The 72,089-nt window shown below is 37.2% G+C and overlaps 2 protein-coding genes across 2 annotated transcripts; both read left to right on the forward strand.

Moving 5' to 3' along the window:
* The first annotated feature begins 5,979 nt into the window (after positions 1-5,979).
* LOC122055900 (ER membrane protein complex subunit 4-like) lies at positions 5,980-11,019 on the forward strand. Its single transcript, XM_042617581.1, has 6 exons — positions 5,980-6,289; positions 6,385-6,441; positions 8,848-9,001; positions 10,284-10,381; positions 10,464-10,529; positions 10,678-11,019. The coding sequence occupies exons 1-6, from the start codon at positions 6,170-6,172 to the stop codon at positions 10,714-10,716; spliced, it is 534 nt and encodes a 177-aa protein (XP_042473515.1). The 5' UTR covers positions 5,980-6,169; the 3' UTR covers positions 10,717-11,019.
* Positions 11,020-19,647: 8,628 nt separating this feature from the next.
* Positions 19,648-42,806, forward strand: LOC122055902 (alanine--tRNA ligase-like). The gene is made up of 22 exons (XM_042617582.1): positions 19,648-20,183; positions 20,565-20,705; positions 22,985-23,131; positions 23,238-23,390; positions 23,470-23,599; positions 24,764-24,860; positions 25,827-25,947; positions 26,612-26,671; positions 34,252-34,302; positions 34,382-34,477; positions 35,878-35,979; positions 36,377-36,499; positions 38,344-38,484; positions 38,561-38,632; positions 38,721-38,796; positions 38,880-39,022; positions 39,140-39,248; positions 39,316-39,503; positions 41,384-41,473; positions 41,558-41,740; positions 42,153-42,329; positions 42,419-42,806. Exons 1-22 carry the CDS (start codon positions 19,677-19,679, stop codon positions 42,485-42,487), a joined length of 2,976 nt encoding a protein of 991 aa, XP_042473516.1. The 5' UTR covers positions 19,648-19,676; the 3' UTR covers positions 42,488-42,806.
* Positions 42,807-72,089: the final 29,283 nt, after the last annotated feature.

Consider the following 72,089-nt stretch of genomic DNA (forward strand, 5'->3'; position numbering starts at 1 on the left):
AGTTGACTTTTCCGGTCTGGGCCCTCTGCTCAATTTCAGCTCGCCTCGGTACGGGTCTTTCGCTTCGGCTCCGCTTGCTTGGGTGATCTCGACCATCCGGAATAAGGATCACCCGAACCCAAGTTCCGGCCTTCTCCTCGAGTAGGCTTCCTTCCCAGCTTCTCATCCCTTGAATGTCGCACACGTTTTTCTTGTCCACCGGTGTACTCTTCCGCAACTCTTTTATCCTTCGGACGCACTGAACCCATCGGCTCCCTTCCCGTGTCGTCCTTCTCGCTAGATGCGTCTTCCACTCGACTTCCTACACTCCTAAGCTCCTGCACACTTAGACACAGGGATCAATAACAAACATGACCTAACCTAACTTAGTTGATCACATTAAAATAACAACGGGGTTCAACAATCTCCCTCTTTTTTATGTGCATCTACCCAAGTTCAAGTTATGGTAAAAACAAGCAGATAAGTAGAAATTACTAAACTTAACATTTTAAACATAAAATTACAATAATAGAATTTGCAACACTAAGAATTTTTTTTTAAAAAAAAATATTAACTCCCCTAAAACTCTCCCTAAGCTTGTACCTATCTCTCCCCCTTTAATCACATCAAAAAAATGGGGTAAAACCAGTCTAAGGGTGATAACTTTGAAAATTTATTTTAAAAAATTTACAATAATTTTCATAAAATTTCCAAGTTAAAAATTTTAAGTTAATCAAAATTCTAAGTTTAGAGAACTTTGCAAAAATTATTTTTGAGAAATTGTTCCAAGTTTTTGTAAAAATTATTTTTGTGAATAAGAAAAAGCTTTTTTTTAAAAAAAATCTAAGTTAAACAAAAGAAAAAAAATCTTTAAGAATTTTCTAAGTAAAACTTTAGATAAAATTTTTTTTGAGTAAGACAAAATTTCTAATTTAAGAAAAAAAATTTTAACTTAGGCAAAAATATTTTTGAGAATTTTTATAAGTGAAAATTTTACGCAAGAAATTTTTTTTAAGTATGAAAATATTTTTAAAGAGTTTCCAAAACAAATGTTTGAAAAACTTTTTAAAACATTATTTAATTTTAATTTTAATGTTTTACCAGAAAGTTAATTAAACATCTTATTTCAATATTTTGGCTTCCAGGTTGTAGCGAGACACTAGACCTTCTTAGTTATTGGAGCAACAACCACTTCCTAAGACAAAGCCTCATAAAGAAATTTTAACGTTTAATTTTCTCGCTAAAAGCTTTAACTTAAAAAAATAGTCTAGTAAGATTTTGGAACCTAGTATAGGTTCCTTCCTACTGGATTAATAAAAAATTTAAGGGGTATATAATTTCTGGGAATTTTTCTGAGTTGTCCCTGATATTTTCTAATGTACCAATTTAATTTTCTATAAATTCTAAGTTTTGATTTTTGAAATTTATTTAAGCATGCATGATTGTTTTTCAATTTTCAGATTTTCATTCTCTAATTTTAAATTGTTGTACATTTCTAAAGGACATGCTTTTGCTAAGTTTAATTTTAATTAATCATTTTATTTTTCTAATTTAATTAAATCTTTAGTAAGCACTTTAATGAACTGAAAGGACTGCTTGGGAGTTAGATTACGTACCTCACTTACCTCTATTTCTGATGCTCCCCCTTCATCGTAGCTTTCTTTTTTTTTTGATGATTCACCCTCTTCATCTATGCTCATCTCCGAACTGGTTTCTTCAAAATGATGGTTGGGCATCAATGCTACTTCTAAGAAGGCTTCGACTTCTGATTCCGAGGATGATGATTCATCCCATGTAGCTTTCAGACTATTGCGTTTAGAGGGTGTCAGTCTTTTGTACTTTTTCTTCATCTTCGGGCAATCATCCTTGATGTGCTCTTCTTCATTGCAATTGTAGCAGTGGACCGTCCTTTTGTTGCGTTGATGCTTTTTCGACTGCGATCCAAATTTATTAGTTTTAATAAATTTATTTAACTTTCTTACCAAAAGCGCCGCTTCAGTTTCGTCGATTGATGCTTCAGAGTCGGGATCGTCCATCTCGTCTTGTAGGGAAACATTGAGATTTGACTTCTCTATTTGTTTAGATTCTGCAATTCGAGATTCGTGAAGTTCAAATGTAGAAAATAAATTTTCTAAAGTACTTACCTCAAAGTCCTTAGAGATGTAGTATGCATCTACTAAGGACACTCATTCTGGAGTTCTTGGGAAGGTGTTGAGCGCATGCCGGATCGAGTCTCGGTTTGTTACCGATTCTCTGAGGTTGTTCGGTTGAGTTATCAACTCCTTAATTCTTGCTTTAAGTTACGCTACCTTTTCACCGTTGTTCATCCGGAGATTTGTAAGCTGAGTCTGGAGGATGCCGAGCCTTGCTAACTTCGCTTCTGAGGTGCCTTCATGGAGCTCTAGGAATTTTTCCCAGAAGTCTTTGGCGGAGTCGTAGCTTCCGATCTGACTTAACTCGTAGGGCGACAGAACGCTGAGCAGATGAAATTCTGCCTTTCCGTTGGCCACGAAATCAGCTTGCTCCTTTTTCATCCAGTTGTATTCTTCTTTGTCTTTAGGGGCTGCAAAACCATATTTCATAATTAGAAGAATATCAAACTCTATTTTGAAGAATACCTCCATTCGGCGTTTCCACGTAGCGAAGTCTCCGTCGATCTTTGGGGGATGAATACTTGCATCGATCATTGTCTTGATCTTTGTTGCTTCATACGACAGTTAGTCCTTTTGAGGCTGTCGAGCTCTGATACCACGTGTTGGCGCAGCGGGACTGGCAAGAGGGGAGGGGTGGATTTCCTACAATAAGAAAACTAACCTCCCCATCTTTCAACTTAAAAAATAACAACAATAATAAGAAGAAAATAACATAAATAAAAGAAAAACAGGAAAGAAGACTCAGCAGTTGACTTGGTTATAACGAAGAAGGTTGTTACTCTAAGGCGGTTGAAAAAATCGCACTACGAATCTCCTTCTCTGAAGGCGGAGTAGCCTTTACACATTAGAAGCTCAAATGTTGCTAGGAAGTTGAATACATAGTTGATTACAGAGATGAATTAAGCTTCTGGACCAAGACTATATTTATAACCTTGGTTGGGGCGCCTGGAAGGAGATAAAGTTTTATCCCTTTTGCACGGATCGTTGTTTGACCTGATCTTGATAAAAGCTACATTTCGGGCGCTCGGAATGGTTCTGGGTGCATGAGCTTCCGAGCGCCCGGACCTTAAAGTCAACCCAATTGACTTTTTTGGTCAGGACCCTCTGCTCCATTTTAGCTCGCCTTGGTTCGGGTCTTTCGCTCCGGCTCTACTTGCTTGGGTGATCTCGGCCATCCGGAATAGGCCTCACCCGAACCCAAGTTCCGACCTTCTCCTCGAGCAGGCTTCCGTCCCGGCTTCTCGCCCCTTGAACGTCACACACGTTCTTCTCATCCACCGATGTACTCTTCCGCAACTCTTTCATTTTTCGGATGCACCGAGCCCGTCGGCTCCCTTCCCGTGGCATACTTCTCGGTAGCTACGTCTTCCTGCGCTCCTAAGTTCCTGCACACTTAGACACAGGGATCAATAATAAACAAGACCTAACCTAACTTGGTTGATCACATCAAAACAACCACGGGATTCAATAAATAAGACTTAACTTGAATCTTTGACAACATCAAAATATATATTGATTATGATGCTCCCTGCACCAACAGTATCTGAGCCATTGGATATGAAGGGATAAATCGTCGTCGATTAATACGAAGGCGTGCGTCGACTGTCACATCGAAGAGAGAGGAGTTTGTGGAGCACATGATGGCTGCCTAAGAAATGACATTTATAATGGATAAGACAAACAAATCATTTCACTTATACGCTCTCACACGTATCACCAAGCACCTTACCTTGCATTGAGAAGCCGGGAGGAAGACTGCTCAAGGAGAATGCCAGAAATTAAGTTCGGGTGAACCTTATTCTGATTGGCCAAAATCATTGAAGTGAGTGGAGCAGTAGAAGAGCCAAAGGAGAGGTTTGGAGCTCGGTAATAGCTGTTGGGGGGCCTTCAATGGATTGAAGGTACCCTCGCAATCTTCTGCCAGAAGGCGCCTTCAAGCACTTGAAGGCGCTTTCAACCATTCATGGAAGACACCTTCAATCACTTGAAGGCCCCTTCGACTGGGCAAATTTTGTCGTTGGCAAAGGATAAAACCTTATCCTTTGATGCTTCGCTGGAGGTGCCTTCCAACCTCTTGGAGGCACCTTCTAGCCCATGATAAGATTTTTCTTGGGTTATAAAAAGACCCCTAAACCTAGGAAATAGAACACAACACTTGTAACTGAATCCTCTTGAGTTCTGTTCTGTAATTGAGTGTGTTAACTACTGTAAAGAGGGTCTCTGCCTGAAGGAGAGTTTAGTGCGCTTCCAACTTCTTTGGATTAACAACCTCCCCGATTGTAACTAAGTAACCCTTTCGTGCCTTTTATTTTTGTTGCCGTTTATTTTGTTTATGCAAGTATTGATTGTTTTTAAGCTATAAAGATCGAGAAAAGTTCGTTTAAATTTTACAGGGCTATTCACCCCTTTAGCCGCCCGCCCAAGGGCCCAACAGTATTATGAGGGCTCCCAAAGGTGATGTGGCGATCAGGGTTAAGGTAAGGTGGTAGTAAGAGTCAAGGTGATGTGACAGTTAAATTAAGGAGTATGCAGCCGAGTGAACCACTTTCAATAGGATTCAGCTTCTCACTCCTTGAGTATGGCTCCCAGTATCAATCCGACCGACCCAAGAACCAGTTAGACCTCTAGGACTCAACTCCACATCATTCATGAGCATGACTCCCAGCATCAACCTGATTGGATCTAGAGCTGGTTAGACCTCTAGTACTCAACTCCTCATCACTTATGAGCATGACTCTCAGCATAAACCCGACCGTACCTAGAGCCGGTTGGACCTCCAGTACTCAACTCCTCATTACTCATGAACACGACTCCCAGCATCACCTCGATTGACCCCATAGCTAGTCAGGCCTCTAGAGTTCAGCTTCTCATCACTTATGAGTATAGTCTCTGGCATCAACCCGACCGACCCCATAGTTGGTTGGACATCTAGAGTTCAACTCCTCATCACTTATGAGCACAGTCTCTAGCATCAACTCGATCGACCCCAGAGTCGGTCAAACTTCCAGAATTCAGGTCCTTACTCCTTATGGGCAGGACTCCCAACATTAACTCGACCGCCCTCAGAGCCGGTTGGACCTCTAGGATACATCATTGTCAGAGAATCATAATCAACTATCAGAGAATAACTGCTATGCATCAGAGAATATTCTACTATTCTGACATATACCAGCAATAGAACCTTCTTCTGCCTATGGGGGGCTACCATACAACCTCCATTATTCGACATATTCTAACACTCGACATTCCTTGACGTCTCATTATTGTGAAGGTTACGAGAGGCGTTATAAAAGAAGGTCGTCTTCTTCGTTGGCCAAGTGTGCTCACTCTCGCGCTCACACACATAAGCTACTTTTCATTTCTACCATACTAGCTCACAGTTTTTCCTTCATCGCTTGTCCAACTTGAGCATTGGAGTACCTGAGCCAGGGACCCTTTCCTCGGCCCAGTTACTAACGTTTTATTTCTCCTAATTTTCTCCTTGATACACAGGAAGGCGCATGACAGCGAATACGTTTCCTCAGAGTCATCTCACAGTCAACCTCGAAACTGCATCGTCCATCTTGTCATTTCCTCTATTTACAGACATGATCAAATACTACGTGTGTGTATATATATATATATATTAAAAAATTAATATTTAGAGTGAACTAGAATATATTAGTAATATGATTTAAAATTAGGTATTTTTTTATTTTATTTTATACATTTGCATCGAGTCAATAGGGACTCGAATAATACAAATGTAACTAGTTAACTCAATGACATTGAGTTGTAGAATTAAGTATGACTTTTTCTAATTAATAATCTTTTCCGTTTATAGATCTGGCAGAAGGGCTCTAGTCGACGGCAATTTGGTCGCTCAATTCTATTGTTTCGAAGATGTAACCATTCCCGTCGGATCTTCATACGGTCTCTCATCCGACGCACTCATCGTAAAAGTATTCCAGGCTCCGCACCTCGGTCCAGGCTCGCCTACAGATCCGAGGAAAGCTTTCCGTATCTATCGTCTCATTGCGAGGCGGGCGGAGGTAGGAATGGAGAAGGGGAAAGGCGTTGCACGGCGATGGGCGGTGGAATTCGCCGACAACTCTTCATATTCCTTGCCTTCTGACATCCCAGATCCCCTCGGTTTCACCCGATCTTCTTCTGATCCCGTACTGCCCTCTGTTAGCTCTCCTTCTTCGATCTGTTTACCTACGTCACTTGGTCTGTTACAGTGGCTTGTTTTGGATGTTGGTTCTTGTCTCAGGATGATGCAAATGCCAGCCGGCAGAAGAAGGACGCTGAAGCGGCTTGGAAGGCGCAGGTTCTAATATTTAGGGTTTTGATTGTCCTTGTGCTCGATTGCAGTTTATTTAAGTTCCGGTTGAAAATTTTCAAAAATTGAGGAAATTGTTTTTGGGATGTTTTCATATAACTGATAGGAAAAAAAGTATATTTGTGCAATGCATATGAAGTTTGCGTTCTGTCAATTTTCAACAAATCGAGTTTGAAAATCCTATGAGCGCTATGTAATGAAATGGTATACATACGCAACAAACAAAAGCTTTTAGTGTTAGTGAGAGGTATGGTGGTTAAAATGAGTTTAACACAAATCGGATATGTAGCATACAATCCAAATACTAAATTTAATCTATCATCTGAAGAGTATAGATTTTTTCGTACATATCTGCATTAATCATAACATAATCTGTCATATCTATTTGCATTAATTAAACTACCTTAGGTAAATACCAGTAACCTTGACACCTTCAGAAGGGAGCAACACTTTCAATATTTAGTGATCATCATCCATGATACCTGGGCCTTGGTGGTTAAAACATTATAACATTTTTCAGTTTCAAAAATTGGAATCTAACGTTGACCAAATTTGTAACTGATTTATATCAAACCAGAATGGAGACTGGCATGGAAAGATATATAATGCCCTTGTTTCACATTCATATAAATGCTTACTATTTTTTTTTCTCGTTATACTTTTTGCCTATATAATTCTTATACAAAAGACTTGAACTGAGTTGTTTGATTTTGGCTTTAAACTATCAATTCATGTGGGTATGCCAAACTAAATTGTGGGCACATGAATTTTGTTTGGGTTATTTACTATAGGTTCGTTGTTTGATGGATTGCTTTATTTGTCTGCGAGTGAAGCATAAATTTATGGATGTTTTTGTAGGTTAATATCATAACAAGATTTCAGATATGCAGAAATTAAGATTTAACTAAAATACAGTTGCTCCTTTATATAAAAAATTGTGAAGGTTAATGAAACCTTTTATTCTAAAATTGTAGTATCTGTGCTCGTGCATATTATAGACTCAACTTTGTCATGTTTCTGATAATTGACACTTCATTACCCTCTTTCCCATGTCCGATATTGACACTCTAACAACGTTACTCCACACCTAATATCCATGTTTCCAAATTAGCACCTTCTGAGGACTACTTTTTGTGGCACAGATCAAGTGGTTCAGATCATGGTAAAGGCTTTCTAATGACTTAATTTTATAGTCCCCATAACTTTGTACACGGCACCCGAGATGGATTTGGTTTGGGAAGGTCCACAAGGAAGATTAACAAACCCACAAGTCATACTCGCCCCCTAGTAGTGCTTTTTTTACTAGTTTAACGAAATATAATTATGGACGCAATGAAAAGATTCTGTATGCTTGTTCAAATAATAATAATAATAATAGACTTAGCCACGATTAATAAATATAAAAAAAAGAGCAACTCTTAAAGAAAATACAAACGAACATGATTTTTTTGTGTTTGGGGCTACATCACTTTGGATTGCTTGAGCAAAATGGTTGTTGTAGCATGTACACTCAGGATTAAGCTGACTTTTACATGCAACTTTTTGTTTTCAATTATTATTAATCTATGTTTATAGTTGATATGGAATAAACCTATTCCCTTCAAAGGAAGGAAATTGCTAAGGGGCAAAAGGTAGTGAAAAAAAATCAAATAATTGCAAAATATTTTCCATCCGGCTAATTTCTTGGAGGAAAGAAAAGACTGAGGGAAACTTAAATCTTATTTTTTTTTTAATTTAAAACATAGAAAAAAAACATTAATGAAAAGCAGATTTGAAAAGGAAAAGTAATTTTGAACTTTTTTATGTATGAATTTGAGTTTCATTGCTCTTGGAAGTGAGGTTTCCTTACAAATTGGATAGAAACAATAAAGAGGAAAGCTTGTGAAAATTATTTCCTTTATATTTTCCTTCTATCCTTTATTTTTCCCAAAGGAGATAGAGGGAAAGTGTGACAAGAAAATTCTCTATGCATCCTTATTTCTTTCTCAGTTTGCTTCCCTAATACAACTAGGTATGTTTATTTGTATTGCACCTATGAACAACACATTTTCGTTCCGTCTATTTACATTCTTGATGGGGAAGGTGACATTACAATCATTGTGCTTTTTATTTTACTTTGACTACTGCATTCTGAAGTAATTGATAATGCAAATGCTTTGTGATTAATTGTTAATCATCATCCTTAGGATAGTACTTGTCTATCTTCTTGAATTTATAGGTTGCAATAATTATTTTTGTTGCCATTAAGTATTGCACTTAGTGACATGTCTAGTTTCATTTTTCTTGTTTTACTCGATTTCCTTAACTGCTTAGCATCATCATTAGACTGTGTTTTTCTTTTCCTGTCATGCATCTTTTTAATTTGTGCCATATGTTCCCCTTTTTCTTATGAAGAAAGCTTGGGAAGTGGCTCAAGCCCCTTTCAAGAACTTGTTAATGATGGGGTTTATGATGTGGATGGCTGGAAGTACAGTTCATTTATTCAGTATTGGTATCACCTTCTCGGCCCTTTGGCAACCAATAAGTGCTCTTCAAGGAGTTGGAAAAGGTTTGTAATAATTAGTAGTGTTATTTTTTATTTAATAATATGCAAATCTTTTGCTTTTATGCAGCATTTATTTATTTATCACTCCATGCATTGTGGTTTTTCTTACATTGGCTATATCATTTTTTTAATCTTTCAGCCATATACATGTATGCTAACTCTTTTCTACACATTCAATTTAGTTACTATTGAGATCTACTAAACTTAATAACTACAATATTGATAACAAGATATGTATCTCAATTTTGGCACCAACTTGGATCATACCTCGAAGAATAGTGTATTGTTGCCAATTTCTACCAATACATGTTATATAGGTCAATGACAATCCAACATTATCAACCTAGGTTTTCTTGCATCGTTTGCAATTTACACATTGTTATTATCTCTCGTCTCTTTAATCAAGCATATTCTCCATCTCTCTTAAAAAAAATTCTTAAAAACAACTTAGCCCTCTATAACAACTTGATTAGCTCAAAATCAGCTTGCAGCCATTCAGTTCCAGCACACCAAGTTCACGGGCACTAGCTGATTTGTTAATCATCTCGCGGTCAAATTTTGAAAACTATGTTTTTTTTTTTTTTGGTTTTTAGCTTTAATACAAGTGTAAGTTCAGATTATAGCTCTAAAAATGTTAGAAAATTTGAATTTATGAGGTATGCTGATTTGTACTCGCACCTTGGAATTTGACATTGTTCGCAATCTCTGCTTGCGGTCAAAATTTGAGACAAATAAACTTTTCTAGGTTCTTGACACAAGTCATAATATGTGTTTGGGACTACAAAAATATTGTAAATCTTGGATTTATAAGGTGCAAGTTGAGTTACAAATCACTTTGTGCCCTAGTTTGCACACTAGAGATAATGAACTTTGTTAGGATTTAATAGGGCAAGGATATTTCGGCAGTGTATCTCTAGGGGCACTCCAGAAATGCAACAAATTGTGAAGAGCAAAATGACTTTTTCTCTTACAAATATTTTCTATTAATCCGTCTTTCCGGTATCCTTATATATATTCAAACTCCCAACCTTTAGCTGGAAACTCTCTGGATCTAGATTGGTTACCACTAGACAAAGCAACTGTTGGTTACACACATTTAAACCAGTTTTTTAAACTTCTTTCCTTTTATATGCTGCAAGTCTACAATTTCCAATTCTTGGTAGTTTGCATTTACTTTCTCAGATGTGGTGTTATTTCTCTTGCCGTTTTTGTAAACCTAGGCTCCCAATGGTTAACACTCAATTCTCCCACATTTTTTATATGAATGCTGTTTTTCTATCTTCAGTTTTCGAACCTTACAAGGATCCAAGGGTGGATACTCTTGCACCCAAATTGCTCTTTATTGCCCTTAACTTGGCTGCGATGGCATTGGGTGTCTGGAAAGTAAAAATCTGACTATCTAAACTATGTAGTTTGTGCAAGTTGTTACAAGTTACCTTCAAAAAGTTATCTGACTCTTTGACAGCTGAACTCATTGGGTCTTCTCCCTACACACGCATCGGACTGGGTTTCTTCACTACCTACTGCTCCAGTATGTTGCAAGTTCATGCAATCCCCCTGCATCATTTCATTGATATATTATCTCTACTGAAATTGTGCTGGATAAATGATTCAGAAGCATCTTCAAAACAAAAATCCAGTTTATCTTTTTGCTGATCATTTGTGTGACTATTCTTCAGGAAGTTGAATATTCTAGCGGGGGACTTCCTTTCCACTAATGCGCTTCTTCATCCTTGGCTTTGTTTGACGCTAACATGGATTCTCATGGCGTAGCGGAAATTTTTCTGTCAGTCCCAGATTTTTTATTCAGTCATGTGAAATGTGATGAACTTCATATATTGCCCTGTTTGAGGGCTTAAAGACTTATTGAACATTGTATTAGAGCTTGGTTACCAAGTGTTTTAGATTTTTGGCTTAAACTTCATTGAGTCTAGAAATTTCTGTTAACAATGTGATTTTTCGTTGATTGTCTACATTTTTATGTTTGCCACATAGATACAATGTGTTTCTTGATGGGGTCATGCAAGAGCAGTTGCATTCTATTTATCATGCAGTCTGTTCTATGATTTTGGTGTTAGAACCATTAATGTCATATAATTTCCATATGCTCTTGAAAATATAATTTAGATTCTCATTACGTATGTTAGCTGTGACCATCGTATGATGCAAAAAATTATGGCTGGTACTAAGGAATAGGTCAGAAAATAGAGTGGTCTGTTCTTATTTAGAGTTATTCCTTTGTTTGGTTTGACATTCCACCCGATATTCTGGATTGAGTCACTACCCAATACCTGATTTCAGAACCGAGAACTTGCACTCTTTTTCATTTGTGGCTCGATCTCAGCCTGGACAATTCGCGTTCCTATTCGTCCATCCACTGATCAAAAATTAAAATCTAGCAGCACCCTATACTCGTGTTGATATTCTCTTTTGCCACTCTTCCTCTAACCATTGATCTGTTTTGTAACTCTTATCGTGTGAGAGCAGAGCCATAGTAGAGGGACGAGACCGCTGAGGAGATGTTGCTTTAGGTGGCGAATGATATATTGAACACGACAAGGACATGACATCAAAGGAGTTGGGATGATAGGAAAGGACGTGGCAAGGGTAAGATGATGTTCAAAAAAAAAAAAAAAAAAAAATTCGTTATCTTAGCGGTCTCTCTACAGGGCCGTCTCAACTATTCTTGAGGCCCTAGGCTGAAAAAAAAATTAAGATCTTAATATTTTTTTTTAAAAAAATAAATATTAAAAATATTATTAGAGACATTTAGTTATATTAGTAAAATTTAAAAGGACAATTTTATACATTGTCAATGATTATTTATGCAATCGAAAGGAGTAATCAACTAGGTCATGTAGCAATAACTTTATTTTATGGCAAAACCAACTTTTTTATTAGTAAACTTTTAAAAAAAAATTATGTTAACTAATTTGACAAAATGTAATAAATTATTATAATATTATTATTATACATTTTAATTGTTATTTTTTAAAAAAATTATCAATTAATTTTAACTTCGATGAAAGTATGTCTTAACACAATGATAAAAATTATTAGTGTGTGATCTAGATGTAATAGGTTCGAGTAATAGTCTAATAGATATAGACACTGCGTACTATAGACCCTTCCTTAGGATCTCACATTGGCAGGCTAAATCAAGTTGTCTTTTATCAATTTTAACTTTGATAAATCATCAATTAAATTTATTAGTTAAAAATATTTAGCTAGTAAATATAGACGGCAAATTATTAAAAAAAAATGTGCATAATAACACGTCGAAAAGTAAGGACACAATAATAATGATAAATAAATAATAATAAAGGAGCAGAAAGAAAGAAAGAAAAATAAAATTTAGAAAGAAATAATAATACAATATTAAATATGTTTTTGAAATATTTTCAAAAGTATTTTAATAAAAAATATTAATTAAGTATAACTAATAAGTATTTTTAATTTATTAACCAAAATTAATTTTAATTATTAAATAAAATTTTTATCAATAAAAAATTAAAAATTACGAGTCAAATTTTAATTAAAAAATAAAAAAATTTACCAACTAAATTTAACTTTAATATTAAAAAATTAAAATTATCAATCAAATTTAATGCGAGTAAAAAAAATAAAAATGATCAAATTTAACTTTAATCTATAAAAAAATAAAAATTTATTGAGCAAATATAATTTAGCTAGTAAAAAAATTAAAATTATCAATAAAAATAAATCTTGACTAAAATTTATTTAGCCATAATTTTAAATATATATATATATATATATATATATATATATATATAGTATATGTAATACAGGAAAAACTCTAGACATCAGAGTCAAATGTCTGATAAATATCCATGGCCATGAATTCACACTACATGCTTTTTTAGATAGTGGAGCTACTAATTCCACCATAGATGAAAATACACTTCTTTCTGTCTTACCAAAAACTTTTATAAAAACAGCATCACAATCATTACTAAGTACACAATTTGATGGCCAACGGTTAGCTTGCACGCAATTTGTTACTAACACTCATCTAAGGTTTTATGACAACTGTGGTAAATATGGCACACCACTCTCACTTCCTAAGCTATAGATTAAACCACTATTACATCCTAATATTCATTTAATCCTAGGTTTAAATTTTCTAGTAGCATCAGATAGAGCTTGTCTTCTAACTAAGGATTATACTCTTTTCTTTTCCTCACCCATAATATCCCCAATAGTATCAGACTATCCGTCTATTGTCCATCCCTTAACTACAAAATCCCACATAGAACTCCTACCTTCAGACAACACATCTTGTCAATGTTCTCCTAAAAATGCCTAAAAACAACCCAGTAAGAAGACACAACCGGATAACCAGACCTGTGCCCTAGCTTTTTCTGACTACCAAGACTCGGAAAACTAGCCTCACTTGGCTGGTCAAGCCCTATAATTGATGACACCTGTATCCCACATGATCTTATACTCCCACAACAGTTACTTCAATTAATAAACACACATAAACCTGATTTAGACTCTCTCATTTCTAGATTAGAAAAATTAGAAATAATTGGAGAAAATCCTACTAAATATTGGGACAGAGATAAAGTATACTGCAAGCTATCAATCATTAATCCAGACCTTACAATTAAGACCCAAGACTTAAAATATACAAATTGGGAAACTAAAGAATGTAAAATGCATATTAACCAACTCTTAACTTTAGGAGTCATTCAAAGGTCTACATCTAGGCACCGAAGTCCAGCTTTTATAATTAATAAAGGATCAGAACAAAAACGTGGCCAATCTAGAATGATATTTAATTACAAGAGACTAAATGATAATTGTCAAGAAGACGGTTATAAAATCCCAGACAAAGACCAACTCTTAAATAAAATTTAAAACTCAAAATGGTACTCAAAATTTGACATGAAATCAGGATTTTTGCAAGTTAAAATGCATCCTAAGTCCATTGAATGGACAGTCTTTTCCTGTCCCGAAGGACATTTTGAGTGGCTTGTTATGTCTTTTGGCCTCAAAGTCGCTCCTCAAATATTCCAAAGGAAAATGGATGACATTTTTCGAGATTTTTCTCTCTTCACTTGTGTGTATATAGATGATATTTTAGTTTTCTCTAAGACTAAACAAGAACATTATGCTCATCTTCATATTATATTTAACTTATCTGAGAAACATGGTCTGATTATTTCTCAAAAGAAAATGACAATAGCTACTACTCATATTGATTTCTTAGGAGCAGAAATATGACAGGGACAAATAGCCCTTCAACCTCATATCTCTGCTAAAATCCTTGCTTTTCCAGATAAGATGGAAGACACTAAAACTCTAAGAGCCTTTTTAGGACTCCTAAATTATGCTAGACCTTATTTAAAAAATATAGGAAAAATCAGCGGCCCCTTATACAACAAAACCTCCTTAACAGGACAAAAACACTTTAATCAACAAGATATAGCACTTGTAAAACGAATTAAAGAATTAGTAAAAACAATTCCCATGTTAACACTCCCACTTGATGCTGACTACTTAGTCATCGAAACAGATGGATGTGAAACAGAATGGGGAGGAATTTTATTTAGAAAAACATCCAAGTATGACCCAAAACTACAGAAACCTTGTGCAGATATGCCTCTGGAAAATTTCAAGAAAAAGGACATCTTACCTCGTTAGATTTTGAAATATTAGCAGTTATTTATTGTCTAGAAGCCTTCTGATTATTCATTTGTAATAAGCAAGAAATCACCATCCGAATCGACTGCGAAGCTATAGTCAAGTATAGTCAATAAACTAAAGGATTAAGAAAAGGATTAAGTACTAAGAGATGGCTAAAATTCACATATACTATTATTAATAAAGGTTTACGTATTCACTGGGAACATATAAAAGGAATTAACAATTCTTTAGCTGATACTTTATCTCGTTTACTCCACTAACAATTTTTGTTTAGGCAATGGATCGGCCAAGGAAAGTACACACCTCGTTTGCTACTAAAATATTAATATTTGGAACACAAGAACTACAACAATTTACACAGCATGAAGATCAGTTCGCTCTTTATTCAGAGACAAACTAGATCACATTCAACACTGTTTGATAGATAGCATTTGGCACATTCCTACCATCCCTGGTAGCTCAGGACACAAGATAGCAGTCATAAATGCTTTGACAAACTACTTTCTAACAACCATACAAAAGCCAGCAGGCAAGAAATTCTCTTGTTATGTAGTCTTTTTTGTTGGAGCAATCACAATGGTCCGCGGGACCATGTGTTTTGGTGTTTGGGCAAAGGGTTTAAGTTAGGATTACCCTCGTTATTTGATATGTGTACTTGAGTTGTGCAGGACTACAGGTGACACATGTGACTCAGGTTGACGGCTTCGGGTCCGGTGAAGGATGGAGCATCCGAGGGACCGTGGACAAGGCAGCAAGGACAAGGGCCGAGGGAAGCGACTTCGAGGCATATGTGAAGGATGGCATTGGGACGAGCCGCAGGCTTGGATGTATCCGAGGGACGAGAGCCAAAGGAAGTAGGCTTGAAGGCAAGAGGTCAAGGTTGCGAAAAAAGAGTCAAATGAGTCGTGAGGGTCCGAGTGCGAGTGAAATGTACTCGGGATGGGAAACCCTAAGTTTAGGGTTGTACCAGTCGACTGGTACTGGGACCAGTCGACTGGTGGTGAGCACAGAAGCTCTATGTGCCCAAAACGGCTGGGACCAGTCGATTGATAGATAGCCGTTGAGAGAGACGTTGGGTTGGCACCAGTCGATTGGTAACGGGCAAATCAGCAAGGCTGATTTCCCCAAGCTCTATAAGAAGGAGCTTGGGATGGCCGGTCAACCTGACGAAATTAGACTTGGTTAAAGCCTAATTAGTAGTCACAAGAGTTCTCAAGTGCTTGTGTAATCCAAGAGGTCTTGGTGAGTTTGTGGTGAGGTTTCTCCACCCACAAGGAGCAACTTGAGATAGCCGGAGTTTGCCGGGGGCTAATCCACCGACGGATAGGGATCGTCCACCTCAAGGACAAGCCGTGGAGTAGGAGCCCTAATCTCCGAACCACGTTAAACGAACGTGTTAGCGATTTGCTTGCTCTTTCTTGTAGTGTTTAGCTTTCTACTTGTTTGTATTAGTTTGTATTTTCGTTGCGCACTAACAAGTGTAGGGTGAAAGCGAGTATTTGGGGGCGTCGTCTATCCAACCCCCCTTCAAGCCGGCCGCAAGATCCTCCAACAATTTCTGGGCCACAAGCTGGGATATATGCTACTTGGGGAGGAAACAAATATGGCCATACAAGGCTTAGAACATCCTTTCTTCAAAGGGTATTATTCACTTGAAGAAGCTTTTACTGCTGTCAGAACTCAACTTGGTGCTAATTTCTTTATTAGCACTTTATTAAAAACAACAACTATGGTGCCAACTACCTCACAATCAGAAGAACCTCCTACATATGCACAAATTACTGAAGGAACTCATGGGTCTCCTTCCTCTTCCACAACATTAGAAGAAAAGAAACCACAACGGGCCAACTATCTAACACTGACCCAGTTAAAAGAACAAGCTGCTACAACTTTTGCTCAAAGAACATCTGCAGCCCATATATTGGGCCTGCCCAACACCATACCCGAGGATATCAACTCCTACGTTCGGAACCTAGCAGAACAATCTACACTACAGACATTTTTTGAATTATGTGAAGCACTAAAGGCCTTCCACAAAAATCCCCCTCCTGGGATAACTATTACCTATGAAGCAGAATTTGGCCCAAAACTTAAATGTCAGAAAATTGGGCCAACCTGTGAAGACTCTGCTAAATACGGATGTCCATGCCAAGTGCTATATTCCTTCCGAAAAGCCAACTTAGACTATGAAAGGTATAAAGCAATTTCATACAATAAAAGACTTATTACTCCTTTTCTTCTGATGGACTATGGACTACTATACAAAGTTTGGGTATATGATCCAGATTCTGTTAAAGACTTTCTTAAAAAGCTTGGTACTATTATTTCTCTGGCTCTCGAATAAGAGGAAACGTTTGTTGTATGTGCTTTTGACAGTTCTTCACCGGAATGACTTAACCTTAATATTGAACCAGCCAAACATCTGGTTAAGCTGGATATCAATGAAGTCGGGGGTATCCAAACAGAACTTGAAGATTACCCATCTGACCCCGATCTACATTGGGAAGCTCTCCCTACTATTAAAGATCAATTAAAGCATTGGAGAGCATCAGTACAAGGAACTAATTGGGCTTGGGATCGCTTGACAGATCCAGACAATTACGTCCTAATAGGAGAAACTTACACTGAGAAGATCTATTGGCCAAAAGATATGGGAACTAGATTCCTCTCTTTCTCCTTCAAAACACAGCATACGACATTGCTTCAACATTATAAAAGAAAAACTGAAAGATACTGTCAGAAGAGACTAGCCAGCTCTGTCCTCTCTGCTAGAGCATATAGAGCCGCACTCCACAGAAGTATGCAGCCAGACTTAGCTGGAAGTTCACAAACTCCCTCTCTGGATCTTACCAGTGACAATAACCTCGACAACTTAATGGAGACTTAATAACATCATCCATGACGTCCTCTCCCATAAACACAACACTACAGTAACATCTACCAAAAACGTCATGCATGACGTTTTTTTTCTGCCACCTAGCCACTATGTCCACTCACCTAAAACGAAGCCATCTACCCTTCTTTTGCCAGGCCCCCTTTTCATTTCTTAGAGCTTTGCACTTGTCCTTCACCAAGCCTTCTCTTTCCAGGCCCCTCTCTTTCTCTGCTTTCCTTCTCCTCCAAGAAAAGTTCTCTCCTCCTCCTATAAAAGGACCCAAAAACTCTCTTGCTGAAGCATCCACTTCCCCCACTGCACTCACTACTGTCCATACTCTTCCGCTGTTCTTCAAGTTTGCGCAAGTGTGCTTGTAAGTTCTCTCCCTTTGACCTAAAACTAAAATTTTCTCCCTTAATATCAAATATCAAAATATATTTATTTATTTTTTCTTTCATATCACTTCTCTCTCCTTGTTCTCTCTCATCATATTTTCTCTCTCATCATTTTATCACATACTTTCTCTCTCCTTAATATCTCCTATCATACTCTCTTTCCTCTTTCTCTCTCAGTATACTTTCTCTCTCCTCAATCTCTTCCATCACACTCTCTTCTTTTTTTTCCATCATACTTTCTCTCTCCTCAATCTCTCCCATCACACTTTTTTTTTTCTCATCACACTTTCGCTCTCATCACACTTTTTCTCTCCTCAATCTATCTTGTCACATTTTTTTTTTTTTTTCCTCAACACACTTTCTCTTTTATCATACTTTCTCCTTCATCATACTTTCTCTCTCCTCAATCTCTCCCATCACACTCACTGTTTTCTTTTTTTTTTAATCACACTTTCTCTCTCATCATACTTTATCTTTCCTCAATCTCTCTCATCACACTTTCTCTCCTCTTTTTTCATTATATTTTATCTCTCTTCATCCTCTCCCATCATACTTTCTCTCACATCATATTTTCTCTCTCATTTTCTCTCATCATGCTCTCTCATATCACACTCTCTTTTCTCATTTTCTCTCATCACACTCTCTCTCTTCATTCTCTCTTATCATACTTTCTCTCTCATCATTCTCTTTCATCATATTTTTCTCTCATATTCATCTTTCTCTCACATCTAATTTTTTCTCTTATTTTCCTTTAAGGGTAAAAAAGGAAATTTTGATTTATTCTAATAGAAAATATGCAAGTAACCAAACATTGCTTTTAAGAGTGATATCCATGCTCATACCCATTCTCATTCCACAATACAATGATTCCCATTCCGATTCCTATTCTTAGGAAAGAACTAAACGCCCCCTTAATTTGATGGACCCCAATATAATAGGGGCCCTAGGCATAGGCCTTAATGGCCTATGCCTTGAGCCGGCCCTGCCCCCTAGTGCCGGTCCCATAGATATGGAGGGAGGTTCATGCATGCCATAGGCGCATGGCGGGGTAAACCCCAGATCGTTAGTTCCTGAGAATCAACCCCTGACCATTATACCAGAGATATCATGTGTTTACCGTCTGCGCTACGTCTTGGGGGCAAGATGATGTTCCAAAGGTTGTGGAGATGGTTGAGATAAGTAAGATGGAGGCGAGCTGTGAGTTTTGTCATTGTATTCGGAATTAATAACTTTCTTTATAATTTTAATCATATAAATTATAAGACAATTTATATGATTTCGGGATGAAATAGTAAATATTCAATTATAGTTTATCTTTAGATTTTGTTATACAGTGCAACCAAAAATTACATATTATTTTTACGATTTCTCTCCAATTTATTTGATTTTTCATCTTTATTTCCATTTTAATTATGATTCTATTTCATTCTCTTCATTCGCGCGTATCTCTGCAAGTTAATGTTACTCTAAAAAGTTATACATAACCGTTACAATATTATTTCATTTCATTTTCATTCCTTTAAATTATGATTCTATTACATTCATATACAAGGTAAACGTATAACCATCATTACGATTCGAGAAATAAGTCAAAACTTGATTCGCAAGGCAATGTTGGCGCACCTCCTGAACTCTAGGATGAATATCACGACTCCGAAGTGTTACGGTCCAAACCGTTATATTTCTCGATTTCTTTTTATCTCATATAAATATCCTAAAATGAGCGTGCTGGAGCATGCTCTTCTTCAACGCGCTCCCGCCGCTACGCTACCTTGTCGGCCCTAGGTTTAGGGTTAGCGTCTCCATCTACTCCACCGTTGCCTCCGCTTTCAAATCGGCGGCGCCTGCGACGAATATGGATCACCAAGCGGCGCCGGTGGAGTGGCCCGCGGACAAGGTGAGGGAGACCTTCCTCCGGTTCTTCGAGAGCAAGGAGCACGTGGAATGGCGGTCGAGCCCTGTGGTTCCTCTGGATGACCCTACCCTTCTCTTTGCCAACGCCGGGATGAACCAATTCAAACCGATCTTCCTTGGGACGGTGAACCCCACGACTCCGCTCGGACGGCTCAAGCGGGCGTGTAATACTCAGAAATGCATTCGCGCTGGAGGGAAGCACAACGACCTCGATGACGTTGGGAAGGATACCTATCATCATACGTTCTTTGAGATGCTTGGCAACTGGTCGTTCGGTGATTACTTCAAGACCGAGGCCATCTCTTGGGCGTGGGAGCTTCTAACCGAGGTCTTCTATTTTTTCCTATTCGTCTCCTACTTTCCAATAATAAAGTCTCGATCTTTAGCATTTCATATTCGTCTTCAATTGTTTTACTAATTCGAACTATATCTTTCAGAAAAATAGCATTGCTTATTGATTTTCAATCAAATTACCAGTCTTTCAATATAAAGTCCAACGCCGGTTGAGTATGTTTGAATATTCATGGTGCTTGTCGGAGGCTGAAATTGTTTCCTTGATTTTATTTAATTTGAGTTTTTACAAGTCAATGCTTGTATGTTCAGGTGTTCCAAATCATTAACTTTTACTGGTTCACATAAAATGTATGATAGGTTCTGCATATTAATTGCTCAGTGCTAAGTCAACTCATAGTTATTTATTGACTTGCAGGTATATAAATTGCCTAAAGATAGGCTATATGCTACTTATTTTGGCGGTGATGAGAAGCTGGGACTTCCAGCGGATTTTGAAGCTAGAGATACATGGCTAAAATTTTTGTCACCTGTTCGGGTGTTGCCCTTTGGATGTAAGGTAAGATACAATTAGTAACATAAGTTAGTGCTTTTTTTTCATATTAACTGTTTATTTGAAACTTGAAACGCCTTGGGACTTTCCAATCTGCTTTAAAATTGATTTGTTTGTAAATTCTGCATTTGCTTTTGCGAATAAGGTTATCAGGAGACTCAATTTTGAAAAAACTTTACTAAGTATTAGCACTGTGTAACGAATACTCATAATGAATTGTGAATATATCTTATTTCATTCTTCTATTTGAGTAAAACTTCTCTAGTTGAAAATTCCTGTTTTCCAAAGAATACAACCTTACGTAACTTCTCATACTGTGAATCAAAAGAAAGAAATTGTGATGCAAAGATGAAATTGTATTCTGGAATCTTCAACTATATTAAGGTTTTTGTCTACTGAGGAAAAAAAATGAGCGAAAAGGGTTATGTTAACTATTTTGCAAAAACTAATTTCTATCAGCTCAAGAAAAACTTACCTATCTGAAAATCTGCAGCACCAGCTGTTAGTTGACATTTGACTGCTTCCACAAGTCTTTAATAATTTTAAACTATTTTGCTGATATTTAGCCCACATAATAGCAATATGCTTAAGGTAGTAGCTATATTTCAACAGAAGGGAAAATGCACAGTTTTTTTTTTGTCTATCTCACTCCTATCATGTGTTTATGGAATAGTACATAATTAGAATATCCACATATGGAAGCTTCAATTATATGGACATGCAATTTTCCTCTTCATCATTAATACGTCCCTTACATTGACAACCAATTCTATGCATAACAATGATGATTTGACAAAATATCATTTCTTAAATTTGGCTATAATATCTTAACATTTATTTCAAGGCATGAATAAGGTAATTTACCTATGTAACACAAGAATCAAAGTCTCAAATGAATAAAAGGATGAAATATACTTAGGGTGTAAAATCAAAGTGTCATATCTTTTTACACTAGTTATGTATGAACTCATTGAACACATCTAAGACACGCTATCATGTTTGCTTGCAGATGATATTGTTTTGGTTGATGAAAGTTGTGAAGGAGTAAATGCTAAGTTTGAACCTTTGCAAGAAAAATTAGAAGAAAAAGTAAAAGGCTTTAAGTTTAATAGATGAAAGACAGAACATGGACTTTAAATTTAATAGCAATAGATGTAGCAAGATAATTGTTGAGATAGAAGATGACAAATTACCCGTAATTAACTTAAAGGAGATGATGAATTACTTGTAATTGATAAATTTAAATATTTAGGATTGTTATTGTAAAAGGATGGAGGAGTTGATAGAGATGTTTCATATCGGATACAAGTAGGATAGTTGAAATGGAGGAGGGTGTTAGGTGTTTTTTGTGGCCGTAAGGTATCTCTAAACCTTAAAGGGAAATTTTATAAAATGATGGTTAGACTTGTTATATTATATGAAGTTGAATGTTGGATTACGAATCGAGTACAACAAAAGATGAGAGTCGCAGAGAGGAGGATGTCAAGGTGGATCTGCGGACATAAGTGGATGTGCGAATATATGAGGATGGACAGAAATAAGAAATGAGAATATTAGCAGAAAGACATGTTTAAGATGATATGAACATGTATTTAGGTGACCAATAAATATCCTAGTTTAGGAGATATGAGACCATGACAAATATGCACATCAATCAAGAAAGAGAAAAACGAAAGAAGACTCAGTTAACAATGAGAAAACAAAATAAAATTCATTTAAATATAGATGAAGATATAGTAGGGGGATCGAGCCTAGTGACATAAAAGTATCCATATAGCCGACCCCACTTAGTGAAATAAAGGATTGGTTGTTCTTGTTGTAGATGAATTCCTTTCTCTTATTCATATCATCATTCTGCTATTCCAAGTTTTTTTCTAGAACAGTTGCATAATTTGTGATTATTATATGTACTCATCACCTTTCTTACCTGACCAGTTTTTGTTCCCTCTTCTGTTTACTTCATATGTATTGATTAAATTCTAGATTAATTCTTATGTCATGCAACACAATTTTCAAAAGGGCGGATCAAATTTTGAGTGGAAAGGCCCAAATTGGAATTAAAAAAAAAACTTAAACAGTTAAACTTGTTTTGCATTACTATGTTATCTGTAAGTGTCTTTTCCAATTTAGTTCTTGATTACTTTGTTCAATTTCTTGTGCTCCATTTCTGTTTTTGCTCAAGTTATGATTAAGCTTCATTTTTAGCTTGATCTATATGGATTGCCAATCTGTTTCATAACAATTATAAAAAGTTTTCCTTATGTAATTCTTTGTAATATCAACAGGACAACTTCTGGGAAATGGGTGATACTGGTCCTTGTGGCCCTTGCACAGAAATACATTTTGATCGTCTTGGTAATCGTGATGCCGCATCTATGGTTAACAATGATGATCCTACATGCATTGAAATTTGGAATCTCGTGTTTATTCAAGTATGATTTTATTTTTATTTTGCCTTTTTTTATTAATATTTGAAAATATTATTTTCTTTTTTAATTGATTCTCCTTCTTTATATTTCTTTCTATACACTTTCGCAGTTCAACCGGGAAGCTGATGGAAGTCTGAGGTCTTTGCCTGCTAAACATGTTGATACAGGCTTGGGTTTTGAAAGATTGACTTCTATTCTTCAAAACAAAATGAGCAATTATGATACAGATGTATTCATGCCTATATTTGATGCCATTCAACAAGTATGTTATTATCAAACTCCTTTGTTTATTTTTGAAATACATTGAAATTTTGATGAAATCTCCCTGTTAATGTTTACAGGTGACAGGGGCTCGTCCTTACTCAGGCAAGATAGGATCTGATGATATGGACAAAGTCGACATGGCTTATAGAGTGGTTGCTGATCACATAAGAACACTTTCTATTGCTATTGCCGATGGTTCCCGTCCTGGTAAATATTTCAAAATTTGTGTTTCTGAACCATATGGTTTTATCTATTAGAACTCTTAAAGTCTGTTTGAAGTTTTCAGATCACCATAAGTTGTTAGAAGCGAGTAAGTTCCAGTATTTTTCCAAACAGGGCGTCTAGCTGATTCCGATTGTAATATAGATCATTATGTTATTCCATATTTTCATGCCTAAATATGCATTTGAGGTATGGGGAAATCCTCGAGCCCTGGAAAATAATATTTTTTCTCACTGAAGTCTATGCTGTTTTTTCTAATCCTTAAATATTGTTGTTAGCTACTTGATTTGAGTAGGTAAAATGAAACCGCACAACTCTCTATTGCTAATGTCACCTGGGGTTATGAATATTGTCAATGTATTCACTTCCTGATAAATTTAACGGCACTTTCTTCTCAATATGGTATCTAGAAGTTGCAAACTTTCTTGCTCTTTATGCTGCACCTCTAGTCATTCCACTCAATATCATCAATTCAGTCCACCTATCTCAGCATCTTCACCAATCATTTAGCCAGGTAATGTTGCTCAACGTTACATTGCTTTCCTTTTGTGTGTGTTGACCAAAGCTTCCATAGCCATTCCCTTGAGCTTTTCAGACGATTTTCTAGCAGCAAGGCCAGTTTGAATTATCATCTTTGTCATCTTCAACAACTTAGCCGACCTCATTTAGTGTGATAAAGACTTGGTTATTGTTGTTGTCGTCGTCATCTTCAACAACTAAGATGCATATATAAATTCTTAGATAGAACAAACATACATGATGTATTGTTCAAACAGACGTTTCTAGTATTCTGTACCTGACATTTGGTCGTTATGCACTGTGTCAAAAGTAGTTGTCTGATGTTTTGTAATGGAAGGGTACCAGACAAAGCTACCAGTCAAGCATAATTGATTCTCTCTAGTAGCCAAGATTGTATGCTTAGCACACCTGCAGCCTAAACTTTCCCTGTTGTAACATCTTAACTTTAGTTATGGTATGCCATGATTTTGATTGTTTGTGTGCATGTAATAAGATATCTCAGTTGTCAACTTCTTATTTGTGAATGACCTTTGATTGCATATCGTTCACATATGTATTTTTTTCTAATCTGTTCACTTTTGCTTGTGTTTCATATCATTTAAATACCTCAACAAGTTGTTATATCTACAGGAAATGAGGGACGGGAATATGTTCTTAGGCGTATTCTTCGACGAGCTGTCCGATATGGTAGAGAAGTTTTAAAAGCACAAGAAGGATTCTTTAGTGGGTAAGGTGTAATCAAGACAGTGCTTGATCATCATCATGCACACATCTTGTGTTGAAGCGTTATGCTTAAGTGATGGATGTTAATTTCTCATGTCTTCATGTTTGATTTTCTCTAACAGACAACCCTAAATATGTTGGCAAACTACCCCTTGAAGAAGTGGATCAAAGCACAAAGGCCTTTCTCTATGCATATTTCTTGTTTTTACCATTATAAGAATGTTAATGTGGGAAAACTTTTTTTGTCAGATAAAAAACAGTCAAAAAAGGTCTATATTGCTGGGATTTGAATAAATTATTTTTTATAAATACAATTAAAATTTCTCCGCCATCATGTTAATATTTCTAATAATCATGTATCAAGTTTATAGAGCTTATTGTGCATTGGAGCGTTGTGTTATTATCAATATCCTAATGGATATGAAAGTCCATGGCCTCCAACTATGATACTTGAAGATTCCATAGTAGATGCATTGTTGAGAATGATTATATGATCTTTATTGTGATTGGGTGGACATGAATTTGTTGATGGTGAGCAGTCTTTATGCACAAATGATTGATGCTAGGCAATTTAGAACTGCATGTCTAAGTAATTCTATCTTATCAATATCCTAATGGATATGAAAGTCCATGGCCTCCAACTATGACACCTTCGTGATTGGGTGGACATGAATTTGTTGATGGTGAGCAGTCTTTATGCACAAACGATTGATGCTAGGCAATTTAACTGCTAAGCTGTGTGTTGGTATTATGATTAAAAAAAATTAAACTCTGCTACCTAAGTGCTTTATGAAACTATCTGATAAAGGCTTTCTTTCACAATAGGATTACTCGTGTTGAGGACTATTTCAATGCTAGATCAATCTCATATTGCCTTTGTTATCATTAGGATATAGACATTCATAAATGTAACTTTGATCTTGTTTTCTATGTTTGTTATTTTTTGTCTCATGATTGCAATGATATCTAGTCTTGTAGGTATTGTTGCTAAAGTGATGGGCGATGTATTCCCAGAGCTGAAGCAATATCAGTCTAAGATACAAGAGATAATAGCAGAGGAGGAAGCAAGTTTTGGAAGGACATTAGTAAAGGTAAATGTTTTATTCATGTAATTATAGATGCCAAATTGAAGCCATGCATCATATTTTTCTCTTTTCTCCCTCTGAAAAATATTTCTTTTGTTATAATATTATTATCTTACCTATTTGGTTCTTGCTAATTCAATTTCATGTCATTCTTCAATATCTCCCAGTCGCAATCAGAACTTCTATAATCAGTCAGAAAAGTTGGTTTTGACAATCCATGAGTATAGGTCGTATAATTGCATTTTATTCAACTTGCCTTTCTGTTTGACCGTTATTTGAATTGCATTTCTCTGTTTGTGAATATTCAAGATCTTATTATTGTGAAGTCTGTGAAAGAAGTATATCAATCTGGAGCAGGGATGAAAATGCCATTAATTTAGTTGCGTTCTCATCATATTCATTTGTTAAACATGTGAGCAGCATTATCTTCATTTATATGTAAATTCCTCCAGTTAGATGTCCACATACTGTGAATGTTGCCCCACTCAATTTGGCTGTCCATGCCATCTTCATATATTTGATGAGCAATGAGCTTGGAAGGTGGTACAGCAATAGTAACAAGGATCACAGCAACCAATTAGTTTCTTGTTGTTTATTACTATATATAATTTGATCATTTATCAAATTTTTGTATTGGTAAATAATACGTAATGGAGCGCATTATTTTCAGGGAATTGAGAAGTTTAAGAAGGCTGCGCAGGATGTTCAAGGCACTACAATAAGTGGGCAGGCATGTACTGTTAGTTGTCGATTAATTTAGTTGTATGATCATTTATGTAAATAGATTTGTTTTTATGCTCTCTTTGTTGTCACATTTCATGTAGCATTCATGAGTGAGAGAAGTGAGCTAGGGGAAACAGTTTGCAGGGAGATGATAGAGAAACTGATCTCTCAGATCGTGTTCCCTTGAAAATCTGTTCCACATATCCTTGGAGGAAACAACGAAGGAGTGAGGGAAACTTTATTTTCTAAACTTAATTGCTAAAAATGAGAAATAAACTTAAGATAAACAAGACATAAAATAATATTTTACTGAAATGAGTGAATTTTTGCCCAAATAAACACTTTCTGTTTGATTTTTGGGAGAAAGAGAAAACTGCAGTAGGTTTGAGAAACCTTTCCTATCCCTCCAGTTTTGCTCAAGGAAATGGACGGAAACGAGTGACATGAGAATTCTCTTCTCCATCGCATTTCATCCATCTCATTTTTTTGCTTGGATGAAATATTCAATTTCTTACTTGGTCTTGATGTGACTATTGTTTCTTACAGTCAATTACTTATTTCCCAGTTAATTTCAAACTTTGTTGTTATTCATTTCTTTTTCCTTTTCAGATTGCCATTTCTTCTAATTTTATAATTGGGACTTTATAGAAAAAGTAAATGATTTTCTATTTTCCCTTATTAAGTGAGCAGGTAATATTGATATCATCCTTTGAAAAGAGGGCTATTACATGGTATATAGACTATGCACCACATAATCTAAATCTAAGACATTTGAGGCGGGATTAAGCCCCTTGCACCTATAACTTTTAACTGAAAACTCAACAATTCTCGGCACTCCCTTCAATCAGGAAGGAAGATACTATATATGTATAGCTTGTTACTGAGTGGAGGAAGAGGAGAAAAAAAGAAAGAGTGTTGAGGTAGGGAAGAGGGAATGAAGAGATTGGGGGTGTTGATTTCTTTTGTTTTGTTTACTTGAAAGTAACGGAGGGAAGAGGAATGAGAGAAAAAGACACCTTTAACCTTCAATTTATCATTCTTGATATGTGAGATAAAAAGAATCCTTACACTTTTTGAATAGTAAGTCATATTTTATATATAAACAAGGGGTCTATTTTATGAAACTATAATTAGGTTAATTGTTAATTAGCCTAATTGGTAGATATATAGTAATTAATATATACGGATATTATGATAACTAATATATCCAGATATGACATCTAATATATATATATATAATACTCCCCTTTAAGTTGAAGCATAGATATTAATTATACCCAACTTATTATAAAGATAATTAACCTGAACCTTATTTAAAGCTTTTGTGAAGATGTCTCCGAGTTGTTCTTTCAGTCTTCACATATCTTATAGAAATCAAGCTTGGTTGAATTTTCTCATGAACAAAATGGCAATCAATTTCAATGTGCTTAGTTTGCTCATGAAACAGGATTCGATGCAATATGAAGAGTAGCTTGGTTATCACACTACAGTTTTGCTGGTACTGAAATTTTAAATCCTATTTCAGTCAAGAGTTGATATATCCACATTATCTCACATACAGATTGTGCGCCCTATATTTTGACTTAAAACTGGATCGTGACACAACATTTTGTTTCTTATTCTTCCATGAGACTAAATTTTCTCCAATAAAGATACAATAACCTGAAGTAGATCTTCTATCCATTTTGAAACCTGCTCTGCCCAATCTACATTTGAAAAACATTCAATATGAGTGTGCCCATGATTTGCATATATGATACCTCGTCCGGGTGTTCCTTTCAAGTAACACAAAATTTGCTCTAACGTTGTCCAATGATGAACAGTTGGAGATGAACTGATTGACTACATTAACCGAATATGTAATATCTGGATGAGTTACGGTAAAATAATTTAACTTTTCAACCAACCTTCAATATCTCTCAGGATGTTCAAATAGTTCTCCATCTCTTGTGAGGTGTATGTTCTGAGTCATTGGAGCACTACAAGACTTTGCTCCCAATTTTCCTGTTTCAGTTAATAGATTGAGGATATTTTCTCCGAGATAGAAATATACCTTTTTTACTCTAACTTCATATTTTAGCATCTCCAAGTCTTTTGTGTGAAACTGAGCAATGAAAGATTTGAGAGATAAGATTCTCATAATATCAGTACCAGTGATAACAATATCATCCATTTATATAACTAATAAAATAATACCAGCTCCAGATTGCTTGTAGAACACAGAATGGTCAGATTTGTTTTTCATTATATCAAATTTTTCAACAACCTGACTAAATTTTCAAACCAAGCACGAGGACTTTGTTTCAAACCATATAAGATTTTTGAAGATGACAAATTCTCCCTGACTCCCCTTGAGCAACAAAACTAGGAGGTTGCTCAATATACCTCTTCCAAAAGATCACCTTGAAGAAAAGCATTCTTGATATCAAGTTGATGTAAAGGCTAATGATGAGTAGCGACCATTGAAATAAACAACTGAACAGATGTCAACTTTGCAACAGGAGAACAAGTGTCAGAATAATCTATACCATAGGTCTGAACATAGCCTTTAGCGATAAGACGGACTTTTAATTTGGTAACTGAGCCATCTGAATTGACTTTAACTGTGAATACTCATTTGTATTTAATAGCCCGTTTCCCTGAAGGTAGATCAACCAAGTCCCAAGTGTCATTGTCATCTAAAGCATTCATCTCCTCTATCATTGCATCTTTCCAACCAGGATGAGATATGACCTCATGGATAGTTTTAGGAATAGAGATAGAATCAAGTGAAGCAATAAAAGAATAAGAGGAAGACGATAAGTCGTTATAAGAAACAAATGAAGTAGGATAAGTACACTAGCGTTTACGTTTGCGTAACGCAATAGGAAGATCATCGCTTGGGACTGGGTTGCGAACTAGTAGGTGTAGGACATGAATCAAGAGGTTGACGCCTGGAATAGACTTGAATAATAGGTGGCTTAACAAGAGCCAGTTCCGGTTTTGGGTGCAGAGGATGTGATAGAATTTACCAACAAATCATCATCCTCCATTTGACGAGTCAGAATAGGTGAGGACGGGGAATAAGGTGTGTCTTCCATAAAGGTAACATCAATTGAAACAAGATATTTGTTAATACTCGGATAATAACAACTATAACCTTTCTGAAGACGAGAATAACAAAGGAAGATACACTTCAAAGACTTGAGATCTAATTTAATGTCATGCGGACGAATATCCCGAACAAAACAACTGCTACCAAATATCCTAGGGTTAATAGGAAACAATGACTTATTAGGAAAAAGGATTTTGTAAGGGATCTCATCGTGAAGAACTATTGATGGCATGCAGTTAATAAGAAAACATACTGTAGAAACTGCATCGGCCCAAAAAGGTTTAGGAATATTCATTTGAAATAAAAGGTCTTGTGTAGTTTCAAGAAGATATCTATTTTTACGTTCAGCCACACTATTTTGGGATGGAGTATCAATAAAAGAAGTTTCATGGAGCTTGCCATTCTAACTCATATACGATTGGAATAAATTGGACGTATATTCCTTGGCATCATCACTTGGCAAAGTACGGATGGATGCATTGAACTGAGTTTTAATTTCCGTAAAAAAGGCATAAAATAGAGAAAATAACTCAGAATGATTTTTTATTAAGTATAGTCATGTTACACGAGAATAATCATCCATAAAAGTAACAAAATACCTAAAATCAGTTTAGACAAAATAGGACAAGGACCTAAATATCAGAATGAACTAATTCAAAAGGAATAGTAGCTCGTTTATTTACTCCAGGACTCAAACTAAGATGGTGATGTTTTGCAAACTGACACCATTCACAATCTAATAAGACACCTTACCATATTGTGGATAAAGCTTTTTGAGCAAAGGGAGAGATGGATGCCCCAACCTACAATGAGCCTCGAAAGGAGAAATGACACGAGCAAACAAAAGAATTTGAGAGCGGTGTGTCAAGAATATAGAGGCCTCTAGACTCATGTCTTTTTCCAATAATCTTCTTCGTCAAAAGATCCTGAAATAAGCAATGATTAGGAAAAAATGAGATGCAACAGTTAAGATTATGAGTTAGTTGACTGATAGTGAGCAAATTAAAAGATAAATTAGGTAAATGTAAGACAGAAGATAAAGAAAGCAAATGGGTAGGATTGATAGTGCCAGATCCACGAACATAAGATGGAGACCCATCGGCTAAAGTAATGGTAGGAGTGTTAGCTTTTGACTGAAAAAGTAGAAAAGAGACTAGAATTATTTGTCATATGATTCGTGATACCAGAATCAATGACCCATTTGAAAGATGAGGAAAGAAGTGCATTTAGCAATAGTAGTGACAGAGCGAGATGAAGACTTGATATTTTGAGAACTTGGCAAATTCATTTGCAGAGATAAGAATTGATTTTTATACTGAAGTTTTCTACACTCAAATTTAATGTCCTGGCCTATGATAGTAGTTGCACACAATACCATCCGAATTCGGCATTCGAGTTTCAAAGTCCTGTGAGCCACTTCCTTTATTTCCACTGCGACTAGTTGATCTTCTAGGCATATAATTAGTATTACGACTCATCAAAGCATCACTAAGAGGAATAGGTGCTGTACTTTCTGTACGAGGAGCATGACTAAATACATATTGTAAAGAGACCTCAGAACCAGAGAGAACTTGTGACTTAACAAACTCAAAATCAGGAGATAGGCCAGCAAGGAAGCTCATGATAGCCATCTGCCCCCGTTGTCATTGTTCTACCTTCACATCAAGGCTAAAGGGCAACAACATATTAAGCTCTTCTTATGTCTTCTTGAATGCTATAAAATAATTGATCAGTTCTTGTTTTTCCACACAATAAAATGCTTTGCAAACCTCATACATGCCGGAGAGATTCTCTTTTCCAAAGTACAGAAATTCCAAGTAATCTATTAGTTCTTTAACAAATTCACAGTGATTGATCAAACCAATTATCTCACTATCAATACAATTCCGAATATGAAGGAACAAACGAGCAACCTCTCTAAGTCATGCTTGCTTCGAATTATCTTGAGGAGGGTCATCAATCGAATGACCATCTTTGTCAATACTTAATAGATAAAGACGAATAGTCTTACTCTAATCCAAATAGTTTGAACCATTTAGCTTATGGTATGTGATGTTAGACATCATAGACATCACATCTGTCACAATAGAAGACCTATTTTCCGCTATAAGACTTTATCTCAAAGGAAGTTAAATAAAAGAATTTGAGACCGTCACTGGGGATCCGAAGGTAGCCGTGCGCAGGCGCGCGTGTGTTAGGAGGGAGACGACGCCGAATCAAAACTTAGGGTGTGCGTGAGGATGAAGAGCAGTGGCGATGGAACCCGACCTGTCAGCGTTGAAATTGGCAGCAGGGGCGTCGGCGCCGAAATCGGTAGCAAGGGGCGTCCACGACGAAATCGGCAGCAAGGGGCATCGACACCGAAATCAGCAGCAAGGAGGGAGAGGGAGAATAGAAAATGAGTAGATGCTCCCGGAGAGGCGGCAACAATGACCTAAGAGAGATCGGGAATAGGTAAAACCCTAATTTCTAATCCTTAATTTTGACTGCGGCTTTGATACCATGATATTTGAGATAAAAAGAATCCTTACACTTTATTGAATAGTGAGACATATTTATATACAAACAAGGGGTCTATTTTAGAAAATTATAATGAGGCTAATTGTTAATTAGTCTAATTGACAGATATATATTAACTAATAGATACGGATATTATGGTAACTAATATATACAGATATGGTATCTAATATATATTGATAATAATTCTCAAGACATGCAATGGTAAACTTTTTTATTTTTGACAATCTTCTTCTTTTTTCTCCTCTCACACACACTTTCAAGTAAACAAAAGTGAGGAAAAGCGATTCAAATTGATCCTATCTTTTCCCTTACTTTATTTTTTTTGTTTTCTAATCCAGGTAGACAAGGCAAATTGCTGCTTTGCTTCTCCTGTTCCTATCTTAAGTCCCCTTCCTCTTAAGTTAACACAACATTAAGCTAGAAAATGCTTCACAAGGAGAAAAGATAAAACTAAGACATGACCATGATAAAGAAATGCAATACTAAGGCATCCAGATAGAGAGAGAGCATGAGGTTAGATTGCAGGAGACAATACTTTGTTTATTCTCAAGGGGCTTCCTCTATGACAGTGTGGATAACATGCGATGGACTGATGAAAGGAGAGAAATAAATCATTTGATGACAGTATCGTTGGTAACATGCAGGGATTGACAAAGTGGGAGAAGGAAAGTACTTGATGAAGTCCTCCTGGTGACTGAGAATGAAGTGAGTATTCCATTGAATAAATATAAAGAAGAAGCAGGATACCAATCTTGATCTGGACCTGGATCTGATTGGTTGTCAATAGATGGAGGAAGGTCTGAGAAGAAGTAACTAGATGCTTGTCTTGACCCCAAAGATGAAGATCTAATACGAGGAAGAAAAATCTTACTTGCCGTGAGGCAAGTGCGAGTCTGAGTACTAGATGGATTGCAGTTGTAGAGAAGCAACAATTAGACAAGATAACTGAGATTGTTGGTTTTGCACTAGTTGCTCCACTAGTTTAGGCTGTCAGAATAGGTTGACTGCTTTCATTCAGATAGCAGTTTTTTTGGCATGATTCATGCAGAGGAGTTGGCAGCTAGTGATGAAGGAGAAGAGGTAGTAGGTGAAAATAATATTGTCCGGGGAGTGCACTGCTGGAGATGCCAATGGTGCGCTGCCACAGTTTGTGCTTGGTGAAAGTACTGGAGGAAGAACCACAATGAAAAGAAGAGGGGGAATAGATCTTGTCAGGAAAGAAGAACAACTGTTTCAGTAGGAAGAACTCCCTCTTTGCTGATTACAAATAGAGAGCTTTGTCCCTAGGAGGGAGTAATCATAGGGTATACAACTGGCCACGGTGCTGCCCACTGACTGGATCTGGTGTCAGACCTACTCTCTTGTGTCTGTGAACACTTAAGAATGAGCAGTGTAGAACTTGATCTCCAGGTTGATGATGTTGAAAAGAGACAGCGCAGTCGAAGCGAGGTGTAAAAAAATGCATTACAGAGGTTCAATTCCTAGAGGAGCAGATACCTTGTGGATCTCTATTAATGGCCACCATTATACTGGGTTAGATTTGTGGTTTTGGAACAACTAGAAAGGAAGGTACTGCCTTCCTGCTCCCTCTTGGAGAGGATAACAATTACTGAAGCTTGTGATTCCCTTGCTGAGCTTTGGTCAGGTGTATTTTTTGAGGAAGACAATGTAGGGTGGTGAAAGATTAATGGATGAATGGAAGCTGTCATCAAAATTGTCGCCCTCTCCCTGAGGGGATTGCTTTAAAGAAACTAACCCTAGATCACTTCTGATAGCATGCTAAGTGGACTACTACGTCATGTATATATAGGATGCAATAATTTTTCACTTTTTTTGTGCTCCTGTCTTTATGATTGTTGCCAGTTAGAACTTTCTTCCTTTTGGTTTCTACTTTTATTTAATACTATGTTACAGTTCATGCATCAAATTAATTTCTTTCTTGTGCTTTACTTGGAGACCCCTATTTTTGGCAGGAGGCATTTATTTTGTGGGATACCTATGGGTTTCCTATCGATTTAACTCAGGTGAAGTGTTTTAGTCAATGCATATGTTTTACAATCTCTTCTTGTTATTGAATTTTTTCCCCAATATCTATTTCCTTAGTTAATGGCTGAAGAAAGGGGACTTACAGTTGATGTGGAAGGTTTTAACATTGCTATGGAAGAAGCCAGACAGAAGGCCAGGAGTGCTCGCAGTAAGGTGTGTGTGTTTTATTTGGAAGATGGACTCAATGATTATGATACGTTAATAATGCTTGCTCATCTTGATTTTTTGTGAGGAATATCTCATTGTTCATTAACTTATCGGATGTTAAGGTAATGAATAACTGCCTGAGATTTTATTGATTTGAATAAATTTGAAGACTTACTACAGATAAAACACATTGTTGGCCTAGGATAAGAAAAGGGATATGGTACTTGAATTGAACAGGATTACATATTTGAGTTATGTCACTGTCTTGGTTCCATGTTAACTGATTATGTACTAATATAATTTTTAGACACAGCTGCAAGATTCTCTTCTCAACTAGTAAGTGATAATTTGAAAGAGTATATTTATTTTTTCTCACCTTAGTCTTTGTGGTAGTTTCACTACATGAGATTGTAGTTGAAATCAATTGTCAATATGAATTATGGAGACTTGCTTCTATTACTTGGGTTGATGATGACCAAACTCATGAATGCCTCTTGAATGACATCAGAGAATTTAGATGCTAACTAGAAATTATAGGCACAAGAAACTTCTAGAAGTAGAAAATTGACATCGCTATTTATTAGGAATGTCATCTTGATGGATAACGTAGTTCATTCTTGTAACTAGCATAATTTGTCTACAGACATGATGAAATTGCATTGATGTACTGAACCTTAATCCTCGTTGATTTTAAATTCAATTCAATCTACTTAAAGGTTGTAAATTTAGTTTATGGTGTTGTTTGGACTGGATTTCCATCAGCAACGTGCTACCTTGGAACTAGTATGGATGCTAGTGGTTCGGAAACTAAGGTTGACTTGTATAACCACTTGTACTGAAATCCACTTTGGTTTCAAATTCAATTCAATCTGCTTAAAGCTTGTAAAGTTAGTTTACAGTGTGGTTTGGACTGGATTGCCATCAGCGACAATGTACTGTAACATTGGAACTAGTATGGATGATAGTGGTTGGGAAACTAAGGTTGACTTGTATAACCACTTGCACTGAAATTCCCTTTTTGTTTTAAATTCAATTCTATCTGCTTAAAGCTTGTAAATTTAGTTTATGCTGTTGTTGGGACTGAATTGCCATCAGCAACAATGTACTACCTTGGAATTACTATGGATGCTAGTGGTTGGGAAACGAAGGTTGACTTGTATAACCACTTGTACTGATTTTGAATTCACTTATCTCCTCTGTTTGTCAATGCTATTTTGTGAATTGCATCTGCTGTATCATGCGTATTTTTAATGAACAATTTTCATTTTTAGATTGATCCTTTCCAGACTTGTTCCATAATCTACCTGAACCTTATTGTAAACTTTTCCGAGGCTGTTTAAGATATTCTAAATTTATTGCATTTCAGTTGTCATTATGATATTTCTGTTGCTTTATGTGCTTGGCAGGTGGTTGGGGAATCCATTGTAATGGATGCTGATGCTACATCTGAGTTGCATAAGAATGGTGTGGCTACAACAAATGATAGTTACAAATTTATATGGAACCAGGTTTAAAAGAAAAATAAGTTTTGTTTTTTCTTTGGCTAGCAATAGTTCATTTATTGACAAGAATAAAGTAGAAATTTTCTTAGTTGCATTCTTTTGAATTATATGATCATTTGTACTGGACTTTTTCCTGTTTCCATTTCTACAATAGATGTTATCTTTTCATATTTGGTGCTTAGCATTTGATATGCACGCCTAGGTTTTCTACTAAGAAAAACTCAAAATTGTAATTTTTTTTCTTGGTTGTTTATGCTTGTTATCTCAGGCCAATTCAGTTGCTATGCTAGCTTAGAAACCCTGTTGACTTATATTGCAATTAGGTTATCTGTTCCTGCGTCGGCAAAGTTTTGGCTACTGCAATTGAAGATAAGTAATTAATACAGAATCTATTTTTAATTAGGAGCATGAAAGTGTGGTTAAAGCTATATACACTGGTAGTGAGTTCATAGAGATTGCTCCTGATAGAGCTGACATTGGCATCGTGCTGGAAAGTACAAGCTTCTATGCTGAACAGGGAGGACAGGTAACATGTGCTTCTCAACTGATAAAATATCTTCAGATTTTGTAAATAAACTCCTTTTGATTGTATCTTACTAAAAGTTAAATTGTTTCTCCTATTTTCTACTTCCATTTGCATTTCTGAATAGTCTTTTGCCTTGGGCACAATTTTTTTCTTGTCCAAAGCATTTGTGTGAGCTAGGAATTAAATTGTTTCTGTCTCACATTTGTGTGTGGATATGGAAGTTGTATTCAGTGGGCATAAAGTAATGGCATGAGACATATTTTGCTGTGGGCATGGACGTTTTTTTCAGTTGTCACAATGTAATGGCTTGTTGAATCATCAAAACAGTGATATCCGATGTTGTCATAATCCAGATCCTACTTATAAACGTAAATAGGTTCATATGATCAGACTGTAGGATTGTTATGTAAAATCTAAGATTCTATACTTATATTAAAATATTTTGGAGCTATTTTTTGATTTCTATGTTTTATCATGTATATTAAATTAAAATATATAGCATAATATGCATATTTTATACACTATCATTACAATATCACAATGCATAAATAAACTTATTCAAATAGTAGATATATACAAAATAAAATAGAATTCTCAGTGTTCCATATTTATATAGCTAGTAAATTCTATAAGATGGACAGTAATGACAAGCATGAAAAAGAGTTGTTCTACTTAGTTCTTATCTTATGTAATTTAAAATTTCCTCAAATGATATGAAATGGAAAAAATATTCGTTGCAGTAAATATTAATTTTTAAATGTCTAATTGTATGTGCATTTTTTCTATTTATTCATGGTTGGGACCAAGATACCATATTGGAACAGTAATCAAGTATAGGATTGGATCTTAGGATTATAAGGGTGCGTTTGGTATGCATGTTTTCTATTTTCATTTTCTGGAAAACGCGCGTTTTCTGAAAAATGATGTTTGGTTTGCGTTTTTCGTGTTTGTTTTCTAAAACCATAGCTAGCATTTTCTTAAAAAAACAGAAAATGACAAAAAGTCGTTTTCTGTTTTCTAGAAAACGCGCGTTTTCTAGAAAATGAAAATGAAAAACGTGCGTACCAAACACACCCTAAGATTTTAAGCCCAATTAAGATTCTATTTAGGATGTGGATCTTTTAGGTCAGTTTGGATCATAGGATCTTGAACTCCTAAGGTCCAAAACACAATTTTGACCACTATGGTTATATCCATTTCATGAATTTAGGTGTATAAGAAATCATTATATGAGTTTGTGCATGAAAAACGTAGTATGGAACATGCCCTGAGACAATGATATGAAGCTCAATTCCCATGAAATTGGAAAGAAAACGATGAAGGTCTCAGGATGAAATAGAAACTAGTATAAGAAAATGATAAATCTCTTCCATCTGCACATGTGTTATAAACTAATCCTATAGCTTCATGTACTGGAGTGTGTCATGTTGACAGCATCACATAACCCCAAAATTTCGAACATAGGCCTGTTAGTGATTGAGTTTCATGATTAAGTGATCAACTATTTAGCTGAGTGGATGATGTCCTAAGTTATGAATATACTAGCAATTGTGACATCTTTACTTTAGATGCCTTTTAGTGTATATCAAAAATAATAAATATATGGTTTGATCAGGTGGATTGTATTAACTTCCTTTTGAATTAACACTATTTTTGTATTTTTGTCATCCTTGTGTTTTTGTTTATTATTGTGGTGTTTCAATTTACTTTAGAGTTTGCTTGGTGGGTCTGTTTCCTAATTCTACTGATCAAATATGGCATTTGACATTTGTTCCCATCCTCAGATCCTCAGATCTACTTTGACATTTGTTCAAGAAACATAATCTTTCACTTCTTTGCTGTAGATATATGATACTGGGTCAATTGAAGGGTCATTTGGATCATTTATAGTAAACAATGTTCAAGTTTATGGAGGCTTTGTTCTTCATATTGGATCTGTTAATGGAGGGAAGGGATTGTATGTTGGTGATAAAGTAACATGCAAGGTTAAGTATACCCATTATTTGAATGGCCTTATGTTGGTTTCCTAGACCAATATAAAAGTATTTGTTGTCCTAGCAGGTTGACTATGATAGACGGTCTCTGATTGCTCCTAACCACACATGTACTCACATGCTTAACTTTGCTCTCAGGGTATGGCTTAATCCTGATTTTCATGTTTCTGGCTTTGTGGTATTAGCCTTGCTATTTGTTATCTATGCTTATTTTTGACTGAAAGTAGGAAGTGCTTGGGGATCATGTTGATCAAAAAGGTTCAATTGTTCTTCCTGAGAAGTTGAGATTTGATTTCTCTCATGGTACTAGTCACTTCAAATTTATGTAATTCTTTTTGCCAAATTTGACCATTCAGGGACTTTATTTGTTACCAAAACTTTAACAGGAAAACCTGTGCATCCTGAAGATTTGAGAAAAATTGAGTCAATTGTAAACCAACAGATCACAGATGAATTAGATGTGTATGCAAATGAAGTAACCTTGCCAGCTGCGAAGCGCATAAATGGATTAAGAGCAGTTTTTGGTGAAGTAAGAGCTATCTTGTTCTGAATAATCTAGCTTTAATTTTTAACTTGCCTTAGGTTTTTGTAAAAAATTGGGGTGTTCTGTGAACCTAAATACAATGTATATTGTGCTCATTCTTAGATCTATCCTGATCCTGTGAGGGTTGTTTCAATTGGACGTAAGGTGGAAGATCTTCTACAAGATCCCGACAATAAAGAATGGTTATCCATATCAACAGAATTATGTGGAGGTGTGATATTCTTTTTGACATTTATGGTCATTTCCTGTGTTATGTAGACACTAGTTTTCTCTGCCAGGAACTCATATATCAAACACACGAGAAGCTAAGGCATTTGCCCTTTTATCGGAGGAGGGAATTGCTAAGGGAGTAAGAAGAATAACAGCTGTCACAACTGAGTGTGCATTCAAGGCATTAGAGTTGGCTTCCTCTATCTCTGCAGAAATTAGTGAAGCGTCCAAATCAGAAGGAAGCTTACTGGAGAAGGTATGGATGCCACTTTGATCTGTGAGTTTCTGTATGCAGATCCTGTCACAGCAATCTGTCACTTGCTGTGGACAAATAATACTTGTTAAGCTCATGTCTTCAACTCTGGATAAGTGGAGTCATATATTCACTATTGAATTGTTGAGAAGTTTTATCTTCAAGGTCAAGGTTAATACCTGCACCCCTAACTCAGGAAAATAATTGACCTTATTTTGGATCTTGGGCATGGATAACCATATCAGGATTGCAATACCCTACAATCTATTGAAAATTGTTCACCAAAATATCATCTCAAAGTTGTCTTTTAAATTATAATCCATAAACTGCAGTTAATTGCTCTATATGCTAGGTTATTGTATATAAATTTTCCATTATATTAAGTTGTTTAAGTGGCATATTATTCAATTAAAGGTGTTTGATATTTAAATTTTAGTTGATTTCCAATAGTTGGCACTCATGGTTGCTTCTTGTTTATACATGTTTTAATAATAAAATCTGGATGAAGAAATGAACTGAAAATAGCTGGCTCATGACTGCTTGTTTATTTAAGTATTTACAAAATTAAAATGAAGCAATCGACAGCATGTGCTTTCTGTCATGTATTATAGTTGACAAAAAATAATAATTAGAATAAGGTAATATAACAAAATATCGTTAAAGTTTTTGGCCTGAAAGGGCCTCTTTAATGCAAGCTCTATTGAAGAATTACCACTACAACAACTATTGCTGCTTTTACCATAACACTAGCATTGCTTGCCTACTATACTTTTGATGTTCAAATCAGCTTCTTTCAAATCCACATTAGATTGGTCAGAGCAAGTGGAGAATTCTGAGATGTTATTTGTTCCCATCATGATGTTTGCATTTAACAATGAAGTAAGTGGAAGTCAGCAGTGGAGAAATATCTTGTTATATTTCTACTCTACTTCTCTACCTTTCTCTACTTTCTCGCTCCCTTTTCCTCTCTTTATTGTGTGATTCTTTCCTTAATCATTTCAGACAGTGGGTAAGCAAATCCATGTTTGATATCGAGCTTACCCAACCATCAAATTTTAATCTAATCCTAGTTAATTTCTACCATCCCAGTTTAACTATAATCTGGATCCTGATTTTGTCAGAAGATTATCCTATTAACAGAATTATATATGCTGACAGCCAAAAATCTGTTGTGCTTCTTGCTTCGAAACTTTTCACACATAATGTGAACTACAAATTTGTATTGATGCTGGTACTCGTGCAGTGCAATTTCTATTAAACTATTGCCTGTTCTTCAGGATAAGGCGAATTTTATCCTAGTACATTCGGTAGCATATTTTCTTGTGAGGGCATAAACTCACATCATTCTTTCTTCCTTTTCTGGCATAAGTACTTGCAATAAATTTACTGCTTAATGTTGAGAACTTGTGATATTGCACTTCATTCTCTCTGTTATATGTATTTCTTAATTCTCAATTAGATTGGCAAATAGCTTTCCTATGTTTTTTTTCTTTCTATTCTTCGTCAAAAATCAATGCTTCCTCAAGCTGTGTATCTAGATGATGCACAGTTCATTATCTCATTCTCGTATATGTTAATACTTAGCTAACATGATGTAGATTGGCAATTAACTTCACAGTGTTATTGTCTCCTATTTTGTAACATAAATCATGTCTCCTCAAGCTGTATTTAATTACTTCGCATAAGGAATAGAATCCATAATAGATAGCTAACGGAAGGGATACTGATGCTCGTCCCAGTTCCCTAATTATGATTGGTCTTCCAGAATGATGCTCACCAACATCCTAAACTCCAATTTTTACTTAGTTTCTTGCGTTGCCTATATTTTTATACTTATATATCTTTGTAAGGTATATCAACTTTGTTTTTCTGTCTTTTTGCAGAAAGTTGCTGCTCTGAAAAGTAAAATAGATGCAGCTGCCATTCCAGCAGCCTTAAAAGCGGATCTCAGAACCAAGATTTCCCAATTGGAGGTACGTATGGTGTTTTGCGGATCCTTAAACTTCTTCCAGAGTGGTCCATAAGGAAACTTATTTTTTTGTAACACATCTGACCAGGATGGCATTAGAAAGTTGAAAAAGAAGATTGCTGAAGAAAATGTTCAGAAAGCAGTTAAAGCAGCAATTGATGTTGCAAAAATCGCTGCTTCTGAAGGAAAAACTTTTTGCATCACTCAAGTGGATGTAGGACTGGATACTGCTGCAGTGCGTGAAGCAGTCTTGAAGGTTTTGGAACAACAGGTGAATCTCTTTGAACGCCTAACTATATGTTTGAAAGAACTAAGTACTTGCAGAAGCATTTTTTAAATAAGCTCCAGTAGGAGGAAATTTAAATTTCTTGTGTAGAATCTACCCTCTGATATATTGGTACATTGCCAATGACTGCGTTGCAAGCATGAGATGGTCTCAACCTCTTGGTACTGCTTTATGTTTAACTGAATAGAAAAATTGCTTCTGTAGTATGCTGCACTATTAAGGGACGTATTTCCTCGTCTCTCTTGCATTTTGTGACACTTCCATATACACTCGCAGAAACAATTTACCATTATTATAGCTTAGTTCTATTTTAACTTCATAATTCCTCACTTATATACATTTCACTTTTCTATGTATCATTGATATTTTTTTGTACATACTGGTGGGTTTACTGTAGGGGTTACCAATTATGGTATTCAGCACTGATGAGACATTGAACAAAGCTGTGGTGTACGCTGGAGTACCAAACACTGGTCCAAAGAATGGGCAAGTAGTTTTGGAGTGGCTTAATGAAGTTATGAAGCCTCTTAAAGGAAAGGGTGGTGGTGGGAAAAACGGCATTGCCCAGGGCCAAGTGAGTTGTTCGATGCTTATTAACACTAGCAGATATCAAAATGGATTTGTTTTCTAGTTAAACATTCCTACCATGGCATGTTTTTGCAGGGGAGTGACGCATCTTGCCTCAGTGAGGCAATGGACATTGCTGCAAAGTTTGCTTCGCTGAAGCTGTAGCGTATCTGGATTAGAACAATGGAAGCTGATTAATTTGTAAGATATTTGCCTAGTGACCAGTGGTTTCAAATCAGTACCAGTTCTAGCTTTTGCAGCTGAACATTCTTAACGGCAAAGCATGATATTTTATAAGTATTTATTGGCGTCTTTTTCTCGTTCCAAAACTTTCTCCTACTGTATGGGATAGTTTTTTCTTTCATTTAGCATTATAATTTTTTGCTCATTCTGGTTTTTATTTGTTGACGAGTCAAGTAAAATTTACATTGTGCTATAGTGGTGGGTTTTCTCTATAATGACAAAGTCACAAGTCGTCTATTAACCTGCCTACCTTCATTTTAATTGCTTCTATTTATTATTTGTTTCTTGTAGAAAAATGCCCCCAAATATTCTTCAAATTGTAATACGTTTATGCCGAATGTTTCATACGTTGATTTCAACATGAACTCTGCGAGTTATTGCCCTTTTTGAAGAAATTTGCATGCTAATGATTCTGAAACAATTCATCCACGGACTCTTGGGATAAATTTGTATGGTCAACTTGAGTTAATTCTGAAATCAATTTATGATTTGTTATAGGGCTTGTGGAAGATCGATTCGCTTAAATTTACATACGCACTTTGGGATATCGAATAACTCATTTGAAATGAGAATCATAAGTAAAAGGTGAATATGTTCACCCCCAGTATTTGTCAGTTTGTCTCAAGATAAACATGGAGGAGGTAAATTAGGGATGTAAATGAACCAAACGGTTCGCGAGCTATTCGGAGCTCGATTCGGTAAAAAGTTCGTTCGAGTTCGTTCATTTATCTTATCGAGCCGAGCTCGAGCTCGATTTCGAACTCGACAGTTTTATCGAGCCGAGCTCAAGCTTAAGGATATTCGGCTCGTGAGTTCGCGAACATGTTCGTTTATAGGTTCGCGAGCCAAAAAAACCGAGCCTTAAATCGAGTCTTAAAACGAGCCAAAAAAACGAGCTCTAAAACGAGCCTTAAAATGAGTCAAAAAAACGAGCTCTAAAACGAGCTCTAAACGAGCCCGAAAACGAGTCCGAGCTCGCTTAACGAGTTAGGCTCGTTAACTTTGATAATCGAGCTAATAACGAGCCGAGCTCGAACTGTTCGCGAGCCTGATAATTCTAAAACGAGCCGAGCTCGAGCCTTGTGATAAAAGCTCGATTCGAGCTCGAGCCGAGCTTGAGCCCGAATATAACTTAAACGAGCCGAGCTCGAGCCTGATACTGTTCGGCTCTGTTCGGCTCGTTTACATCCCTAAGGTAAATCATGGAGAATTATTAATTTTTTGAATAGTGAGTAGTTCATAAGGAAGATATTTATCTCGGTTTTATTTAAATTCGAACCCTAGATCTTATGATGGTAACACCTCATGCGTTAGCCATTAGATCATCCCAAGGGAGCTAAGTAGATCATCCCAAGGGAACTAGGTAAAAATGTCCAAAAAAAATATGGAACCGCCACATCAGCGGCCCCCCTAGAGCCTGTCCCACGGATATGGAGGGAGGTAAATGCAGGTACACAGGTGGAAAGTGCATGGCGGAGACGTTAACCCCAGGCAGTGACACCCCGGGGATCGACCCCTGGACCTTTCAGTCACAGAACCATGTACTCCCCATTTATGCTACGCCATGGGGACAAACTAGGTAAAAATGTCCATGCATGCTTGTAATGTTGATTAACACATGCGCTTGGCAACCAACACACCTTGTATAGCGATGCTGATGATGAAGTGTAAACGTTGTGAGGTTGGTGATACAAGGCATGATGGAGCTAGTGATGTCGCTCAGCATTTGTACCTCGGCATCAAAAGGTCGTGGAGGATAGCAAAGGTATCCAGCCAGCCACAAGGGATGTATAGTTTTGAGTAAATAGTTTAGCGCAAGGAGAGGCGAAGAGATAAAAAGAAGGGGGCAAATTAAATTAGCTTCTCGAATACGTTCAATTCCATTTCCCTCTTTGCTTTAACAAAAGGAAACGACGAATGATGTGCGATCATTCTATCCATTTTTTTACCGGCCAGTAGTTTCATCGAGGAATCTAATTCCACTTTTGTTATCTCACGGGGGATAAACAAAGCCTAAAACAAATAGGTCTTTAATTCCATTCTAAATCCACACAAAATCCTAATTATAGCTAATTTATTATATCACACACGCCACACACGCGCAAGATACAATCTCATAGACAAGATCATAAAATAAAACGAAATTGAATAATAATTATTCTAGATATACCTTACGGACGACTTGTAATGAAAATGTCATCAATATTTTATGACGTTATCATACCTCGTCTCTATTCGTATTCATGTCGAGCTCTGTAAGAAAACTCCAAGAAAATAAACTTTGCTTTGAGAAGGTACTATTCATGAGTGAAGGAGAATGATCAAAAAGAGAAAGAAGAAGCAAAAGGAAGATTTTCTTCCTTTTGGTGGTTCATGGCAACGAGAGGAGAATCTCTTATTGTGGTCAGAGACAAGAGAGAGGGAGAGAGAGGTTTTGAGTTTAACTTTCTAAAACCTAATCAAGTCAAAAATGAATTGTCTATCAATTCTCTCTTAACCATATCAATATAGAAGTTTCGATTCCATTGAGATTGCTAGAAATTCTACCTAAGATTGTCTTATGTGCAATCTCTGTCTATAGACCCAACCAAACCACTACAACTGAACAAATAAACCTCCAATAGTAACTTCTGAAGTGATGCTAATAGGATAACAAGCCACCACAAACTTGAAATCACAAACTTTTGGTTGTAAGTGAGATTGTTAAAGGACCATTTTGAGATGGTAAACTTGAAATCAGTTGGCAACCCACAAACTTTTTTGTTTCTTCAGATCATATACTTGAAATCAGATAACAACACACAATAATGGTAAATTTGGCTAGATTCTAACACCAAGAAACAACCTAGCATAGCAGTAGAGAATATAAGAAGAAAAAATTAGGATTACCTGTCCTCGAAGAGAAACTGCGAGGGTTGGCGTCGGCGCCATGAAGTGCGAGCTATTGGATTTAGGCGATGCGAGTTTTCTTGGCAGATGAAGTGCGACGAATACCTAAACAATGAATTTTAGAATTAATATAATGAAACATGGATAAAATTGAAACACAATTTTTTTTTTAGTTTCCCTTATCCTTCCTTACATTTGGGGTGTAAAATTTTTTTTCATTTCATGGGCAAGGAAGGTTAAAATTTACCCTTCCTTACATTTTCTTAGCTCACTTCCTCCCAAGCAGAGCTTCAAATTTCCCTCCCCTCCCCTCCCCGCATCTCCTCCCAAATAGTGCATTACTTTCATGGGATCTTCTTCATGCGTTATTTTCACCAAGGCATGACAATCCACTAAAGTTCAAGTAAACCAAATCTTCTTCTCTGGCCTTCTTCTCAATCCTGCAATGTGACACCAGTTGCCTCATAATTACTTAGTTATGACCGTTCGCCTGCACGGTGGCTGTTGCACGCGATGCCGACCACTAAGACCTAATCACGCAGTGACTGCTGTGTGTTGGATATATGTGAATGGAGAAGAGATGGAAGTGGAAAGAAGCTCCATTGTGTATGACACTTTAGTCTCACATTGGTAGCTTCAAGGTAAATTGGTTGATTTATATTGATTCACATACTTTGATGATGTGAACAAATGCATGGAGAGAGGCTCTCTCTCACGTGTAGGTGCGCGTAGGGAGGGTGCAAATCCAAGGATTGGATTGCACTGACCCATGTCGACTGGGGTACGGGCATGACCTACGCGTGTCGAATGCCGGACCGGTCGAGGCAAAATTTGCCCAAGTGGAATAACCAACATTTTGCCATATAAACCTTTTGCTTCTTGTAACGGATGCATTAATACAAAGAATGAAACATTAGCGTTTCATATCTCGGTGAGTAATGATCATTAATCGATCATTAATGTTGTTGTTCATCTGAGCTCCTATGTAAGGAGGCTGCGATCATATGGTAAAAGGTTACATACACGAAAGGCTGAATCTCCACCTACATTCACTTTCTCCTTTACCATGCATTTCTTGCTCGATGGAGTGCCCGTGATAGCAGTCGGGTACCTCTCAGTTCGCCGTGACCATCAGTGCTCGGTGGGAATCACGGTTCATCATTGTATCCTGCGAAACAGATAACCCAAGAAAGTCTCGAAGCACAGCCGGAGGTGGGGCGAATATGTTTCAAGGAAATTGCGTTCATCGCAGACCTCAATTCACTCAGATCGCTTCACCCAACCTATCGCTTCACTCTGCTGTTCGCTTGCCCAGTCGCTCGGCAGCAACTCGCTCGGTAGAAGCCTTCAACTCGCTCGGCATCAACTCGCTTGCCAGAAGCCTTTGACTCGCTCGACAGCTATTTCGCTCGGTCGGCGGCTGATTCGCTCTGCAGCTAATTCGCTCTGCAGCTAATTCGCTCTGCAGCTAATTCGCTCTGCAGCTAATTCGCTCTGCAGCTAATTCGCTCTGCAGCTAATTCGCTCAGTAGCTAGCACGCTCGATCGACTATTTTGCCTGGTCTGACTTACGTCCAAAGCCCGATTGATCTCTTTGCCCAGCCGACTCCAATTCGATCGGTTATCTACTCGCTCGGCTAATTCGCCCGGTCGACCTCTCACTTGGCTAACTTGCTTAGTCGGCCTGTCACTCGGCTAACTCGCCCGGTCGGCCTCTCACCCGGTCTCTCGCTCAGCTAACTCGCCAGTCGGCCACTGTGAAGCCTACATTTGGCACTTGACAGACACCAACCCCTGCTGTCAACCTGAGATTATCAGCTCAGGTCATTTTAACAAATAAGTGGAATTTAAATTCAAGTAAAGTCCCAAATATATCTGGCAGATTGTTTTGTCCAATAATCTTGAAACAGATTCGATTCTGTTGAGATGACCACAAAACAGAATGTTAAGGTGCAGCAGACTCAACACGTGCAGGCCCCCTCCACCCCGATTAGAACTGTATCAATCAATCATGGGGAAAAATCAGAGAAGTCCAGTGGACCGAACTTCAAGAGGTGGCAGCAGAAGATGCTCTTCTACTTGACCACGCTCAATCTGGCTCTGTTCTTGATCGAAGACCCTCCCAAGCATGCTGAGGATGCTGATGCGCAAACCATCAGTGCAGTGGATGCATGGCCTCATTCTGAGTTCCTTTGTCAAAACTACATCCTCAACTGTCTTGCTGACTCGTTGTACGCTGTATATAACATGAAGAGAACGACCAAGGAGCTATGGAAGTCCCTGGACAAGAAGTACAAGATGGAGGATCCAGGGGCCAAGAAGTTCATCATGGGCCGATTCCTGGATTACAAGATGGTTGACTCCAAGACGGTGATCAGCCAAGTCCAAGAGCTTCAGGTGATCTTGCACAAGATCCACTCAGAAGGGATGGTTTTGAGTGAAACCTTCCAGGTGGTTGCTATCATTGAGAAGCTGCCTCCCGGCTAGAAGGACTTTAAGAACTTTCTGAAGCATAAGCGGAAGGAGATGAATTGGAGGAACTCATTGTTAGACTTCGTATCGAAGAAGACAACAAGAGTTCAGAGAGAAAGTTGTTCTCTCATGCCACTGTGAAAGCCAATGTGGTTGAGCACGGTCAAAGCTCGAAATGCAAGAATCCCAAGTCTTCCAAGATGGGACCCAGAGGAGACATCAACAAGAAGAAGTTCTCTGGGAAGTGCTTCAACTGTGATTGAGTGGATCACAAATCTTCGGAGTGCAGAAAGCCAAAGAAAAAGAAACAAGAGGCCAACTTCAACGAGGGACCAGAAATAGACTACCTATCCGTTGTGGTCTTTGAGTTGAACCTGGTGGGTTTAAACCCGCAGCAATGGTGGATCGATATTGGAGCCACCATACATGTTTGCTGTAATAAGAAGCTGCTCCACAACTTCGAAGAATTTATTGGGGACAAATTGTTCATGAGGAACTCAGCAACCTCAGACACCATGGGCCAAGGAAAAGTGGTGCTGAAGATGACCTCGGACAAGGATCTAACTTTGAACAATGTGTTATATGTTCCAAATATTTAAAGGAATCTAGAATCTGGATCATTGTTAAGTAAGCATGACTTTTGCATTATTTTTGAGTCAGATAGAGTTGTACTGTCTAAGGATGGGATATTTATAGGAAGAGGCTATGTATCTGATGGGCTGTTCAAGCTTAATGTAATGGTCATTAGGCCTAATATGAATAAAAATGAGAGCTCTTCCACTTATATGTATGAGTCTTCATGTTTGTGGCATAGTAGACTAGGACATGTTAACTACGATATGCTGCGTAAATTAATAAACATGCAGAGCATACCTACATTTCATCTTGACATGAAATACAAGTGTGAGATTTATGTTGAAGAGAAATTGACGAGATCATCCTTTCAACATGTTGAAAGAAGCAACGAACCACTCGGGCTAATCCACTCCGATGTGTACGATCTTAAAGGTACACCAACACATGGTGAGTATAAATACTTCATCACTTTTGTAGATGATAACACAAAATATTGTTATGTGTATATTCTTAAAAGTAAGGATGAAGTGATAGAGAAATTTACTTTCTATAAGAATAAGGTTGAAAATCAGATTAATAGAAAGATTAAGGTCGTTCGAAGTGACCGAGATGGTGAATATGTATCACCATTCATTGAGTTGTGTTCTGAACATGAGATCAGACACGAAACAATAGCTCCTTATACTCAACAAAATAGAGTTGCTGAGCGAAAAAAATCAAACTCTTAAGGAGATGGTGAATACTCTTCTATTGAGCTCTAGACTGCCAGAGTATATGTGGGGGGAAGCTGTATTAACAGTTAATTACCTTTAAAATAAAGTGCCCCGAAAGAAAATAGATAAGAGCCCTTATGAGTTGTGGAATGAAATACAATCGTCCTATAAATATTTATGAATGTGATTGTATCTTGCAAAAGTTTTGGTGCCTAATTCGAAAAGGATTAAGATAGGACCAAAGACTATTGATTGCATATTTATTGGATATGCACATAACAGCAGTACATATCGATTTTGTGTATATAAGTAACACATACCGGAGATATACAAAAACTCGATAATAGAATCGAGAAATGTCTCGTCTTTCGAGCATGTGTTTCCATATAAGATCCGTGAGGATACTAGCTCCTCAAAATGGGTAAATGAAACACAAAGTGAAGAAGAAGATGATGAACTAGTTGAGGTTGATCTTAGACGGAGTAAAAGAGCTCGGGTAGAAAAATCCTACGAATCAGATTTTATCACTTTCATGTTGGAAAGTGAGCCCCGGTGTTACTCAGAAGCAGTAAGATCGTCTGATGGACTTCACTCGAGAGAGGCAATTGCATCTGATATAATCTATCTTGCAAAATCACACTTGGGAACTTGTGGATCTTCCTCCGAGAAGTAAACCACTAGGTTGCAAGTGGATCTTCAAGAAGAAAATGAAGGCAGATGACACAATTGATAAGTATAATGTCAGATTGGTAATCAAAAGATACCGACAACGAGAAGGCCTCAATTACTTTGATACGTATTCTTCGGTGTCGAGAATAACTTCCATTAGAGTATTGTTGGCTATTGCCGCTCTATGAAATATCGAAATATATCAGATGGATGTAAAGACAACCTTTCTAAATAAAGATTTAGAAGAGAAAATCTATATGGAGTAATCTGAGGGGTTTTCTGTGCCAGGACAGAAAAACAAGGATTATAGATTGGTGAAGTCATTATATTGCTTAAAACAAGCATCAAAGTAGTTGCATGAGAAATTTGATAATGTCATGAAAGAATGTGGATTCAAAATCAAAGAATGTGATAAATGTGTCTACATGAAAGTCACAGAGAGTGACTATGTTATCTTGTGCCTCTATATAAATGATATACTTATCATTAGGAGTAATAATAAGATATTAAAATCCATAAAAGGTATGTTGAACTCAAGATTTGATATGAAAGACATGAGCCTAGCTTATGTGATTCTAGGAATCAAAATTCTTAGAACAATAGAAGGACTTGTTCTTAGTCAGTCCCATTAAGTGGATAAAATTCTTGAGAAATTCACCAAGGGTGATACCGCGTTGGCACGAACGTCGATAGCTACGAGTTAACATCTATAAAAAAATCGAGGTGAAAGTATCTCTCAGCTAGAGTACTCTCGAGTGATTGGAAGTTTGATGTACTTAATGAGTTATACATGACCAGACTTAGCCTACGCAGTAAGTAAACTGAGTAGACACGAGAAATCCCGGTGTTGAGCATTGGAAGGGGATAACAAGAGTACTGAGGTATACTCGTGAATATGGACTGTACTATATGAGATATCCCACTGTGATAGAAGGATACAACGATGCGAGTTAGATATCTAAAATAAAAAACTCCAAGTCTACGAGTGGATATGTATTCACTCTTGGCGATGCAACCATTTCTTGAAAAATCTTCTAAGCAAACTATAATAACTAAATCCACGATGGAATATGAGTTTGTAGCTATTGACAAATGTGGTGAAGAGGCTGAATGACTACAATAATTCTTAGAAGATATTCCGAGATAGCCGAAACCTGTGTTGGCAATTTGCATACATTGCGATAGTCAATCCGCAATCAGTCGGGTAAAGAGCCATCTGTAATATGATAAGTCTAGACATATACATCGTAGATATAATACCATTAGACAAATACTCTTAACAGAAGTTATCACTGTTAACTATGTGAAGTCAAAGGATAACTTAGTGGATCCACTAACCAAGGGGTTAAACAGAGAGTTAGTTGCAAGCTCATCGCAAGGGATGAACATAATGCCGATGGAAAATGTTGGTGCAAAGAAAACCCAACCTATGCAGACTGGAGATCCGAAGAACTAGGTTTAAAGGGACAACCTAATTGTACCCAATGAATCAGTGAAGGATAGAGGTTAAGGACATGACTTTTAATGATTTAAGAAGAGTATTGTGGAATACTCTTGAGAGATTACCTATGTGAGAAAGAAGTGGAGCCGCTTCGAAGAGAATTGGAGACACAATTCTTAATGCTTTTCATAAAACTAGGCGTGTTCATGGCCAAGAACGAACACACTCATGAGAACTGAGTTGTATCAGGGAGAGTTTTGAGTGAGATATGTTAATGCTTACGTAGATGGAAAAACAGTTCAAGGACATCACATCTACTGTCAGCCAATAAGCAAACAGATCTTCACAAGGGAAGGTTCAAAAGGTAAAACCTATCTGTCCTATACTGGACAAAACTATTGAATGCCATCACATATCATATCTCCATTCATATGGAGGATTGTTGGATATATGTGAATGAAGAAGAGGTGGAAGTGGAAAGTGTTGGTTGCTACTCGGAACACCGTTCTATTTCCCCTGTATAAAAATTTGTACAGGCACAGAACTTAACCTAGCTACCCATGTACTTTATTGAAGTTAAACTTGGATTGCAAACGATGCTTAACATTATTAATCCAAGTTGCTCTTCAGAAGTTAAACTTGGATTGGAAATGATACTTAACATTTTTACTCCAAGTTTAACCGATGTGATCTTCCTAAGTTAAACCATATTACAGAAGTTGATTAAATATCTATTTCAAAGATTGACTTCCAGGTTAAACATGGCGAGATACTAGACCTTCTTAGTTATGAGGTCATCCACCTCTTCCTAGACAAAGCCTTTCAAAGAAATTGGATGTTTAACTTCTTACAGTAACCCTAGGTTTAACTATAGAGACCACAATAGAAACACAAGATAGAAACATAAAATCGAAATACAAAATCAATAGCACAAAATCGAAACATAAAATTGCTAGCCTCTTGTGTTGGTGTTTCAGAATTTATGCAAAGAAAACTAACTAATTAATTCGAAGCGGAAACCATTAATTAGTTATACTTTTCTTTGTAGCTAAAGACCTCTTGATCTTCTGTTGTATTCCTCTCCTCCTCTTGGACATTGTGTGGGCAACAATCTACTAAGATGGAATCCACCCGAACCACGTCTTCTCCTCCAAGACTCTCGAGCTACCAAGGGATGCCAAAATAGGAAATATCCTTCATCTTCTTCTCCTCCAAGCAACCGACCACCAATTGCTTCTCCTCTTCTTCTTCTTCCTCTCCAAGCAACCGACCACAAGGATTTTCCAATCCTTGATGCCGCCGGTCCTAAGGAAGCAAAAGAGGAGACAAGAAGAAAGGTGTCGTTGGCCTTAAAGGAAGAAAACAAAGGGAAGGAGTAAGGGCCGACCACAAGGAAGAGAGGAGAGGAGGCAAGGTTTAGGTTGTCTATCTCATGAGACACCCTCTCCTTCTCTTTTATAATACTTGGTCATGGTAAAAAAGGAAAGTTTTAAACATAATTAAAACTTCCTTATTTGTGACCTCCCTTTTAAAAAAGAAATTTTAACAATTAAAATTTCTCTTTTCTAAATTTCCTATTGTACATGGCAATAAAGGAAAATTTTAAAATTAATCTCTCTCTTTTAAATCATGTAGACATCTACAAAGAAAAAAGAAAGATCAAAATTAAAACTTCTCTTTTAAATCATGGTTACAAAAAAGGAAAGTTTTTTCAAAATTAAAATATCTCTTTTAGACATTATAGATAACTACAAATAAGGAAAGATTTTAACAAATTAAAATCTTTCTTTAATCTTTTATAGATAACTATAAAAGGAAAGATTTTAAAATTTAAAACTCTTTTTTTTTTAAAAAAAAACCATGTGGAACTTCGCCCATAATGACCGGTCATGGCCGGTCCCAAGCCTGGATAAAGGAGGAGGGTTGCGTTAGGTTGCCAGCCAGCGTCAAACTATGGTAAATATTCATGAATGAATCTATTAAACTATTGTACGAATGCTAGGTTGTTCCCCGGAAGGAACGCGTTGTAGGGTCCGACTGTAACATCTCGGCAAGGACCGCTACATCTCCAGAACTCGGGTGTAGTGATAAATATGCAAGAGTTCGCGTTACAGGGTCCGACTGTAACGTCTCAGCAAGGACCGCTACATCTCCATGAGAACTTGGGTGTAGTGTTAAATAGGCAAGAGTTCTCACACCATAGGTTAGATAAGAACAAATATGATAGGAAAACTAATAATCTAAAATTTGGAACATGGAACATAGGAACTCTCATTGGTAAATCAATGGAGGTAGTAGAGATGATGATTAGGAGAAAAATTAATATTTGTGTGTACAAGAGACAAAATGGACAGGTGAGAAGGCAAAGATGATAGAGAACTCGGGTTTTAAGTTATGGTACACTGGAAAGAGTAAAGCAAGAAATGGAGTGGGTATTATTGTAGATAGTTTGTTAAAGGATGAAGTTGTAGGAGTAGTTAGAAAAGGGGATAGAATTATAACCCTTAAGATAATAGTGGCAAAAGAAACTATGAACATAATTAGCGTATATGCACCACAAGTAGGATTAGATGAAGCTACCAAATCAAGGTTTTGGGAGGACTTAGATGAAATATTATAAAATATTCCATCAAATGAAATGATTTTAATAGGAGGTGATTTAAATGGGCATGTCGGAGTGAAAAATGAGGAATATGAGAGAGTACATGGGAGGTATGAGTTTGGAACGAGGAATGAGGAAGGGAAAACTATATTAGATTTTGCGATAGCATATGACCTTATATTAGCTAATACATTTTTTAAGAAAAGGGAAGAACACTTAGTCACATACAAAAGTGGGAATAATAAATCGTAAATTGACTTTCTTATGGTTAGGAAGAAGGATAGAAATATTTGTAAAGATTGCAAAGTCATCCCTGGAGAAAGGTTAACTACCCAACATAGGGTGGTAGTGTTAGATATACGCCTCAAACATAGTATCAATAGAAAGAAAATATATAAAATTCCTAGAATTAAGTGGTGGAAGTTAAAGGATGGAAAGCAACATATATTTAAGGAGAAGGTAGAAGTACAAGTATTAGGTGAAATATGCGATGACTCTAATACAACATGGGATAAGATGGTATCAAAGTTGAAAATAGTAGCTAAGAGTGTACTCGGTGAGTCAAAGGGACATGCACCACTAAGTAAAGAATCTTGGTGGTGGAATGAGAAAGTATAAGAGAAAGTGAAGGAAAAACGAATAGCTTATAAGGAATTATATATTTGTAAGAACGAGGAAAATTTAAAAAAGAAATATACAATAGCCAAGAAAGAAGCTAAGAAAGTAGTGAGTGAAGCAAAAAATGAAACTTTTGAACGGTTATATCAAAAATTGGATACAAAAGAAGGGGAGAGAGACATTTATAGAATAGCTAAAGTGAGAGAAAGAAAAATAAGAGATCTTAGCTAAATAAAATGTATTAAAGATGAATGTAATAGGGTATTAGTAAACGATGGAGAAATAAAAGAGCGGTGGAAGAGGTATTTTCATCAACTTTTTAATGAAGGTTTAGGTGACCAACTTAACTTAGGTAATTTAATTAGGTCAAATTAGCATAGAAATTTTAATTTTTATCGTAGAATTCAAACTTCAGAAGTAAAACTAACTTTAAATGAGATACACAATGGAAAAGCTGTTGGACCAGATGATATTCCGATAGAGGTATGGAAGTGCTTAGGGAAACAAGGTATTGAATGACTTACAAAATTATTTAACATGATATTGAAAATAAAAAAAAATGCCTGATCAATGGAGGATAAGTACTCTAGTTCCCTTATATAAGAATAAGGGAGATGTACAAAATTGTGCAAACTATAGGGGTATTAAACTAATGAGTCATACTATGAAACTTTGGGAAAAAGTAATAGAAAAAAGATTAAGGAAGGAGACCACAGTGACAGAAAATCAATTTGGGTTCATACCTGGAAAGTCGACAATAGAAGATATACATCTTCTTAGACAATTAATTGAAAAATATCGGGAGCAAAAACAAGATCTACACATGGTATTCATTGACTTAGAAAAAGTTTATGATAGAGTCCCAAGAGAAATTATATGGAGAATTTTAGAAAAGAGAGGTGTTAGCGTAACATATATTGAACTAATTAAGGATATGTATGAGAATGTAACGACCAGAGTAAAGACTTCAGGCGGAGTAATTGAAGCATTTCCAATAAAGATAGGGTTACATCAGAGATCAGCTCTAAGTTCCTATCTTTTTACACTAATTATGGACGAACTCACTGCGCACATTCAAGACACAGTATCGTGGTGCATGTTGTTTGCAGATGATATTATTTTGGTAGATGAAACACGTGAAGGAGTAAATGCTAAACTAGAATCTTGGAGGGAAACACTAGAAGGGAAAGGTTTTAAGCTTAGTAGATTAAAGACAGAATATATGGAATTTAAGTTTAGCAATATTAGAAGTAATGAAACAATTCTTAAGATAGGAGAGGACGAGTTGCCCGGAACCGAGAGATTTAAATATTTAGGATCTTTTTTACAAAATGATGGAGGAATTGAGAGAGATGTCTTACATAGAATACAAGCAGGATGAGTGAAATGGAGGGGAGCGTCGAGTGTTTTATGTGACCGTAAAATACCTCTTAAACTTAAAGGTAAGTTCTATAAAACCGTAGTTAGACCTGCTATGTTATATGGAGCTGAATGTTGGGCTATGACTCGAGCACATGAGCAGAAGATGAGAGTTGCAGAGATGAGGATGTTAAGGTGGATATGTGGACATATGAAGCTGGACAAAATAAGAAATGAGAACATTAGAGAGAAAGTCGGAGTTGCATCTATTGAGGAAAAACTCCGAGAGACACGTTTAAGGTGGTACGAACATGCACTTAGACGATCAATAGATGCTCCAGTTAGGAGATGTGAAACTATGATAAACATGCATATCAAACAAGGAAGAGGAAGACCAAAAAAGACTTAGTTAGCAACAATAAAATAAGATAAAATTTATTTAAATATAGATGATGATATAATAGGAGATAGAGCTCAATGACGTAAAAGGATTCATATAGCCGACCCCACCTAGTGGGAAAAAACTTGGTTGTTGTTGTTGTTGTTGTTTTAAAAACCATGTGGATGGCTATAAAAGGAAAAAGTTAAACAAAATTAAAATCTTTCTTTTAATCATTGTAGATAACTATAAAAAAGGAAAGATTTTAACAAAATTAAAATCACTCTTTTAACCATTGTAGATAACTACAAATAAGAAAAATTTTTAATAAAATTTTGTTTTTAATCAAAAACTTCCTTTTCCTTTTACTTTGGCTGGCCCCATGCTTGGTCACCAAACATTGTTTGGTCGGCCCCTACTTGGGCTCCATGAAGGACTTGGCCGGCCACTTCTTGGACACCAAGATGTGCTTGGCCGACCACAACATGGACTAGAAGATGGGCTTAGGATGGATATTAGGCTTTATAGAGGCTACAACAGGGACCGAGGGGAGAAATTGATTTTGGTCTCCAGATGAGCTTGTGCTTCCTGTGTTCGCCCCGAACACCCAACTCAAGTTCATCAATAATAACACATACTACTAAACAGTTATTATTGAACTATCGCACCAATCCCAAATTACATTATGAGCTCCTTCTTATCATGAGTGCGTTAGTCTCCATGTGTTTAAGATGTCGAATGGCCACTAATTAAATGTATTACTGACAACTCATTTAATTAATATCTAGCTTCAAGAGTAGTACCACTCAACTTCATTGTCATGCCGGACTAACTCCACCTGCAGGATTTACATGACAATCCTTATGAGCTCCTCAAGGGGACATCATCAATCTATATTAGTAGGATACAGTTTCCTTCTATAATCAACAACACACCATATAAATAATATTATTTCCCAACTTATCGGGCCTATTGATTTATCGAACTAAATCTCACCCATTGATAAATTAAAGAAATACATACTAAGCATATGTGCTTGTTATTATATCGGGATTAAGAGTACGCACATCCATAATAACAGAGGTTTTGTTCTTTTATGTAATCAGTATAAAAAGAAACTACCTCAAATGGTCTTGCTCAATACACACATAGTGTACTAGTATAATTTTATAGTTAAGATAAACTAATACCAAATTACACTACAACCATTTCAATGGTTTGTCCCATTCCATCTTAGTTGTGAGCTACTATTTATAATTTATAAGGAACTGATAACATGATCTTCTGTGTGACATCACACACCATGTTATCTACAATATAAATTAAATGGACAACTGTATTTAACATAAATGCAGACATTTGACCAATGTGATTCTTATGTTCATACAAAAAGCTAGGCTTTTAGTATACATTTCAACAGAAATAAGCTCCATTGTGTATGAGACTTTAGCCCCACATTGGTAGCTTCAAGATAAATTGGTTGGTTTATATTGATTTACATACTTTGATGATGTGAACAAATACATGAGGCGAGACTCTCTCTCATGCGTGAGTGCACAGGGGGTGCAAATCCAACGCTTGGATTGCACTGACCCATGTTGACTCGGGTGGGGGCACGACCTGCGCGCGCCGAATGCCAGACCGGTCGAGGTAAAATTTGCCCAAGTGGAACAATCAACATTTTGCCACATAAACCTTTGCTGCTTGTAACAGATGCATTAAATTGAAGATTAATACAGAGAATGAAACACTGGCATTTCATATCTTAGTAAGTAATGATCATTAATCGATCATTAATGTTGTTGTTGATCTAAGCTCCTATGTAAGGAGACTGTGATCATATGGCAAAAGGTTACACATACGAAAGGCTGAATCTCCACCTACGTTTCCCTTCTTCTCTATCGTGCATTTCTTGCTCGGTGGAGTGCCCATGATAGCAGTCGAGTACCTCTCAGTTCTCCGTGACCATCAATGCTTGGTGGGAATCACGATTTATCCTTGTCTCTTGGGAAACAAACGATCCAAGAAAGCCTCGAAGCACAGTCGAAGGTGAGGCGAATCTGTTTCAAGGAAATTACGTTCATCACTGGCCTCAGTTCACTCAGATCGCTTCGCTCGGCCAATCGCTTCGCTTCGTTGTTTGCCTGCCCGGCCACTTGGCAGCAACTCGCTCGGTAGAAGCTTTCGACTCGCTCGGCAGAAGCCTTTGACTCACTTGGCAGCTGGCAGCTATTTCGCTCGGTCGACAGCTAATTCGCTCGGTCGGTAGCTAATTCGCTCGACATCTAGCATGCTCAGTCAGCTATTCTACCCGGTCTAACTTGCGTCCAGTCTGGTCCAGAGCCCAATCGACCTCTTTGCCCGACCGACTCTAGTTCGATCGGTCATCTACTTGCTCGGCTAATTCGCCCGGTCGGCCTCTCACTTGGCTAAATTGCCTGATTGGCCTTTCACTCGGCTAACTTGCCTGATCGGCCTCTTACTCGGCTAACTCGTCCGGTCGGCCTCTCACCCGGCCTCTCGCTCAGCTAACTCGCCCGGTCAACCACTGTGAAATCTGCGTTCGACACTTGGTAGATATCATCCCCTGTTGACAGTCTGAAATTATTAGCTAAGGACATTTTAATGTATAAGTGGAATTTAAATTTGGTGTATTTAAATTCAAGTAAAGTCCCAAATATCTCCGGCAGATTGTTTTGTCTAACACTGTGTTGTCGTTGCCGCAGCCACCGCAACCTCGGCCGTCTTGGTTGCTGCCGCGGCCATTGCCACCTTTCCTCGCCTCGTACTGTGCTATTCTTTGACTGCTTTATGCAGAGACTTGCCCTGTTTTATTTTTAAAATATTTACTATTTTATTAATATTCTTTTTTGCAGTATGATAATATTATTTCAATGTTATATTGCTGTTGTTACTGTGATTATTGTAATGTTTTATTGTTGTTTTCGCACAATTCAGAATCCAGTGACTTTTCGTAATCTTCCTGATATTATCTTCTATTGTTAAATGTATAAGAGTTTTGTTTCATTTTTGTCAAAGCTACTATAATTTGATAATTCATGCAATGTTGGAGTGCGAAAGTCTAACTCCTGCTATGATGATCGGATTTATGCGTCTTTAAGCTTAACTTCTTTAATATGTGGTGACACTAAAGTTATTTGCTTCTGCTGTTTACTCGTTTTTCGGTTTTCATTTTGTTGATTTGAGGTAACAGGTAGGAAGTTGAAGGGAGCTAAGGTCGCTTTCAAAGCAAGCCGAAATGTGGGCATAACATTCTTTGATATAGCTAATGTTTACTGTGCTGGGGTAGGTAGAATTTCTAAGGTTTGGTTCTTTAATTAGTTTGATGGATCTTTTGATTTCTTGAACTCATATAATTTTGCTAAAAATAAGGTAATTTTTCTTAGGTTATGAGGGTAGTGAGCTTTGAATTATTACTTGAAAGGTAACTGATTAAGTCTTTCAACTGTCTTTAATCTAGCCTAGAAGTTCTTAGCTTTATGATAAACATTGTTTATTTTTGATATACTTCATTTGACAAGTTTTGAATCTCTACTTTGGTTTGAATTGAAATTGTAAATCGGATTCATTAAGGAGAGGCAGCAAAAAAAAGCTATTGAAGTTGCTGTTGCCACTAAGTTTGCAGCACTGCCATGGAGGCTGGGTCGACATAATGTTATCTCTGCTCTGAAGGAATAATTCACTCCCATGTCTTGATCTCACATCAACTGAACTATACTAGTTGCATTGGTGTGCCTATAAGCCTGTTCCTGCTTCTATTTCTTGAACCTTGACAAAGTTAACACTATCATTAACGTTCCTATTGTCGATTATTTATAGGCCGGGAACCTGGGGAAATGAAGGTTACTGCCTTTAACTTTCCTTCAATGTGGATTCTATCCCTTCATTGATCTAGCTTAGCTGAGGTTTTGATTCATACACGGAATTTGGTTGGTTCTGACTTTGGCTACAAGATGTTTACACCTGAGTGCTCATGCCAAACTCAAGAAATGGGGAATTCCGTTAGCTTCAATCCAAGTTAATTACAGTCTACTATACAGGCTTTCGGAGTAGAACGACGTGAAGGCTACATGTGATGAATTGATGTGCAGCCATGTAAGGGGAGGGTGTACAGATTTGTACGCAGTCAACACTTTAAAAGATCATATAATAGAAGGTCCAACGAATTGTGCTCTATTGAGAAGAAGAAAGAATTATCTCAAGAAATTATAGACATGTATGCTACTAGCAAGATAATGGAAGAAAAAATTATTGACAACAAAAATAAATTGAAACTCATTATCACAGAAAATAGATAGAGGGAAGAATAACTTATCAGGGAAGGTAGGCAAAGAGAAGAAATCTAAAGGAAATTATTCGTAAAATAATTCAAGAGGCGAAATATACAAATCATTTATGATCCTGTCTGAAATATATGAAGATGTGCGTTGGCTCCGACGAATGATGTTCCTTGCTGAAGATAACCTCTTGGAGATTTGGAAGAAGCTCTCCGCGACCCTACACACAGTGAAACAAACCAACAAAGCGTTAGTGACCTAAGACCGGGATAAGGATCCCTGGTTAGGTCCTCTGACGCTCAAGTCAGTGTCTCTCTCGAGGGTGGAAGAAGAAGAAGAAGAACAGTAACTAAAGTGAAACAGAGTTTGGATGCTAGAATTTGTGTACCTTGCCAACGGATAACACCCCCCTTTAATTTTTATACCACCTCACGTGACCTCCGTAGTCACGAAGTGGTCCCCGGTTTGTTAGAGTTTGTTAGAAGATAACATCATCTCTAGGATTCGTGCAATAATATGTTTAAGGAATTTTTTTGTACTCCAGATGTACCTCTTTTGTCGTTTATGACTTATGGTATACGTCACCATAACTGAAGAACCTTCTAGAGGATGTTTCCTGCCAATTTTGCTATGCTGTCATATCTTAGTTGCTTGGGCTAACCCCCTATGTTATTAAGAACACCCCCTGCTGAATATATTTTGGCCGGTTGTTCTAGCCGGTCGGATATTAGGAACACTTGCTGTTGAGTATATCTCGGTCGGTCGTTCTAGCTAGCCGGATATTAGGAATACCTACTGTTGAATATATCTTGGTAGGTCGTTCTAGCCGGCCGCATATTAGGCATACCCGTTGCTGAATATGTCTCGGCTGGTCATTCTGGCCAGTTGGATATCAAGAATACATACTGTTGAGTATATCTCGACCGGTCGTTCTAGGCGGCTGCATGTTAGGAATACCCGTTGCTGAATGTCTCGGCTGATCATTTTGACCGGTCGAATATCAAGAATACCTGTTGCTGAATATATCTCGACCGATCGTTCTAGCCAACCGCATATTAGGAATGCCTGTTGCTGAATATGTTTCGACCGGTCGTTCTAGCTGGCCAGATATTAGGAATACTCGTTGTTGAATATGTTCTGTTCAAGAATGTATTGTAAGACTTAGTGATTTCACACCCGAGTAGGCTTGGCTTGACTGAGTATATATAAACATGCGAACCTTCAATCGATCGGTTAATGTGTTGAAAATATTATATAAGGCTAAATGTTCTTATGCTCGGACGGGCTTTGCCCGACCGAGCATATACGAGCACATTGATTCTCGTCCGGCCTTTGATCGAACGATGTTATGTTGAGAATATTATATAAGGCTAAATACCTCTATGCTCGGGCGGGCTTTGCCTAACCGAGCATATACGAGCACATGAGTGCTTGTCCGACCTTTGATCGACCGGTGTTATGCTAAGAATATTATATATATAAGGTTAAATACCTCTATGCTCGGGCGGTCTTTGCCCGGTCGAGTATATACGAGCACATGAGTGCTCGTCCGACCTTTGATCGACCGGTGTTATGCTGAGAATATTATATAAGGTTAAATACCTCTATGCTTGGGCGGGCTTTGCCCGACTGAACATATACGAGCACATGGGTGCTCGTCTAACCTTTGATCGACCGATGTTATGCTAAGAATATTATATAAGGTTAAATACCTCTATACTCGGGCGGGCTTTGCCCGGCCAAGCATATACAAGCACATGGGTCCTCGTCTGACCTTTGATCGATCGGTGTTATGTTGAGAATATTATATAAGGTTAAAAACCTCTATGCTTGGGCGGGCTTTACTCGGCCAAGCATATACGAGCACATGGGTGCTCGTCCGACCTTTGATCGACCGGTGTTATGCTGAGAATATTATATAATGTTACATACCTCTATGCTCGGGTTTGCTTTGTCCGACCGAGCATATATGAGTACATGGGTACTCGTCCAATCTTCGTTCGACTGATATTGTGCTGAGAATATTATATAAAGCTAAATGTCTTTATACTTGGACGGGTTTTGCCCGGTCGAGCATATACAAAGCACACGGGTGCTCGTTCAGCTGATATTGTGCTGAGAATATTATATAAGGCTAAATGTCTCTATGCTCGGGCAGACTTTGCCCAACCAAGCATATACGAGCTCACGGGTGCTCGTTCAGTCCTCCCTTGACTGGTTGCAGACTTTCTTCATCTTCTTCCACCTTGATTCCTCCTTTACTAACCAGGTCGACCTATCATAACCCGTATCAATTTATATCCAAGAAGATTTGGTCCTCGTAAGCGTCATAATAGACAAAATAAAGATTCAATTACTTTTTGTTTGATTAATGGTTAAATGTATTTGAATGATGTCAATATTTATTTATTTCGATGTCAATTGCATGATACTTTTATATTAGAAATTAATTTTTTTAAATATTTTTAATTTATTTGAAATGTGTCGTTGTTTCTTGTAAAGTATTATGTAGATGAGAAATATCAAAATAAAATAGAATTTAAATTTAATGATAAATTTAAAAGTAAATTATATATAAATCTATGATGAATTCAAAATAAAATTAGAAACATAATTTATATTTGAGACAGAATATTTCTGTCTCAATATTAGCCACGAGCCTTTTTCTAATGGATTTTTGAGACAAAATATTCCATCTCAAACATTCTTTAGAGATGAAAAAAATGACTTTTAGAGATAGAATTTTTTTATCTTTGAAACCCTATTTTCTTGTAGTGAGGAGGTGAATATCAAGTAAAATCTAAGCTTTAGCGTTGTAAAGATTTTTCACTTCGAGTTTCTGCTACAAATCATCTTTAAAGAAGCGAACCGAGATATTCACCCCCTCTAGTTCATACCGATCCCAACAAGTGGTATCACAGTGAAGCCGCTCTTCACTGGACTAACCACTAAATGAAGCAAGAGTAAAAAAAAGAAGAAGAAGACAAGGTTGAGATTTTGAGCCCTAAATTCAACAAGTCAACGCAAAAATTATCAAAGGAGCTCGACTTCAAAATTAAACCTTAGCATGGATTCAGATATGACTTTCGGGCACCTCCAACCTTTGGATTAAGAGGTTTTGATCAATGGAAGACAAGGTTTGAGAATTTCTTTATTATGAACATTGAGGATTGGTTCATCTTAATGAGGAGATTTGAAGCCTCAATTGATGGTCAAGAAAAACTCTTCAAGAAAAAGAAATGGACTAAGGAGCAACTCCAAAAATCTGAAACAAACGACAAGTTAACCAAAATTTTGATTAATTTAATTTCTAACAACATCTTGTGTAAATTAGGGGATTACAAGAGTGCAAATGAATTATGGAGTAAATTGACCAAGCTTAATGAAGATCCACCCTTAATGTAAAGTGATGAAGCATCTAAAGAGGGAGACTCATTGGATCAAGAGGTTGAGGATTCAGAGGTTGAAAGGTGTTCAACATCTTTGGATGAAGTTGAAGAGACAACCACCTCAAGGAGTGAGGGGAGAGACCATTGACATCAGGCATCAAGGTCCCAACCATAGTTTATAGAATCACGATCCTACGTAGAATCGTACGATCCTACCAAAACTCTTTAATATCTTGTCATACATGATTAATAATTAGAAAAAATACCTAAAAAACTCATTTACATATAAATAGATAACTAATTTTACACATATATGCAATCATTTACACTCAACACCTCAGATTACATTACTACATGTATAAATTTAAATTAACTAAGAATTTAACTACCATTCTCGCATAGTAATAATATTTATATTTTCATATCATAAAATGAAAGAATATAACATTTCTATTAACACAATAATAATAAGACATTCAACGTCAAAAATATTTCCTTGTTTTATAAGATTATCCAATTTAAAGGCTAACAAAGCACCTAACATACATAACAGAAGCTATTGAATCCTTTGATTCAAATATGAATGCCGGAAATAATCTTCTAAGAACTAGTTGATATTACACAATACTAGATAATATGCATCCAAACACTCATCATTTTGGGGAAAAGAAATGATAAAATATTATTGATAAAAAACAAACTCAAAAATAATTAAATATATGTTTAAATAATTTAAAACCCTAACGAGATGAAAAAAAAGATAATTAAAAAAAAATATAAAATCTTCTGGGCATCTAAAAAGGATTTAAATAATATTTGTTGGGTTTAAAATAGGGTGGTTAAGGATAAACTTTAAAATTTATTAAAGATCTCTGAACGAGCTTTGATTTGATATATTATAGGCCCCGTAGTTCAATCCGAGTTAAAAGTTATGACCTCTCAAAGCTTCCACCGATCTTGCTCCGATTATGCTCCGATCATGTTACTATCCTATCAATTCTATTCCGATCTTATCGATCCTACCGATCCTGCTGTGATCCTACTGCAAAAATCAATTCTACACGATCCTGGATTGATTTTGGGTTTTTGGATCGTACGATCCGGATCACGATTTTGCAAACCATGGTCTAGACGGTCTGGAGGGCTAGTTTGGCAAAAGGTAATCACTCCTAAGAGGAGTAGGTGAGGACACATTCCTCGAAGAGGGAACAGTAGATGTCAGTCTGACCTAGAATTTCAATGAAACTCAAAATCAAAATTGGACAGTTCAAAGACTGTCGAAAACCACTTTACTTTTCAGGTTATCGCTTGTATTTCTAACTCTGTGGTGCAGGTGGTTGAAAGCAAAAGTTGTATGGAAAATAGAGCTCTAGGTGCCCGGAGTTGCTCCGGGTGCCTGGGTTAGCACGGACGAGGAGCACCGTGGGTAGGTGCCTAGCCAGGCGCCCTGAGTTGCTCTATGCGCCTAAACCAACGAAAAATCATCTTCGTGCTGAGTTGAAGCACGACGACTGGCCGAGCCACGTCAATGTGTTGGTGCAGGAAGCATCCGACGATTGAACCTATGTTTTGATTATGTCAAAGGGTTCAAGTTAAGTTATGTTGTTATCTAATGTGCTTGAATGAGTTTGCAGGAAAGTCCTAACTGCGATTAGGCAGGTGAAAAATCCTAAGGGGCGGTAACCTTAGGTCCTAGGGGGTGATAACCCTAGGTGGTGGAAAACCCTAGGGGGCAGTAACCTTAGGTCCTAGGGGGTGGTAACCTTAGGTGGTGGAAAACCCTAAGGGGCGGTAACCTTAAGTCCTAGGGGGCGGTAACCCTAGGTGGAGGAAAATCCTAAGGGGCGACAACCATAGGTCCTAGGGGTGATAACCCTAGGTGGTGAAAAAGGGGTGACAACCTTAGGTCCTAGGGGATGGTAACCCTAGGTGGTGAAAATCCTAAGGGGGTAACCTTAGGTCCTAGGGGGAGGTAACCCTAGGTGGTGAAAAATCCTAGGAGGTGGTAACCCTAGGTTCTAGGGGGTGGTAACCCTAGGCGAAAAGTCCAGTCGGTCTGGAGGACCGGACTGACATCAGGTATGTTATATTGAGTGGAACAGGGAACAGTAGGCATCGGTTTGACCTAGGGTTTCCGGTCGGAAATCCGAAGTCAGAACTGGACAGTTCGGAGACTGTCAAATACTCCTTTTATTGTATTTATATGTGTGCTAACTTTGTCTTGCAGGGTATGTAGGTGTTTTGTGGACTAACATATTTTGCAGGGACTAAAGTGCACATCTTGCCTCAGATGAACAGTACCCGAGGGGCCCTCCATGGAGCTTGGAGACACCTCGGGTGCAAAGGTGGGCTGGCTGCGTAGCAGGCTTGGAGGCGCTCTCGAGGACAGCTGAGGCGCCTTGGACGCTGGCTTGAAGGCGCCTCAGTGGTTGATGGAGGCGCCTCCAGGAGGATAAGAAGCAGCGACGCGAAGGCTTATCACAACGCAGGTTTCGGGATAAACCTTTGTGTTTGAGGTGCCTTCATGAGGCATTGGAGGCGCCCTCAACGACCTATAAAAAGCTGTCTCGACCAGCACTTGAACACATCACCTGAAAAACCATCTGTCTTCAATAAGCTGCTAACGAGATGTTCCGGCCAAGCTACGACAAGCCACCAACGACCCGGAGCTTCAGTTTTAAGATTTCTTGTTGTTGGTATAAGTTTTCAATACTGTTAAATTGTAATACTCTTGTACACTTTTGCGCTATATAGTTGTTGCCCACCAAAACCGATCAACGATCGCGGGCCTTAGAGTAGGAGTCGCCCAATGCTCCGAACCAAATAAACACTTGGGTCTTTCTGTGTGTTTGATTTTATTTTCGCTGCTTTACTCGTCAAATTTCCGATTACGAAACGCGTGAAAGCCACGAGCGCTATTCACCCCCCTCTAGCACGATCTTGATCCAACACAATGGTCCAAGTGCCCAATGGGGGTCCAGGCGTCCGGACATGGATAAACTTCTCGGATGAAGTTTCGACGAGAGCTTGCCACATCAGCACACTCCAGGCGCTCGGGAGGGGATCCAGGCACCCGGATGGGGCTATAAAAGGAGGGTTCGACCAGCAGCTGGAACACATCAATTAAAACAAGTAATGCTCTTGCACACTGCTTTGAAAAGGTCTCTACGATGCCCAAAAGCTGCTCCGACAACAACTACACTGAAGATCTCTTTCTCCAAGTCGTCGGTATTTTTTTTATTGTTCAAGTTACTTGTACTCAATTGAAATTGTATTTGTATCCTTCGATCGATTAGTGATTGCTCAACGGAAACACTCTTGCATGCGAGCCTTGGAGTAGGAATCAGGCTTTGAACTAAGTAAAACTTGGCCGTGTTAGCCATACCCATGTGCTTTAGTGGGGTGGTTCGGTATGCTCACAAAATACTTGGTAGTTCTTCGATCTAGCTGTCGCCCACATAATCAAGTTTGGCTTTGAGCCCTCGGATAATCTCTTAGTTTGTGACTTCTGTTTGGCTATTACTTTGTGTTAGGACCCGTGCGACTAGCAAAAGGGGGTGAATTGCCCTGAAAGAAAGAAAATAAACCTTTCTCGATTTTTTTGAAATAATAAGACACTTGTATGTAAGAAATTGATAAATTAGTAAAAAGAAAGAGGCTGCCAATTTTACTTGGTTACAACCGGGAAGATTGTTAATCCAAGACTTTGAAGCACTAATCAAATTCTCCTTTCGTCGTAGGCGGAGAAACCTCTTACAAGCGTGGGAAGCACACAAACAAAGTAGTAGAATAGAAATGGATTTGAGTACAAGTGATATCTAGCTACTGAGATCATGACTGTATTTATAGCCCCTATCGGGGCATTTGGAAAAGTTCCAGACCCCTGGATATAGATAAAACTTTTTCCACGTTGAAACGAATTGCGACAGCTAATGAATCGATAAGTTTTTTGGTTTGGGCACCTGGACCAGCTCTAGGCGCTCGGATCGTGCTGAACCAGGCTCGACCAGGGTGCGTGCCTTTGGTGCCCTGGCTGCCCCAGGTGGTCCAGGCGTTTGGAATAGCTCCGGGTGCCCAGACCAAGAAGTCAACTCTCATTGACTTTTTTGATTCAGGACTTCCGCTCCAACTCCGCTCACTTGGTTCTGGGTCTTCCACTCCGACTCCGCTTGCTTGGGTGATTTCGACCATCTGAAATAGGACTCACCTGAACTCATTTTTTGACTTTCTCGAGCAACCTTCCGCTCTAGCTTCTCGTCTCTCAAAAACGCCGCGCACCTCCTTCTCGTCTACCAACGTACTCTTCCGCAACACCTCGTCCCTAAGACACACCAAGCTCGTCGGCTCTCTCCCGTGCCGTCCTTCTCGCTAGCTATGTCTTTCGCTCGACTTCCTGTGCTCCTAAGTTCATGCACACTTAGACACGAGACATCAAAAATAAACAGGACCTAACTTAACTCGGTTGACGACATCAAAACTACCTCGGGATACTTATAATCTCCCTTTTTTTGATGTGCATCAACCCGAGTTAGAATTAGGGAAAAAGAAACATATATTTAATAAAATACAGATAAAAATTAGAATTTTTGTAGATTGTAATATTACAAATTATAAGCATATAATCTTCCCCTAGACTTGAGCTCTTATTCTCCCCTTTGATCGTATCAAAATAAAGACGGAAAGTTAGATATAAAATTAGAAAAAGGAAAAAATTTTCTAAGGGAATCAAATTTCAAAGTAAACAGAATTATAAAAAAAAATTCAAAAAAAAAAATCTGAATTTCCAACATTTAATCACGCAGGTGTAACTTTAATTCAAAAAATAAGTAAACGATTTTTTTTTTGAAAATTAAACTTTAATTCAAAAGATTTTTTTTAATAATTCATCAATATTCAATTAAACTCCAATTGTTTTTGGACTGTTGACAACATAAGGTAAAAAATTAAAATTTTTAAAAATAATTTCTCAAGACATTTTTTTTCTAAAAATAAGATTTTTGATAACTAATCGATAGAGAATTTATTATTTAACATAATTTTTCAAGAAAATATTTTCAAATGGGAATTCAAATGATCTATTACTTAAAAAAATTGAACGAGAATTTCTAGCTGACGGATTTTACGAAAAATATTTTAAAACAGACATAATATTTTTAAAAATAAATATTTAAAAATATGTTTATTGATCCAAAAATTATGTTGATTTTTCTCTTGGTTCAAAAAATAATGGTCATTTTCCAAAAAAAATCAGGTTTTTACAAAATACATGTCCGAAAAATTTTAAATTATGATTTTCTTAAAAAATTTCATAAAAAAATTTTTAATCGAATTTTTTTTGAGAAATTTAATGTTAAGAGTTTAATTGTTCTACCCACAGAGAAAAAGGTTTCAGAAATAAATGTCAAGAGTAAGCATATGACTTGAAATTAATATGTATAATCATTTATTTATTCTAAAAAGGATTTTGGGAATGTAAATAAATTTTTTCCTACTGAATTAATAAGAAATTTCTTAGGTATATATTTATGTGATACTTATCTAATTTGACCCTTATGATATTTAAAATATAAATTTATGTCTTTATAATTTTTTCATGTATTTTGAATAAAATATGCAAAGTTTCTTGATTTTTCAATTTGATTTTTTAATTTTTTATTTTCATCTTTTAATTTGTCAAATATTTCTAAGGGGCATGTTTTTGCTAAAACTATTTTTAATTCTACAATTTCCTTTTTCAAAATATCATTTTTAGATTTAAGTTTATACAAGCATTTACTCATGGATTTAATACCTGAATATAATTGATCAGGAGGTAGTAAACAAACCTTACTTACCAAATCCACTCTAAAGTCTGTCTGTTTCTCCTCACTGCAGCTTTCTTCTGAGGAGGCTCCCCCTTCGTTTATGCTCTTCTCCTGGTGACTTGCCATCAGTGCAAGTTCAGCGTACTCCTCCAAATCTAATTCTGATAACGACTCGTTTTACGTCACCTTCAGGGTTTTGTATTTTATTGTGGTTGGTCCCTTCTTGTTGTCCTTTTTCAGCTTTGGGCAGTTATCCTTGATGTGCCCCTCTTCATCGTAGTTATAACACTTTACCTTCCTTGCTCTTCTTTTCTTTGCCTGTACTTGATTAAATTTATTAAAGCGAAAGAACTTCGTAAATTTTCTTACCATATATGTTGATTCATCATTGTCGTTTGATTCGTCCTTCTTGGCTTTTAGGGGAATGTTGTTAGATTTTTCTATTTCTTGATTATCTACACAACGAGACTCGTGAAATTCAAAAGTATAAAATAAATTTTTGAGAGTACTTACCTCTAGGTCCTTAGAGATGTAGTAAGATCTACTAAGGCTGGCCACTCTTGAGTTCTTGGGAAGATGTTAAGTACATATCTTAAGGAATTACGGTTTGTTACTATTTCTTCGAGTTGTTGAGCTGGGTAATCAGATCTTTTATCCTTGCATGGATTTGAGCTACCTTTTATCCTTTGTTTATCCAGAGGCTCGTCAGTTGACTTTGGAGGATGTCTCGCTTTGCAAGTTTGGCTTTCAACGTACCTTCGTGAAGTTCCAGGAATTTTTTCCAGAGATCTTTAGCAGAGTCGTAGCTTTCGATCTAGCTGACCTCTTGTGGAGGAAGAACACTAAATAGATGGAACTCTAACTTTTCCATTAGTCATGAAGTCGGCTTGTTCCTTTTTCGTCCATGTGTACTCTTCTTTTTTGGCTCCATGCTGATCCTTAGGTGTTATAAAATCGTATTTTATAATGAGTAGAAATTTGAAATCAGTGTTGAAGAATACCTCCATGCGCTTCTTTCACGTCGTGAAGTCTCCCTCAAATTTCGACGGGTAGATGCTAGATCTGGCCATGTCTTTTACTTCGGATGACAGTTAGTCCTTCTGAAGTGAGCCGGGCTCTGATACTACTTGTTAGGTCCCATGCGGCCGACCGACAGGGGGGGGGTGAATTGCCCTGAAAGAAAGAAAATAAATCTTTCTCGATCTTTTGAAATAATAAGACACTTGTATGTAAGAAATTGATAAACTAGTAAAAAGAAAGAGGCTATCAATTTTATTTGGTTACAACCGAGAAGGTTGTTAATCCATGACTTTGAAGCACTAATCAAATTCTCCTTAAGTCGTAGGCGGAGAAGTCTCTTACAAGTGTGGGAAGCACACAAACAAAATAGTAGAATAGAAATGGATTCGAATACAAGTGATGTTTAGCTACTAGGATCAGGGTTGTATTTATAGTACTAGTCGGGGCATTTAAAAGGGTTCTAGGTACTGAGATGTGGATAAAACTTTATTCGCATCGCAATGGATCACGACAGTTGACGACTCGATAAGTTTTTTAGTCCGGGCGCCTGGATCAGCTCTGGATGCTCGGATCGGGCTAATCGAGCTTAACCAAGGTGCGTGTCGGGGCGCCTTGGCTGCCCTAGGTGGTCCAGGCGCTTGGAAAAGCTCCGAGCTCTCGAACCAAGAAGTCAACTCCTATTGACTTTTTCGGTCCGGGACTTCCATTTCAGCTCCGCTCGCTTGGTTCCGGGTCTTCCGCTCTGGCTCCACTTATTTGGGTGATTTCGGCCATCCGAAATAGGGCTCACTCGAACCCATTTTCCGGCCTTCTTGAGCAAGCTTCCGCTCTGGCTTCTCATCCCTCGGAAACACCGCATGCCTCTTTCTCTTCTGCCAACTTACTCTTCCGCAGTGCCTCGTCCCTCGGATGTACTGAGCCCGTCCGTTCTCTCTCATATCGTCTTTTTCGCTAACTGTGTCTTTCACTCGACTTCGTATGCTCCTAAGTTCATGCATAGTTAGACACAAGGTATAAAAAATAAATAGGACCTAACTTAATTTAATTGACCACATCAAAACTATCTCGGGGTACTTACACTTTGATGGTATGTCACTGAAGTGAAAGCTTGGATAATGTCAAAACCTTTACACCATTCTTGAATTTTGTGCTTTTGGAATTACCTCTCATTATCTGAGATAGCTTGTGGGGGATTCTAAATTGGCATAGGATGTTAACCCACATGAACTTGATAACTGTCTACTCTGTGGTCTAACCAAAGCTTCCGACTTCACCCATTTAGAAAAATAGTTTAC

The sequence above is a fragment of the Zingiber officinale genome, chromosome 3B (assembly GCF_018446385.1).
Source record: "Zingiber officinale cultivar Zhangliang chromosome 3B, Zo_v1.1, whole genome shotgun sequence".
Taxonomy (NCBI): Eukaryota; Viridiplantae; Streptophyta; class Magnoliopsida; order Zingiberales; family Zingiberaceae; genus Zingiber; species Zingiber officinale.

Excerpts from the sequence above, each read along its gene's own strand:
- LOC122055900 (XM_042617581.1), top strand. The coding sequence starts at position 6,170 with ATGGAGAAGGGGAAAGGCGTTGCACGGCGATGGGCGGTGGAATTCGCC. Across the intron at positions 6,442-8,847 it reads AAGCGGCTTGGAAGGCGCAG|AAAGCTTGGGAAGTGGCTCA; the intron begins GTTCTAATATTT and ends TTTCTTATGAAG. Across the intron at positions 10,382-10,463 it reads TGGCATTGGGTGTCTGGAAA|CTGAACTCATTGGGTCTTCT; the intron begins GTAAAAATCTGA and ends ACTCTTTGACAG.
- LOC122055902 (XM_042617582.1), top strand. The coding sequence starts at position 19,677 with ATGCTCTTCTTCAACGCGCTCCCGCCGCTACGCTACCTTGTCGGCCCT. Across the intron at positions 20,184-20,564 it reads CGTGGGAGCTTCTAACCGAG|GTATATAAATTGCCTAAAGA; the intron begins GTCTTCTATTTT and ends ATTGACTTGCAG. Across the intron at positions 39,504-41,383 it reads AAGGAAGCTTACTGGAGAAG|AAAGTTGCTGCTCTGAAAAG; the intron begins GTATGGATGCCA and ends GTCTTTTTGCAG.